The sequence below is a fragment of the Cygnus atratus genome, chromosome 2 (genome assembly GCF_013377495.2).
Source record: "Cygnus atratus isolate AKBS03 ecotype Queensland, Australia chromosome 2, CAtr_DNAZoo_HiC_assembly, whole genome shotgun sequence".
NCBI classification, from domain to species: Eukaryota; Metazoa; Chordata; class Aves; order Anseriformes; family Anatidae; genus Cygnus; species Cygnus atratus.
The window spans coordinates 7,455,044-7,527,132 of NC_066363.1; the positions used below are offsets into that span (position 1 = coordinate 7,455,044).

At 40.5% G+C, this 72,089-nt stretch overlaps 1 protein-coding gene across 2 annotated transcripts; it reads left to right on the forward strand.

The window, feature by feature from the left end:
• The first annotated feature begins 19,743 nt into the window (after window positions 1-19,743).
• Window positions 19,744-46,409, forward strand: ACTR3B (actin related protein 3B). 2 transcript variants are annotated; one of them, XM_035554448.2, is made up of 12 exons: window positions 19,744-19,955; window positions 27,419-27,474; window positions 29,278-29,402; window positions 30,385-30,495; window positions 32,222-32,317; window positions 32,473-32,580; window positions 33,969-34,112; window positions 34,705-34,878; window positions 37,591-37,683; window positions 44,222-44,347; window positions 44,791-44,874; window positions 45,459-46,409. In XM_035554448.2, the coding sequence occupies exons 1-12, from the start codon at window positions 19,912-19,914 to the stop codon at window positions 45,552-45,554; spliced, it is 1,257 nt and encodes a 418-aa protein (XP_035410341.1). In that variant the 5' UTR covers window positions 19,744-19,911; the 3' UTR covers window positions 45,555-46,409. The 2 variants fall into 2 exon arrangements, with proteins under 2 accessions (XP_035410341.1, XP_035410342.1); XM_035554449.2 differs by lacking the exon at window positions 19,744-19,955 and adding an exon at window positions 20,986-21,077.
• The last annotated feature ends 25,680 nt before the right edge of the window (window positions 46,410-72,089 follow it).

Sequence of the window (72,089 nt, forward strand, 5' to 3'; positions counted from 1 at the left end):
CCCCTCCTACCTCGTCACTTATCACTGTCTGTATCCCAGTAGGGTCCTATGGGAACTCTTCTCCTGCATGGGTGAACACAGTTTTGGTATTACAATCTAATGCAAGATGAAGTGTCACAGTTGAATGGAGATCAAGTGACAAAGATTCCAGAGAGGGTAAAAGCATCGAATTCACCAGAACAGTAAAAAGTGGATATTTTAATGGCTTGATATATTTAGTACATAACACTTAGAAATGTGTAAATCAAACACAGCGGTCATCTTGACAGACAGATTGCTGTAACCACCTCTCATATGTTACCTTTGCATTCATTTGCTTAATACAGTGTGGCTGGCATTATGAAGTTAGAAAATTGATGCTTACTTTGACAGCACTCTGCCTTAATAAAGAATCACATTTGTGCTTTTTACATTTATTTGTCAGTACAAGTACTTCTTTTCTCTGCAGATAAAAAAGCTAGGTTTTGGCAATGATACACACTTCAGCCTTTAACCCCAAGTCTTACATAGATCTTTGTATACCTAAACTTCTGCTCCATGCACTTCAGCAGTCAACGCCACTGGCACCTTACCAAATTCAATATTATTATATTTTTTTCAAAACAGTATATGTATTTCTCATCCTTTTTTTTTTTTTTTTCCTATGTGTAGAGTAAATCTCTGCATTTACCTTGCTCCTTTAGAGGAAAACATAGGTAACATAGGTAAGCAAGAAATCTCTTTACCATTGGCTTCAGCAGAGCCAGGATTTTTTACTCTCTCCTTTTTTTTTTTTTTTTTGGTTCTATTTCCATTCTTTCATATTCCTCTGCTGCATTCTCGAGTGATAGTGAGCACCAGGAGTACAGGATCCTACCTGCTCCTTACTCTGTTTCTCTCCTAAATAGCAGAGTCCTCCTTAATGCAGAATCCTCCTTAATGCAGTATAGTTTTAAGTGGATTGTAGTATCCAGGGATTCTATGCCCCAGCACTCCTGTTTCTACAGGCAGAAAATTAGTCTTCCTTTGTTTGGCATGTGGGGAGCCTGAGGGTGCCCCTTGAGCCATAGGCACTGTTTATGTAGTGATTCAGTAGCAAGAGCAATGACTTTTCTAATAGCAGAAAGATCAGACTCTAGGGGTATGCATCTCTCTCTGTATAAAGTGTATATTGTGGAGAAAATTCCTCTTTCCCAGTCTAGAGTTTGAACATCTTCCACGGTGAGAGATTGTGTTTTCCATTGAATGTATCTAAGACATTCACCGTAGGGAGAGAAAATGACGGTGCTAGAGAGAAAGATATTTAAAGAGGAGTTGCAACCCTAAGTGAATTTTGTTTTTAATTTTTTTTTTGAGGGGTGTGGGTATTTGCTCATTTATGTGTTCATCATTGCTAATTTCAGCCAACAGAAGGAAACTGGGTTGGGCTCTGGGGAAGGAAGGACTTGCACAGGTGCCCTGGGGCTGTAGAGACCTGAGTCTACTGTTTATACAAATATTAACCTTTTTTTTTTAGGACACAAAGTCCTAACCTTAAATTGCCAGTTGTTCTATAATACAGAGCCAGCCTAAAGAATTAACACCCTGTCCTGGAACAGGGCCTGAGGTAAGAGCTAAACAAAAGGGAAAAGCATGAAGAAAACCAATGTGGTGACAGGGAATTTAGATTGTGTGAGGATGTTTGCAAAAAAGGTTAAAATACTTCAAGCTACTTTTATATTTAATTAGGTAATAGCTAAATTAGAAACTGGAATTTAAATGTTTCCTCCTGTAAGCGATTTTTTTTTCAACCACAGAGATTTTGTTCCAACATGAGCTTCTTCATTTTCAGTGTATTGTCACTTAATGTTCTCTTGCAAGATTTGTGTGGGTGACATTCCAGCACAAACCAGCTCCAAACAGATCTTCTAGGTTGAAAACAGTTTGTCTCTGTTCATATAGTTGAATTAAACTCTTTCAGTAAAGTCAGCTGTTGTTTTTTCTAATTAACCTCTAGACTCCTAAATACCTTTGCTCCAAATGTGACAGATTGGCTATCTGAAAATTCATTAAGCAGAAAAATCACTCCAAAAGACAAAATAGGTCTCATTTTCTCCGTCTGTCTTATCTACTCCTTTGTCTAGTAATGCTCAAAACCCCAAAGGTTAATGAACTAAAGGCATTCTCAAAGTTGTAAATCTCAGCCAGGATTAATAATAACAATTTTGAAAGTTGTGACTTAAGGTTTATGAACTAAAGATGTTCTCAAAGTTGTAAGTCTCAGCCGGGATTAATAATAATAATAGCAATTTTGAAAGTTGTGACTTAAGGTACACGTTGAGTCTGCAGGTGGCAAAGCAAATGATGAACTGCCTTTCAGATTATGTGCAACCTGTATGCTGTGTGACTCCTCCAGTTTCATGCGGCTGATTTCTGCCCCACTGTTCCAAGTTTCTCTCAATAACTGAAGTGATCTGTCACTGGGCTTTATTAGATTTTCTTAGAGCAGATGGCTGATTCTTTCTACCTGGAGAGCTGCCACTTTCTTTAGATGCGTCTCCGTTTTATGGTAGTATAATTTATCTGTTTACTTGACAAATAAACAGGTTAAATTACAAGGCTGTTATAATTTCAGTGACCTCAGAGAAGGTGATAGATTTGCTGTATAACCTGGAAAAAAGAAAAAAAAGAACAAGAAAAAAAGAATTTAGTCCATTGGTGGATCGACTGCTCGCCATGAAAAACCAAGCCCAAGTCATTACTAAATTCTGGCATCCATGATAAAGTTTCAGAGCTGGTTGCTGGATATTTCACTTTACATTTCAGCTTGCAGAGCTACATGGTGAATACACTTGGTCTGTGTTGCCATTCACATACACTTATGAGTAGACTTCTTATTTCTGGAGGTTGCGTTTTATCGGCTTGTAATCCGAGTTTGAATTCCTCTTTGTTTATTTGCACCAGGTTGTTCTTTTCCTGCTGCTGCTTCCGTCCTGTTTGAATAATTGTGTGGTGGTTCATTGTGAAACTGCCAGATACGCCTCACGCAGCAGTTAACCACATAGATAAGGACTGGTTTTGTACCACTGACCTGCTGAGGGATATTTTCTTGCTTTTTTTTTTTTTTTTTTTTTACAAAAACTGTCTTTAATTGGAGCCTGATCTGAGACCCAGTTTAAGGTTAGCAATAAATAAATATAAAACATACAGAGACGAGCATGCAATTTATATTGACATGCTTCATAGTCAGTGGTGACTACACGTGAAGTTTTGTTCTGAGTACTCTGGCTCTGACCTAGAGCCCACTGAGGGAGAGGTTTTGTGTTTTCCCTTGTGAAGCCCCATCACTGCTCAAACCCCATAGACAGGAATAATGCAAGTTTTGCCCCAGTCAAACATGCTTTTGAAAAGGTTCTCAGGCTTCTACAAAGCTGTTCAATGAAGTATGGATGATCTTTCTAAATTCTACTCTTGCAAGTTCCTCTTTATGTGACTGTTGATGCCCTTACAAACCCCAGGTTTTACAAATGTGAAAGAGAAGCCATACAGCCAACATGATCTGGTTGGAAAATAATACAAATTCTAGGCTTATTGATAGGAATTATTTAGTACGTTAATTAATTAGCTATCTATGTTGCACAGGGTATGCTGCTAAAAAATGCATCCAGGTAGTTGGAGCCTAAGCCGACTGGTATTCCTTAACAAAAGTGAACCAGACCTTGGCCCTGTGGTGCAGAGAACTAATGGTGCAGTTCAAATGTGCATTGCTAACCATGAAACTATGAGATAAAGCCCAGGAAGAACAGAAGAATAATGGAATAATCCAGGCCATTCCTTTTTTTTTTTTTTTTTTTTTTTTTTTTGAGAACTGACTAGGGAATCCCCGTTTTACCCTTTTTACACAAATTTAGCATTAAAGTTTCTGTTTTCTGTAATCCCGACGGACCTCCTGTCAGCGTGAAATATACATCTATTTCTTTTCTTTTTGATCTTAACACTTGTAAGTAATAAATAATTGATTGCCAATGGAATTCTGGGAATATATTCAGCCTTAAATTGAGCACTAAACTATTTGCAAATGTGCTTAGGCACCAGCCCAAAAGATACATCAAAAGAATGTCAATTGGATATTGGGAAGTGAAGTGCCATCGCATGTTAGAATTAGGAAGCATAAAATATAAGCAGAGAGATAACAGCTGTCAGATCTGTTACTAGTAGTAATAGAAAAAGGTATGTTTTTATAGAAGGCTATAAACCTCTGTTTAAGCTAGACCACACTTTCACCTCGGTAATGACACTCCGGACCATATTCAGGGAATGCCTCGTTTGCTGGCTGTAGTCTTGAAATTGGGGCTTGCTAGTGAACTTACCCAGGAGACACCTACAACTTTATCTGAATCATCTGTGAAATAAATCTATTGGAAAGAACTGGGGTGTATCTACTGCCGTGACTAGCCGTCTTTGGTATGGATGACAGATTTACTATGGCAGTCTTATTGCACCATGGCCTGGCACGAGCTTGGTCCATAAAGCTATAGTCTGTGCTCCTGTGGCTAGACTATTTTTACGGTCTGAACTAACCTGATAATACTTACACTGCTGTGTTTGCAATGCAGACAAACCCCCATATCTGAATGTCTGTGGAACGAATTTAGATGTTATGTTAGCTTTGCCACTGCAAATGAAGCTCAAGTGGCCTCAAGTTGCACCAGGGGAGGTTTAGGTTCGATATTAGGAGACATTTCTTCACTGAAAGGGTTGTGAGGCATTGGAACAGACTGCCCAGGGAAGTGGTTGAGTCACCATCCTTGGAGGTAAAAGACGTGTAGATGTGGTGCTTAGGGACATGGTTTAGGGGTAGACTTGGCAGTGGTAGGTTAATGGTTGAACTTGATGATCTTAGAGGTCTTTTCCAACCTTAACGATTCTATGGAGTGAGTTTTCTTGTGACATCCTCAGATCTGTTAGGTTTGTCTTGTTTAGAAGTTTCTTGCATCTGTCCAAATTGGACGTCTGTGACCAGAGGTGTATATCGAAGATTGCCTTGCACTGGTTTTGTCAGAAGCTGTTCTGCCTTCTGGAGCTACAGGAAGCTGCATCAGCTATGACGTAGATTTCATTAGCCTCAGAGATTCTCTTGTGTAAGGCAACTTGCAGTAACTCTTGTGAGGTAATGCACGTGTGGAGTGTTGCAAGGAGAGCCTGCTCTGTCCATGTTCATCTGGCATGCTCGTGGTTCAGTCATGATGATGGAAGACGGTCATAGGAGTGATATGGAATAGAGTCAGTCGAGTTCAATGATCGGTAGTTTTCCTATCAGGGATTACAAGCTGGTGGAAAACAAAAAGTTCTTATGGACTGTTTTGTGACAGAATGAGAAGGGGTCGGAGGGGATTCTCATCTTCATAACTGCAGGGGTAGGTTTTTTGGAAGTTTTGGAGACATCATCAGTTAGCGATTTCAATGGGAAAATTGTCTCATGGAACAATATTCTTTTTTTTATAGCTTTTGAAGTTTGTTATGCTAAAACACTTGAATGAGAAAGGCCATAGCTGAAATGAAACATTTAAAAAATGTTCGTGTTGGCTCACTGGTGGATTGGAGTACAAGACTTTGCTCTTTTGGTTTTGAAATTTTGAAACTCCCCTAGGATGGAAACCTCTTCCTAGTGTATGAAAAAGTGAATAGCCATCTACAGTTATATTACATTAGGGTAGAACAAAATATTCTTGTCGCTTGAGAACGTTGTCCTGTATTTTGATTTCTTATATTCACTGCATCGTTACACTAGTGAAAAAAGTCACTTTGTGATAAATAGCATTTCTCTAATTTTTAGATGTATTCACTTTGCTTGTGCTCATACCTATTTTAATACTTGATTTTCTGCAAATGTTCTGACAGTAAGCTGCTAATAGGAATGTTCACTGAGGCAGCAAATTTTTTAGTGAACTTTCAAGTATATTGTGAATGAAAATGAATTCTAAATATATATATATAAAGTGCAAGATTTTTCATCAGCTGTATGATCTGTGCGCTCACATAAGCAGTCACAGCCTGAATTTTCGGATGGTGCATATGTATAACAAACGTGCTGAGACACAGTTTACAGAAGAAAACATCTTAGAGAAAAGTTTAAAAAAAGGTTAGAACTGAGATCTGGTAATGGTAGTTTCTGGATAAAAAAAAAGTATATGACAACATCCTTTCTCTGCAAATGGGGTTTTCTGAAATGCTATCTCAGATTATGTAGATCATAAAAACATGGTCACCTCTTCCACTACCATAGTTTTTAATTAGCATTGCAACAATGAATAAGGTTGTATTTAAACATTAACTGTGAAAATGAAGCACTTCAGTAAAACAAATTTGAGTAATATAAGTTTTCCAACGTGGAGACTTAGGCTGCAATTGCCTTATGCTTCAAAATGGCATAAATTCAAGCTGCTGCTGCAAGACATGTTCTCCCTCTGGGGTCTAGGTTCTTGCTGCCTCCTTCGTGTTGTACTGGTGGTTGAGAGTGAACCAGCTCAGCCCTGTGAGCCAGATGGGAGCTGATGGAGGTGAGGGGAAGCAGTCTGCCTTTGTTTTCAGCTGCTTAGCTCCCTGATGTGGTGATGGGAACATGAAACCAGAGGTGAGAGAGGGCAGGACTGTCTCATGCTGGCAGCCTGTATTTAGTTTGGCCAGAAGTGACTACAGAGCCAATTGCAGGGAGACCTGGAAGCACTGTTTAATCTCAAAAGGTTGATTTCTCCTCTGTGAAATTTACTGTCTCAAAAACAAAGCTTAAAATTCTGAAGCACAAAATGAAGTGTGCAGAAGACACCCTGTTGCTAGGCCATCCGGAGGTGATCCAAAGTGTTATTTGTGCCTGGCCCAAAGCAGGGCAGTTTCTACCCTTTAATTTGTGAAGGAATTGCAGTAGGCTAAATTTTTTTTGTATAAATCCTCTGACGCCATCAGAGTTTCAACAAGGGTGATTTTGCCCAAGGTAGTATCTGCAGTAAGAGATGTGTAACAATGCCTCCCAAAGACCTGCACGCAAGCACCAGCATGGATTTATTAAACAGATGGTCAATAACAAAGAAGATGGTGTAAGACAACATGGTGAGTTGGGAAGGTGTAGCAGACTTGTGGGAGCTGTCACCATAGATTTCTGGGAGCCTCTCCATGTCCATATGGCATTTCACAAGTTACCAGGCATAATAAAAATAATTACAGGGATTCTCTGCATCAAGAGCAAGGTGTCTGATGCATTATGGCCATTACCAAAGGTCACTGGATTTCTGAGAGACCATTGCAGTTGCCAGCAAATCTTTCTGTTGCTGCAGGCATCAAGCTAAGATTAACAAGCCAACTTCTAACTGAGCATAACATCACTGAAATTGGTGAAAAAAAATCTGAATTTAAGGATAACATCATTAAGTTTTGAATTATTTAGACCATCACAGAGTCATGGGGACCCAGAATTGCTCTTTTCACCCTGTTATCTGGAGTCATCAGCTGACTGTCATATTTTCCTATCTTTCCAAGGTGAATCTAATAGTTCCTTGAAAAGGAACTAAATAAAATATCCAGACTTTCCCTCCATTCCCCTTTACCTCTTCCTCTTGGCAAACAAAGCCCTGACAAACAGAAGTCTTCACTAGTGTAGCCTCCAACCCTCAAAATTAAACTGAAAGGTAGCATGGAGGTAAAAAAAATAGTATGATCTGGGTAATTTTACCCATTATTATAATTAAAAGTGTTTATAAGCAAGTGTTCTCTAGCTTCTCGAGAAGTGAAGCGCCTCTGAGGATTTAAATAAAGCTGGGTAGATGAGGAGTCTCAGGAACAGTGAAAGGGAACACAAATAGGTCAGCTTGCTTTCCTTGCAAGCAGTTCTGCAAATGTTTTAATGCAGACATAAATTAGTGGCCTGGAGAGTGAAAAGGAAGCAGTCCTGATAAGTTTGATCGATTGTGGAAGCATCTTTTGGAGGCAGAGTTCCAACTTTATCTGCATCTTTGATATTTTCCTCTTTCTCTTGGGACCCTGTCTTGGAAAAAATATCACATTTCACAATCCAAGGTAATTAGCCAACAAATGTGATTTAAATCATTAATTATGAGCATCTCTGCTTGCACATGACTATGCGTTGACCTTTGTATGGCTGGATGGACTCCTGTGTCGCTGCTTTCTTACATCTTTTTATCACTTTTTATGGCCCATCTCTCTTGTCCTCATGGCACGTTGTCTTTCTGTGCCTTGTCTATGGGGCATTTCAAGCCACGTAGCAGCCGTGCGCTCCGTGGATGTGCAACTATTTTATTACGTGAAGTTATTTTCGTTCATGCTGGCGTCCTTTCCACTGGCACACTGGCTCCTCAGTGGCAGCAAATCCTCAGGATCTGGCCCAGAAAATGGTGGCTGGTGGATTACAATATTGCTGTCTTCACAGTGGCAGCCGTGCGTTGACCACAGCAAGAGAGATACATTTTTATTTTCTTTTTCTCTGGGTTATCCTCTCTTTTTCAGTTAAACAACAAGTGCATCAGGCTCAGTCGGTGCCGAGGTGACTGCTGCCATTCTCCAGCTGTGCATTTATCATCTGCTTCTATTTTTTTCCTTCCTTTTTGTAGGATGAAAGTAACAACAATGTGAGATTCTAAATATATCCGAGTAGCTCGCAGGTTCTCTGATTGCGCTGTAGGCTGTGTGAAATCTGCAGGCAACAGGACGCCTGCTTTCAGTGTTGCTTTAGGTGAGAAGCTGTTTAGTGCCCTAAGACAAAGTCAGAGACATACAAAGGCCCACAGGCTAACACGCTGGAGGAGACGCTGGCAGGGTTTGCCTGAAACCCTCCTTCTGTTAGCAGGCCATGCTCCTGCTGGAAACCAGTGTGGTAGATCCCCATTACAGTGAATTAGGCACCCACCAGCAGACAAAGGTTTATCCAGTGAAGCAGTGCTGGGATAGGGCAGAGGAAGGACTATCCTCGCAGAGGAACCCTAAAACTAACTGATCCTGGTGAGACATTAATTTTTTAGGGCCTCAGGCCTGCTGAAACCATCCCTTCTGCTCTCTCACCTCTTCCTCCGGCCAGCCGCTCCTTCCCGCTCCCTTTGTCCTCCTTCTGCTACCCTGGCACAAGCATTTGGACATGTGGTTAAGTGCAACGGGAGAGATGATCTGGCTGAAAACAATCCTGGCTCACAAAGGAGGGACAGGGGGCTAGCCAGCTCAGCTCCCTGGCCTGGTCTATCTGCTGGGGGTACAGGGAGAAATGATGCAGGGACTCCTTAAGTAGACGGAGCCACTGAAAATAATGCTCCTCGGGCTATGGTGGGATTTCCTTCTTGTGATTACTTCTTCTGCCACCTGCACAGAGACAAGGCTGCCCCATTGCAGGTTACTTGGAGAGGATGGGGAGGAGGAAATCACCTCACGGCCTTTAGCACTGGGCTCCTTAATTTTGGGGGCTGGGATGTGAGCTGAAGGGGGAATTAGAACAAAGCGCCCCATCAAGATCTTTTAGATCCTTGTCTGTTTGGCATATAGTTCAATTTAAAATAACAGGTTTAAACTAGTGAAGCCCTGCGTGGTTTGAACCTTGTTACCTCCAAAAAGAGGAACTGTTCAAAAGCACTGCTAAGAGAAACCAAGAGACTATTAGAGAAACATCTACGTAAAGGGAAATGTCTCCTTGGTCCAGGAGTACCTTAACTGTGCTCAAAAACTTTTATTGTAGTGTTAAATATTATCATTACATTTGTGTGTATATCAATATTTAAATATGTTTCTTTTATTTTTCAGTGTTATGTACCTCTTGGCCTGAAAAAATAACTGAAGGCTACAGAGAGCGCTTTCAGTGAGGAACTTCTAAAGTTGCTCTGAGGATCTGAAGTAGCACGAGTGCTTTGTAAAACATGACCAAGGGTCACACTGGACTATACCCTGCTGCTTCAGGGTGAAATAATGCTTCCTGATCAAGTCCTGGCCGCCAGGTAGTGACCCCTAGCAGCTGAGCAAAGTGCTGGGAGTCTCCAGGTAGTCAGTGAGGACAGCTGAGAGGGCATTTCAGAGTGCCTGAGGCAGTACCTTTTCTTCTGTCTGTAATGAGCCTACGGGATGAGGAGGTCTGAGGGAGAAGCTCTTGTGCTACCCAAGGGGAAGTGATGGATGAAGATGTACCCGAGATCAGGTGCTTGATTGGGACTGCCTGGTAGGTGTCTCTATCCCTCACAGGCCAGGAGTACTGAGCAGGAAGGTAGGTAGGTAATGAAAGGTAGGCTCATAAATGGAAAAACGCAAGTAGTCCCTGAGTGAGAATCAGTTTCCTACCTTCTAGAGGTCTTACTATTGATGAGTAAGGAGTCAGATTCATGCTTATTTTCTCACTGGCCTATTGAATGCTGCCTTCTTAGCAGCTCAGTCCCCCAGCTGTAGTAGGAGATGTATGGGATGGGGGCTGAGCACCTGTGTTCTGATGACTCGAAGGTCTTGCTGAGATGTGGGAGCAGGGACAAAGAGGAACCTGGGTCTTTCATATCTTAGGAGGATGCTACAAAACCCTCCTCAGCTATGATGCAGAAGATTGTTATCTTCTCCACGTGTGTTCTGCAGTGAGTGCCTGTGTAAGACTCACTCAAATATACAAAGACAGGTTTTGCAGGAAGTACGAAAGTTTCACAGCAAGTTTGAGACAGTGTTAGGGGCTCTGCACTCTTCTTCTTTTCCAGCCCTAGGTAAGTTTGTATTCCAAACTGATGACAACAACTGATTTTGATTTTGTTTTTATTTAACATTTATTTTAGTTCCTCTGATAACTATTTGATACTATGGTAAGTGATTCAAATCACTATATGAGAGTATCCCCAAATTGGCTAAAGTTGGGATTTGCTGATGATGTAGGTGTGGAGGATCTGGCCTTCTGGCTATTAAATTAGGCTTTTTTTTTTTTTTTTTTTGGATTGAATTGTGTTAGAGAATTACAATATGGAGCAAGTCCTTCGCATTATGTTTTTTTTTTTTCATTCTAGCAGGAATGGCTGGGGGCAGGGAAAGGAGGGGTGTGATGCACAGAGATCAGCCCCGACTTTGTCTTTAGAAAGTAAGGATTTACAGAGTGATGAGGCAGTGGCTGTGTTTCTGTTGTGTGCTGGGCAGATTGTGACTGCTGGATAATCTTTAAACTATTGCCCCACCCTCTGTAACACTGAGCTCCCGAGTTACATTAATCTCATGTTTCATCTGTAAAGCTGTGAAGCAGATACATTTTTCAAAGCGTAAGAAACATTTTTCTTTCCTATTTTTTTTTCGTGCCAATTCCATATCTTTCCTGAGAGAGCTATAATGCCTGGCTGAGTGGAAAAGTAATAGTGGGTCTGCAACAAGTAGATAAGATGGAAGGCTTGCTCTATTGTACAGGGTACAGCTGCTTGATTGCATCTGCTTATTTTGTCTGCGTGTGATATCCACTTTCTAGTTGTCAGAGTTTGAGATTATTAGTACTGCATCTTCACCTCATTGCTTGCATCTACTGATAGCCTTTCTTATTTTCAACCCCATCATGTGATAGTCTCAGCTACTGTAATGATAGCTAAATTTATGAAGGAAAAAAAAAAAAAACAAAAACAAAACATAACTGAAGCAAGTCGCAGCACCCACACAAGTTCCAGAGAAGTGCTTCTTCCTTAGCTACTCCACGGAGTTGCTACAAGCCTTGACATTTGTCAGAGTGGGATTTTAGGCAGGGGGAGGTTTGGTATGCAAGGACTCACCCAGTAATGGAGTGGCCACGCATGTCTACCTCCGCTGGGGGTCTGCTTGTAGCATGGGCGAATACGTTTGATTTGGCTTTGATCTGCTTTGCTTGGGCAACAAGCAGAGTGAAAAGATCACAGGAAGTGCCACCCACTTGGTTAATCACCCACAGCCCGATCCATGCTGCTGTGTTGACGCTGCTGCCTATAGCTGAGATACGCAGAACAGGAACAGTTTGCAAATGTTTACAGGTGCTGCATTTTTTTTTCCAGGTGCAGAACAGACCTGTTGTTCTGTGGTGTATGTGAAGGTATTGTGTGAAACCAGGGGTCCGTGGATTTGAAAGTCTCTGTTTTCACAAATGCTGAAGTTAAGATATAGGAGACCTGAACCAGGGCGTTTGGGCTTTATACAGAATTAGTACCAAAACATTTCATAATTCATTAGCAAAATTCTATCATTTATGGAAACATCCTAGTTTGTCTGTTAGTTGATGTGTATAGCAACCCAAGAAAAAAATGGAGCTGAATGCATGGAAGCATTAGTGGAGATATGGGAGGTGTGAGAGGAGACAGTATTTGAGAAAATTAGATTTTTCCATGTAGCAGAAGATGAAAACACTAGTTTGGGAAGATGGGTTTCCTTTGATATCTCACGTAGACACACGCTAAGTTTTGGTGGTGACTGGGCTTGTATAACAGAAAAATAAGGTGGGCATAAATCTTTATGGTGTTTGAGGTACAAAAGCAAAAAAGGGTAAACCAATGGACAGTTGTCAACAGAACTACCATAGTTATGAGTGCTCTGCAGTAGGTGGCAGCTGTTGGATGTTGGATCTGTGAACTGCAAGTCAAAACAACACCCCTTAATCTGCATTTTTACTGCTAAATGGAAGAGTACTTGCTCTGAGTTAAGTCCAACTAGAGATTTTTGGGATTCTTAATCAGCTTTCATCAGTAACTGCCCCCCCAAATTTATTTGCTTAAGGTAGAAGTAAGGTCCAGCTCCAGTTTTTGTGAATCTTTTTGTAGAAAGGCCTTTGTTGGAGGAAATGACCCATTCCTCTGTTGTCAGAAAAAGTACGTTCTAATGTTTTCATACTACTGAAGAGAATTAGCCTCTGGCCTTTGTGGAAGGCTGGGCTTCCACCTCAAAGTACTGTGTGGCCAGTACCAGCCTCAGAGCCCTTCTGGTGCGTGACTTGTTGCAACCTGAAGTATTCACAAGATTTTCCCCAAAAGCCTTTTTTAAAAAAAACAGTTCTGCTGCTTGGGAAAGTTAAACACAGACTTGGAAAGATATTTCATAAAAACAGCAGGGGGTTAGGAGATGAGGAATGGTGTGCTGCTTTTAAAGGTACCTCTTGGGTAGGTCCTGTCACCTGCATCTTGGATCTTCATGATTTTGGACAGCTATATATAGCTATAATAAATATTTTTGTAAAGCCTGATCAGATCAAAATGATGTTTGTGTTGTGCTTGAGGGTTCTTGTGGTGACTCGGTGAACCAAAGACTTCGTCTCCACAGAGAGGCTTCTTGATATCTCTGGTTTGGCTGAGTAACAAATGCATTTAGTAACTGGAAAAATATGTTGCTGCTTTGTTGATGTGTTGACTCATTTGATGTATTGAAAAAAAAAAACCAAACAACAAACCGATTTGCCTGTCCAAACTAGTCTAACTGACATGTCTGCGGAGGTAGGCTGGGCTGGAGGATGTTGAGATTGGCTCTCATCAGACCATTGTGATCTCTTGTTTGCTTCATGGTCTTTATGAAGAAATCGGTTCTGTATTAGCAACAGCTCTTCTGGGCCTCAGATGAGGTCTCATATGGCATTGCTGTGACAGACAGATCTGTGCTTTGTGAGCAGAATGTTGTGGGAAACTCACCAAACCACGAAACACGAGCATATTTGAGTTTTGATAAAAACTACATGGAAAAAACTACATTTGATTGATATTGTAATGACTCAGTAAGAAGAGAAAATATTCTATTCAGTGCACGGGAGATGAGATTGGCAGTTTCCATGCTAGTGTAATCGTGGGTTAGTTGAACCTGCCGGCAATTTTAAGGGTGGAAACTCTCAGAGAGGAAGTTTTGCACATATTTCTGTAGTTGCTTTTGACTGATGCACTTCTCCTAGTGGGGGTGGTTCTATATAGCACAGAGCTGGGTTATTGTTTGCATCCTGGTGTTCCCATGAGGGAGTTTGAATCCATCTTTTTAGTGTGTGTGTCCGTCTAGGCAGAATTGCCGTTTTGGGAACTGGCTGTAATGCATCTGTTGTCTAGCAGATAAGGATTATCTGCAACTATCAGAGAGATAATACAAGCTTTTTTTCCCCAAGAATACCAAACTGAAAACTCAAAGATGGAATTTGGGGGTGAACACTATAATTAATATAGGAACTAGAAAAATACAGCTGACTTCACGCTATTCCCATGTTCAATATGGGCAGTCTTCTTTTTTCCCCTGAAATTTGCAATTTGTAAGTGTATCACTGGCATTGTTTAGGAAGATAGGGATGAATAGAGTAGTTCAGACCTTCCCTGGGTACTGGCTAGACCTCTTGTTTTCCAAGTTTCTTCAGAAGTGCTGAGGTAAAATCCCCTGATGTAAAACCATAGCTTCTGGTGTATTATTTCTAAAGATAGAGGTGTGATATTTGGCAAGCTCCATGATGCTGCATCATAAAGTAAGTTGAGTATATGGAACAAAATGTTGTATTAGTTTTTAAAAGCATGTAATGCAGTTTTGTCATACATATTGTGTTTATACATATACACATACATATTCAGAGTTTTACCAGAGTTAATAACCAGATTTCAAGGTAGACATGAAAAGATACAAAAGTGAACACAAGAATTTACTCAAAGTCTGCTTGCTTTACTTGAGTTTGATGAACTACTGCTTTCATTAACTATGAATGTTGTAGCATAACATTTCTCTTAGAGTAAGAAAGCTAACTAAATAAAAGGATATTATTAAAATAGTTGTCAGAGTTACTGTGGTTGATATTCCCAGCTAAAACTGGGTTCCAGGTCATGCTGGACTGGTTTCAAGTTTCAGACTGTTACTTGCAAAGAGCAGAAGGGTAATTTCTCAGCTGGGGTAAACTGAAGTTGTTAGAACTCGATTTTAAAGGCAAAGAATTGGTGTGGTTTAAAATAAGCTTTGCGTAGCCTCTACCTCAAAGAGACTTTCTAAGGCATTCAGCTACCATGGTGATGAATGTGGTATAAATAGAAAATAGATTAGATAGAATCCAAAATGTTTCCGAGTAGATCTAAATTAACAGTAGCCATTCGGGAAAGAGAGGTAGGAAATCACTGTGCACAGTTTAAGAAAATACACCAGTAGTAAATCTAGAGTGGTTTATACAAAGAGGAAGGTAGGAAGCGGTCGATAAAGCCATGGCTGAGAATGTAATCTCAATGGGAATACTGGGTTCCGATTCTGTTCAACCCTAGCATGAAATAAAGCATAAATAGAAGATGTACTAGAAACCTGAGAAGCACAGAAAAATTCTACCTGGGGCACAAAAACCTCTTCTGAGCAGGCGGGTGTTAGAAATGGCAATGTTGCCCCATCTGCCTATGGGGCGATTAAAGGATCCCGCAGCCACTGGGAAGGGCACTCAGACATAAGTCACCTGTTCTACAAAAGAGGTACAACTCTGTCCCCCTTCAACCAAACCACGGACTCTCTTTTAACTTGTCGTAACAGAAGACCCCAATATAATTTAAAGACAGCAAGTACTTTTTGTTCTGTTTATACACAAGCAGCTTGTGGCTTTTTGTCACAATATATTCAGGTCAACTGTCTGGTAAAAATTAAAGCTTGTTTAGGCCCCAATTTCCAGTTACTTACATGGTGTACAAGTTTAGGGATATGGATAATTTTGTTTTTAGTGGGACTATTCGTGTGCTTTAAATTACAGATGGTCTTAGAAGTAGCGGCTAAAGGCCTATGTAGGTGTAAAGAATATACAATAGATTAATGAATGCTCTACAGATACATCTTTGTAAGAATAATTTGTGCTGTGTTGCTGTTACCCCCCACCCTTTGCTGCTTCACCCCTCTTTGCTCCTTGGTTTTCTGCCCTTTGCTGCTGCTTCTTTTTTTTTTTTTCTTTTTTCTTTTTCTTTGGCTGCAGCTGAGGGAAAAGCTTAGACTCTCCAGCAATTTACTTCCCAGTGATTGAGTAATACTTCTGTGATTTCTAGTGTGTGAACACCATTACTTGGTGACCTTTCCTAGTGATTGTATGATGACAACTGCATAACAGCTGCCCTTAAACTGGCCTCATGTCTGAGATGATCAGAGGATTAAAGACCTTTCGTGCTGTTACTTTTTGAGCTTCTGAAGTGAGTCTTTTTTCATGTTGTTGTCATTTTTGCTAGTTAGAAAAAAAACAAGTGCATACTGCAATTATGTACTTGTGACCAATATGTAAGCACAGTTTTTGGCTAATCAGATGAACAAAATGAGAGGGTGTGGTTTATCTAACTCAAAAACAATTCACAGAATATGATCTGATAACAGTTCTCTGCTACTTGCCCAAAATCAAGGTCTAGAGGAACAATGCTGACCAGCCATTCATTTAGAGATTGAAGTTTTAGATTTCGAAGTGCCTTTTAAAAAATACACAGCTGAAATTATTCTGGATGGAGGATGATGGCTGGATAGAACAGAACCTTTTGGGGATGTGCTGATAGTGCTCTCTCACCCTTACGTTACTTGATTCAAGATACTACAGACGTAGCTGTGGGGTGCAGGAGAAAGTTCTTGGGGGGCCTCTGTGAAGGTTTCCACTAAAAAAGTAGTGATGGGGTCAACACAACTATCCCTTCAACTAGAATTCATCACAAACATATAGCCCGAAGGAAAGCTGTTCAGGCAATGTGAACTTAAGCGCCAGCAGTGTCATCCTTTAGATCTTAGGTCTTATCAGTACCACCACGTTAGCCTAGTGCTTTTACAGATCAGATCAGCAGTGAAGAAGAGCTGACTTAAGCTGATCTCAAGAAGGGGGAGAGGTTATGTAAGCAAAGAAAATCTTATTTGTAGCTTCGTTTATTTGAGGGTAGGCAAACACAATTAGTTAACTTGTTAATTAATTTGGCAGTGTCCCTGGACTCTGAGCTTTTGCATGCATTTTGTTTAGGAACCCTGTCTCCTCCTGGCAGATTGCATATGTAACTGAAGCTGGGTTTCCATTACCCCTTCTCCAAAATAGCAATGTGATATATCTGGATATGACACTATCAGCTTTTAAGATGCATGGTTTAGAACACAATGTGCAGTTCATCTTAATAACACAAAGCTAGTGCAAGTGCATTAAAACCATCCTCCTCTTCCACACCGACTTTTCATAGCTGAGCTCAGGCTCACTATTTCAGTTATCTGACAAGTTTCTTGAGGGCTGCCCTGTTGCTGTTGAATTAGTCTCACAGGAGTTAAGGGTTATCAAAACTTCAACACCTTCTACTTCTTTAGATTACCTTCTTTATTGTAAACATAGAATAGCATCAACACTTTAAAATAAAAATCCTAAAATAAAAAACAACCATTTGCTGCCTACGCAGCTCTCCCTTTGAGAATGAAATGAAAGAATGGCAGATATTAGCCACATCACTTAACACGTTCCTCAAAGGCATTTGGATGCTGTGGTGAAAAAGGGTGTAGTCAAACTGATGTAAAGGATCTTCAGTCGTGTAACTCATGGTAGGCTCTACAGATATTAAAATTGCGACCACTTAAGTTTCTTGGATGTCTTATTTCCCTTTCAGTATAGCCTAAACTTGGCACAAACTGTCGTGGCCTATATTGTGCAAAAGGTGGAAGGACACAATGATCCCTGTTGGCTAAAAGCATGAAACTACAAATAATAATGGCTGTGTTCTGAGAGGAAGCTATGACATACTTCAAATGATGAAGAAGAATCTATCATTCACTAAGCTATATAGATCAGGCGTCTCCTCCTTCCTCCTCTACCTGAGGAATTACTTACCATTATTTTCATTTAAATAATCATTAGCTATTTGAGTTCTAATGCATCACCCGGACAGATGAATGTTCTCACATTTGTCATTGCTGCTGGGTAAGATCACTAGCTGATGTATGTTATCACAGTTTTATGGCACAGTTTTTGTTCCAGGTTCTCCATGGACTTGTCTCTATGTTTCCTAGGCTATGGACAGATGTCCTCTTCTGGATCCAGCTGGAACAGCTCAAGATGTTACTGTGCTTTACCCCTCCCCTCAGTTCTGCTAACAAAGCAATTTGTTTGAGTGCTCCCTCACCCACTTCAGGCACAAGCAACCGAGTTAGCTCATAGCACCTATTCAGACTGTTTGAACTATCTCAGCTGGTTTTGCTTGAAGTGGGTTAGGGAGCACACCGGCAAACAGCTGGGAGAGCTAGGGGGTAGTAATCAATGCCCCAGGGACCACAATAAACAGCTTGAGAGGAGAACAGCAGGGCACAAATGTTTCAAACCTCTGCAGCTGTTTGCAAATTGAATTTCTACACGCAGGCTGCATGTGAGCCATGGCAACACCTCTCTTTCCAGATGAGGCTTTCTCCTCAGCCATCACAGCTAGAACCTTCTTTAAAAGAACAATAAAAATTAAAAATTAAAAAAGTGAAATTAAAAATGGTAAGAAAGTTTAGAGATGTGCCCAGATAGCATATGAGCGCATATTCTCTGAGCATAGCATATTGTGCAACAGCATGAGAGGGAAACTTTTGGCCAAGGAAGACAAAGTATATTCTTTCTTTTATCTGTTGGATCTCAAAGCAGTGCCTTTTATGTGCTGTTCAGATTTGACTGTCCTGAAGAGGAGGCAGATGATTTTCATCCAGCTTGAATCCCTGGTTCCAGAGCCTACTTATTAGAGCCTGCCTGTTAGCTATTTCAACACACTGATAAGGGAGCCCTTCCAACAAACAAATTGGGCTGGCTTCCACTCCACTCTGTTATCTTCCAAAATTTCCACGGGGACTGGAGTGAGCAAATATGTTCAAGTGAGTGCGCTCAGTTTGGGTAAATGGCTGAACAACCCCCTAGGGTGTCTGCACGGTCTACAGCTATTGCACCAAAGCTGGCATTTCTGAGGACCAGGGGATGCATTTCATTCATGGTTTTACGGACAACCTGTGTCTGTACGAGCTTCTGTGTAGCGATGTGGGGCTGGAACAGGGTGGTAGGAAGCAACACTCTCATGATTAACAAACTTGTCCTGGTGGTGAACGCTTGGGTCGAGGCATCTGCAGGGCCTATTTCTGGCATGCACACACAGTATGACCATGGCTGAGTCATGTATGAGAAGGCATTATCATATATGTAAATAGGGTGTCAACAACTTTGCAGGTGATGTTTGTTGCAGCCTATTTTTTTTCAAGCATCGTTGAGACCTGTGTCTGAGTTTACTGCCTTCTGGGCCTGCTTATGGCCAACAGAGAGGATTTGCGGGCTGTTCCACAGCCACCTGCACCCAGAGAAACCCAGCTTTGCGTTTTTACAACTCACTGGTTAAATGGCGGTGTTTTTCCGGGGGCAAACCCCACCATCACTGAAACGTTAACCACGAGGCAAGTCTTGCTTGGAAGGGCAGCAGCATCTGTGATGCTTGCTGAGGGGTGGCGAACCCTTTCTTTCTCTTCCTTCCTTCATTCCCCCACTTTGTGGACATGTTTGAAAGAAGCTTTTTAATCTGATGAACTCAGTCAGCGTGTACTTGCTGAGGTGAAGGGACGCCCCTCAGAAAGCTGGGAGATAAGCACAACACCCCTCAGAAATCACCACGGCATCAAGCCCTGAAAGAAAACCACAGCCCTGCTGACATGCATAGCCCACGACAAGCTCCTCGACCCCTCTCTGGAGCCTGTAACAACGCGACGAAGCTCCGGGACTGACCCCACGGGGGCACCAGGCTGCCCCTCCAGCAGCCCCTCCGCCCTCACCTAAGATGGCCGCCCGCGAGCGGTGGAGGCGGGCGGGGGCCGCGCCGTGTGGTGGCGGCGGGCGGCGCATGCGGTCCGGGGGCGGCGCTGCCGGGCGGCTGCATGGTGCTGGCCGCCGCTCCGCCGCCCATGCAGTGAGGCCGAGCCGGGCCGGCCCGGGGGGAGCCGGCGGCGGCCCGGGTGGTGGTGGTGGTGGTGGTGGTGGTGGTGGTGTAGGACCCGCGTTGCCGGCTCCCTAGCATGGCGAGCTACCTGCCTCCCTGTGTGATAGACGGAGGCACCGGGTGAGTGCGGGGAGCTGGGGGGGGGGGGATTGGTGCTGCCGGTCGCTGTGTGGGTATGTGGGAGGGGGGGGGTGTCTGTGCCGGGGGGGCGCGGCGGGGCGTCCTTTTCCCTCTCCGGGTCTGGCTTTCCTTTGTCACCAGCCGGGCTCATGCTGTGTGTCCCGGTCCCCTCTATCCGCTGCGGGCCCCTTTGCTGCTGGGCAGGCCGCTGCTTCCCCCCGCCGGGTGCCCTCTTCATCCTCTTCTTCCTCCTTCTCATCTTCCTCCTCTTCTCTCTCCTCCTGACCTTCCTCCCCTCTGGCAGCCGCAGCAGGGCAGGCCGTGTCGCCCCCGGGGATGCTCTGTCTCCCTGTGCCCGTTTCTCCCCATGAGTCCAATTTTCATTCGCGTTCACTGACTTTAAACGATCATAGGGCTAAAATGCTAAAAACACAGGTGGTGTTTCGAGTGGCTGCATGCTGAGAGAAGCCCTGTGCTTGTCTTGCTTGGGAGTTGCACACCAGAGGTGACTGTGGGCCAGGTGAGGTGTACTTGCTGCACTGTGGCATCTCCCTTGCATTCAGCGGCCGGACCACGGTGGTGTTGATGGGTTGTATCTGATCGTACCTCTAGGAGTGTACATTTCCTCGAGCCTTTTGGGGTATTGCCCTCAGCCAGCGGAGAGAGGAAAGCCACCTGTATCATATTAGTGGTGTTTCTTGGTGTTAGATCATCCCTTCTTAACCCTTGTCAAGTCAACGTCAGATGTACTCTACATTTAGCCAAGCCATGAGTTTTGTAATTCTCAGTGCTCCAAGGACTCAAGTGAATGTAAATTGCAGAAGCTGTGCTGAGGAGGCATTTCTCTTCCCAGAGGAACAGGTCTTACCTACCTGTCTGTGGCTAGAGAAGACCAGTCATCATCAAGTAGGTTGTGCCTTGGGAGTGGGAAGTGTCAGAGGGAGCAGTAATGAAGAAGGTACTGGATATGTAATGTGCTCTTGCTAATCTCTTTCCTTTGGCCCAACAGTTACGGAGAGCTTTCGGGAGGAGAGGAGACACCGGTCCATGAGTAACTGTTCAGCCAATAACTTCACCTGTCAGGCTGTGGCTCAGGGTCACTGATTGCCTTAATTTATTACGGTAATAGACCTTCCTTCTGCAGGGAGCTTGCTGCACTATTTTAATTTATGTAATGCTTGGAATTTACCTTTAAGATTTCCAAAACTGAGCTATCATATTAAGAAAAAAAAAAAAAAGAGATAACCAGGGGAAGCACATTACATTGACGTGGTGTCACCTTACCTTCTTCTGAAAAAGGGTTTTGTATTTTGAAGTATGTCTTTATTAAACTGTGACAAAATTTTAAGAAGTCTCTTGTCCTGTCTCTGTTTACACCTTGTATTAGAAGAAATCAGTTCGGTCTTCTCAGTGGAGAATACTGGAGTCCGTAGCTGAAAACTTTGGGAGTAGAATAAGAATGGGTTTCATCTTGCAGCTGATTCTGTGTGTGCATTAGCTACTCCTTGGTAGTTCCCCAGGTTCAATCTGTTTATTTTCTGAAGATGCTTTAAGTATCTGTTCTGCACAGAGCTGTTGGTGTTACAGGAGTATCGATTCGCAGTTCTGAAGAGATTTCCTGGAAAGCGAGGGGAACTCTAAGTGAATCCTTTACAAAAGCTACAGTATAAACTACAGAATCCAGAAAATGCACAAAATACATCTGTGTCTTTCAGGAGACCTCCTTTGCTCTAAGTTTGTGAAGTGATTCCGTTCTTTCACTAGCAGTAGATATCGCTGACCAAGAGTTGTACAAAATAAATAAGGACAGAAAATAGCTTACTGCGTGCCTGCAGAAAAATAATAATTGAAGTGGAGTTTCTGAAATCTATTTAGTGCTTGCATGGCAAAAGTTGTTGGACGTGTGTGTGCTTGTATATCAGTTTGTTTCAGAAAGGGTTCAGATATCCCCCAAGTGGACTTTTAATTTCCATGCCTCTAAACAGTCTAAATTCATGAGACAACGTGGTGTCTCTTCTGATGTGACTTTTGCTTGGCTTTGCTGCACACCACCTACATGTTGAAGAGCAATGAGGTTACTAAATCTGAAATAAATAATCTTCCAGCACAAGAAGAAATATTCTGAACAAAAGTAGCTTGACTCACTGATACAGTCTCTGGAATTTTCCTCTGTGTGGGTTGAAAACCTTCTTATTGTTAGAATGAATCTACTTTGGGCTACAAGCTTCAAACAATTCATTCAAATTATTCATGAAAAGGCTTTCAGATGAAACATTTGGAAGAGCATAGCGGAAATGAAAAGGTATATGCAGACGCGCTGTGGAACGTTACGTATATAAAATACACTTTTCTACTTCTGTGTCTGGTACTGAATGAGGTGCTTTGTCTGGGGACTAGTCCCTGTTCTTTTCGTGTAAGTGGATTTAAGAAGTTTGTGAAAAGACTCTTTCTGTTGTTGTTTTGTGCACAAGAAGCCTGGGTGAATTTACTGTTTTTAGCAGCGATAGGCCTCGGTCCTGCACAATGCTGGAGTTCCTCAAAAAAGCAGCAATGGGTGTATAGGAAATAGGTACAGGGTTCTGGTGAGAAACTTACTGTCATAGCAACAGGTTAACATTCCTGTATTAGGCAGATGACTTTTTCTTTATGAATGAAAAGAGAACCATTTATGACAAATGTTTGCAGAGCGCAGTAACAATTTATTGGATATGATTGCTCTTTTCCATTAGTATTTGCAAATGACTTGTCCAATTTTGATGCGCTACGTCTTCATTTTCTTTGCGTGAGGTTTTTCTGGCGGTCAGGTTACGTGTTGCTATCACTCTTTTTGTGGAGAAGGGCATGCTATTTTTAGTTGGTTAGGACTCCCAGGCCTTTCTGATGTTGCTGTTTTAAGTAGCTTTAAACTTCATGACTGGTTTTAACAACTGGCATTTAGTGGTGGGACGTCAGCATGATGGTAGGTGGGTGTGCAAAACAGAGGTGGCTCAAAATACTTCTCTTCATTGTGTGTATTTGCAGACACTGAGGAATACTTCTATTTTGGGTTTATTTTACTCAAGTCATTTCATTTTTATTTTAGTAAGGAAAACTTATTTTGGCAGCGCATTACCGATCAGCTTAGAGGTAACTGCTTGATTTCTGGGTGGAGTGAGCTGAACTTGTCTAAAAATTGGGGGTGTGTTGTGTATTTGTTTATTAATTTTTATTTTTTTGTGTGTGTGTTGCTGCTGGGCTATTAGAGATAACATCTTCCAATGTTCCAGCTACATTTTTCACCCCCCCTATTATATGTTTCTGGTGAGAAATGGGTTGCTCTATGCAAGTATTACCTCTACCCTTTACACGTGAGACTTGCAAACAGCCATTTTTCTAATTGCTGCTCTGGGTCTAAGGAGCATGGGTTAATTAGCTGTTGTTTCTAATCACAGGTTTCAGCCCTGTAAAGGTCTGAATCACAGGCCCCAGTCCTGCTAGACTCTCTCAAAGCTATAGCTCTGATCTGTAGTTTATTACTGTAGTGGTTGGTGGTGCTTCTTTGTAAATCGTACAGACATAAGAGATTGGGGTTTGATATTTCCTATTTTGCATTCCTTCTTTATTTGTTCTCCTTCCTTTGTCGTGTCCTTTTTCATTTCAGAAGTGCTTTTCCACATCTTGATGAGGACCTTGCACTGCAGGTTTCTCAGGCGTATTTGTAATAATGAAAATACAATCTGCTTATGGCAGGATGTCGTGACAGGTGTTCTGGAAGTAAAAACTGCTAAGTTTTAGCATCATCTGAAGTTTTCCCATTACAGAAGCTATTATTTTTTTTGTTTCTTTACGGGACTTTCTTTAGCCTTTTTGATATTCTTCATTATTTTTTCTCTCTTCAGAGCTTGTTTATGGATGTAACACACTGCTTTTTGGTTCCAACCTTTAAAACAATAGAAACGAAGGAAATTTGAAAATGTTCATAGCTGGGCCTTGCTCTTCTGCGTAGCTGTCCAGAGAAACATTGTCTTCTGTTTTGAGATGGATAAGGCAACTGTTTGAGTTTGTGGTCTTACATGCCTAAATCATGTTGTTTTTATGCTTTAGTAAGAAATTTCCCAAATATATCCCTCTTTAAAGTGGCTGAGGGGTCCGTATATCTTTTACAGGTTTGGTCTATTTCTACATCTTTGCAGTCATCTTCCTGTACATTTCATTTTTCTTTGGATTTCTTTTAGTATCTCAAAAGGACCTCAGGAGAGGCAGGGGCTAGACTTACCGTTCCTCATGCCGAAGCTAGTCAAACTGATTTGTGTACTAACTGATCACCTGGGAAAATAGTATATATTAAAACCCATTTCTTTTTTAATTTTTAGAAACTGTTTCAACAATACATAATTTTCAGGTGACTTTTTAAAAACTGAGTATTTCCTTCATATCCCCTTTCATAATTTAGCTTTCATCTATTGGATCACATTTCTCCTAATCTTTAATGAAGTCTCCAATATGCTGCGTTTTGTAGAGTTTCCAGCAGGTTCCTATCTCACTAGCGATAAATCTGCTACTTTTAATGAAATTAAATTGACATACGCATTCCCTAAAGCTGTCTGTGTAATTTACAGATCATGAGATGTCGCATTACCATTAGTCTGCTAGGCTGTTGCTCAGGAGAAAGAAAACCATGTTTCAGATGCTTAAATATTCATTGGAGAAGGGACTGGAGAGCAGGTAATCTCCCCAACTGTTTAAGTCCAGAGCCTTTCAGGTCAATGAATATTCAAGTGTTTCGTATAAAAGGGAACAAGGTCTGTAGGAGGTCCTGAAAGTGGGTCACCCAACGCTTTAATGGACTCTTGGGTTCTGCTCTGGGAGGTGGGACGTGCTCAGGTCCTGCTGGGCAGGAGGAAAGTCTGGGGCCACGTCTGCGATGCTCAGAGCGAGTGGGCTGGGTAAGAAAGGGGAGCGTTGTTTGCATCGTTTTTCTTCCTCAGTGGCTTTGAGAGTACTTTGAGTTTCCCTTTCATGTGGTTTTGTCAAAACACCTGAAATATGCCACAGACACTGGGAAGTCTCTGTGTCTTGTTTGGTCCTAAATAGATTCTTTTTTTTGGTTTGTTTTTGAACATGATTTTTTTTCCACTTCCTTCAACACGAAACTGAAAATACAGTTATTTATATAGCTCTGATATTAATCCTTCATGGATTAATGGCATGCAAAAGAAACCTTTCCGGATGATGTCTTCTGTGAGGTACGTTCTTCCAAGGGAACTCTTTTCACTGATACTGAAAAATATCAGGGAGATTTTTCTGGAGCAGAGAAAATTCAGCTAGTGACAAAATACTGAGCTATGGCCTGTCGGTAACTGCTGAAGTAATTCTTCTAGTGGGATCTGATCCCTATTTGGGTTATAAGGTAATGTTTTTAGAGGCTGCTGCCCCAGATTGGCTCTTTGAGGGTGTTTTCTTTTTAATACCGTGATTGACTTGATGAGCTTGGCAAGTGTTTGGAAAGGGAAAAGATGGCAACCTGAACTCCCCTTTGGGCCACTGTTTAGCTTAAGAAATAAATTTGGGTTGTATTGCAGGAACCTTTTAATTTTAATTTACACACATGCACACACATACAAATAGTATTAAAAAGTTTATATACATATTTATATACTTATACATATGTGTATATATGTATATAGCGACTTATTTTGTGTCAGTGGGGCTTGGAGGGCTGAGGTATGACTGATATTTTCATGATTTCATGAGGCTTCTGCGTGATTGCCATTTCTAAGGCTTAGACGTAGGCCTTCTGAAGCCAAAAATGGTTTTCTTGGATGCCATTATGGGCATGCAAGCCAAACCCCTTTCAGAGAGACAAATGAAGAGTAAGTATCCTGTAATGCATCTTAAATCGCAGTGTAACGCCTGCTTTGTTGTTGGGTACGTTTCAACAGTATTCCCAAGGTGGCCTTCCTTCTAAAATGTGCAGAAACGAAGCAGTAATTATCAGAAGAAGAATTCTTGCTAGTAATGGCCTTCTTTACAAATCAGTCTAATTTAATGCCCTGATTATATCTTTTGAGAGCCATAGAAAGTATGCATAAACATTCTGGATTATACAGGCATATGCTTTCAGTCTAATGATGATTAAAAATACAACAAACCCTTGCCCCCAGAACACAGTCCTTGTCTTTTTAGCCTTGGGGAAAATGGCTTTTTTTTTTTTTTTTAAGATTACTTGAAGTCTATTGAAGCTACAGCTTTGAAGAGATGTTGAAAATATAATATTTAAATTCCAAGGTCATTGCCAATTCAGTTTTGATTTAATTTCTTTATCTAAGCAAACTGACTCTTAATGAGTGTTTTTATGCTGAATACTCCATGAAGAGAACTTTTTAATCTGTTAATGAAAAAACAACCCTCAGTTTTAGGGATGTAGTTTGCAAATATTGAGAGCAGGCTGTAGGTGAAGATCCTAAATTCACTTTAGGACCTAGGTTGTGATTTTGTGATTGGTCTTATTTAAGATTTTTGTGGCTTTAGGTTTTCAGGGCAAAACTGGATGTGAGTAATGCTCATTCCCTCGCATCTTGCTGCTGTTGTACTTTGTATCAGTCTAATGACAATACTGGAGGAAAAGTTCAGTCTCTGGAATAATTTTTGTTTTTCTGAAACTGCTTCTGAATGTATTTGTTTATTTTAGGGATTAGAGCTATTTTTCATAGTCTGGGATGTTAATTATTTCTAATTGCTAAAAGCCTGAGCCAGCCTGTAGCCAGTAATGTCATGCAGAGATCTTGGGTTTTGTGTCAAAATTCCTTTTCTTTTTTTTTTCCTTCTCAAGTTACTTGTTTCTTTTTATTTTCTTCTTTATACTTTAGTTGATAAGTATTTATTATATGTATAATGAGACAGACAGACACTGCTTCATACCATCTGCTGTGTTTTATGAATGCCTGCTTGCTTCTGTGTAGTATGTATATATTACCACACCATACCTGTGGCAGAGTGAGTGGTTTGTGCAAGGCATGAAAAGAAATTGTACTGGGTTGGAAACTGAAGTTCTGAACTGTGGTTTGTACTTAAGGCACACTTTCCCCCTCTTCTGTGTTTGACAGTATTAAATATGCCATGTCTCACGACTACTTCACTTATATTAGCTTTCTGAAAGGTAAGATCTCCATCTTCCTTTAATCACAATGTGGCCTGCCCAAATTTTGTCATAGCTGATGAACAGGATGGAGAAAGTAAGAGCTGAGCGCACAGATTTCATGGTTCTGAAAATCCACTTCCGAAATCTCTGGAAAAGCTGAAAGTGTCTAAAAAATAGCACCTAGAATATTTACGCCTTCTGAGTTTTCTCTGCAGCAGGTTTACACCTCAAAGCATAACGTAGAAAATACAGACGTGGTATGTGCATGTTTGGCCTTCAGTCTAAGAGATGTTGTGAATTTTTGCTTGTGTATCTAATGACCTTTTGATCATTCTTTTCCCAGGTACACCAAACTTGGCTATGCAGGGAATACAGAACCTCAGTTCATTATTCCATCATGTGAGTAGCTTTTTATTTTTGTCCCTCCAGTACTCAAGGCACACTGCTTATTACTGAGCACTTTGGTGAGTAAATGGCTTGCTTTCCAACTCCCAGCGTGGCCTTCGTAGTCTCTTGTCCATCTGGGAAGTGATATTCACCATGTTAGCATCGTTGGCTGGAGTGTAGCTAAACAGAACTTGTTGTTTGCAGTTAGCTATGGCTGTTGCTCATTAAATGAGCTCTTGGTTGCTATGACAAACATGAAGAGACCTCCAGTCCTATTTCCTTTTTATCTCCATTCTGTTTCTGCCAGGACTCTTGAGTAGACAGAATGCAACTCACCTCCTGTCTACCTGACACCATGGTTACTGCCTGGATAATCTGGGGAAGGCTTCCCTTCAAATTAAGTACTGAAGTGCAGGTGGCGTCTGCCTTATTTACGTTTGTCTGGGGCTTCAGAGAGTTCAATAGTCAAAAAAAGACTAGATAATGGTCATTTTTAGTGGGTAAATATAAACCAAATGTTGTTACCCATTTGTTTTATTGATCAGAATTACTATTGTAATTTGTTTTCTATGTTAAAATTGTTTAAATTAAAATGTTACACATTTTCAGTGTTCTTGATTTTAATTGTAGTCTTAAAAGTTCCTCTCAAATGTTATATATTTGTATAGATGGTAGCACTGACTACGTATTTAGTTCCCTAATGGCACTTACTGTCTCACAGTTAATCTCCAATTACACTAAACACCGTCTTTACTTTCTGTGAACTTCATCAGTTAACTCGTTACTAAAGCGTCTAGCCTGCCTTTTGAATACTCACAGTAGAAGGTATAAAGATTAAAAAAAATAAAAAAGGGTAATCAGGCGGCCAAAGAGTCTTCTAGACTACTGGTTATAGTCTAACCGTTGTAAGTATTGTTTTAAAAAAAATCTAACGTAAAAATTTCTAATGTAATTTTTTTGTAAAAATTTAAATGTCTTATGTTAAAGATGTGGGATAGCAGGTGTTTCCCATGAATTTGTTTTAAATACTGTTACATAAAACTGAGATAATGTGTGGAGGCTTGAATGTGTTTCTGAAGGAATTGTTTGCTTGTCGGTAATTTTTGGTCCTGGTACAGTTCGGTGTGTTTGTGGATGATGCCTGTCTACTGTGTGTTTTCTACTCTGTGTGATTAAATAAGCAGTGTTTTACAGTACTTCATTCCATTTTTATTTATAGCTTGCCCCAGATTTTTTTTTTTGCTGTCTCATCTTCGTGCCTATAGCAGCCATCTAATAATTTTAGTGATAGTTGCAGGCTGATAATGGGACACATGAGAGTCTCCAAAGATTTCTTTGTAGCACTGCGAATTGATTTCTCCCCTCCCTGCTTCCTTGTTCTCACCGATGGGGATAATGACTCCAATACTTATTTGTGAAGTACATAGCTTTTCTTCTCCTGTGCTCTTTTTCTTAATTCTCAGAGTAGAAACTGAGAAAATCACGTCACTTGCTGACTTAAAGAGTATTTTTTGGTGGAGTGTTGTACTTGTGCAAGTTTAGTGACTGTTGTAGGCCATAACAAAATGCATTTTTCGAGATTTTTTCTGAGTTATCATTTACTTTAACGAGAGAGATGACCAAAATCCTACCTGAGAGTGCGCTGAGAATGAATTCTGCTTTATTGGTTTGTTAGTAGATATAATTTCTGCTTTCTGGCAACTTTCTATATTCCAATTTTTATTCCTGGTAAAGAAATCTTAATTAAAATATGCATATCAATTTTATTTTTAGCTATTTTAATTTTGCTTCAATTTGTTTTGATTTTATTTTAAGGTATTGCAATCCGAGAATCAGCCAAAGTAGGTGACCAGGCTCAGAGGAGGGTAATGAAAGGTGTTGATGATCTGGACTTTTTCATAGGAGATGAAGCCATAGATAAACCTACCTATGCTACAAAGGTAAGAAAATATTCAGTATTTTTTTCAGAAGGTTTCTCAAATTTTCACTTTTATATTACTATGTGTTGTCCTAGAACTTCTTGATAGCTATTTAACAAACACATTGGCTTTCTTGTAAAATATTTTTGTGGCATTTCAACAACTGCATAAGGCTTGTTGGCCTTACCTCTTTTAAATGTCTGTTTTACTAGTGCTGCCCTGTGTGATTGGTGCTTGATGACTTTTGTAAATATCCACTGTACAGTGCAGCTCAGTTTTCAAAATGGTTCGCTGTTAAAATAGTCATAAACACTGAATATTTAAATTCTTGCTAAAAGTGACTCCTTTTAATGTGGTGTATGAATTGGGGAACGTGTTGGATACTTTTGCTTCAGGGAATGTCACAATTGCTTTGTGGAAGGCTGTCTTCAGTGTGGCTTCTGTGTGAATCATATTTTCCATATCCTACTAGAGGACTTCTTGTACTTACAAGATGTTAACAGCTTATGAATTATGTGGAAAAAATCATATTTTATACATCCTACTGTATTACTTAAATGTCATCTGTGTTCTTAACATTGAACAAAATGTAAACATATCAGAATATATGTTGAAAAATGTATTGCCTGTATGGTCTTTATTTCTTTTTATAGATTGGCAGACGTATTGAATATGAGTATAATTTTCAACTTTCTATATGATAGAATTGATACAAAAAGAAATTGAAATACAGTGCTGCTACAAAACAATAGTGGGATTAAACACAGTCTGGCTTGCAGTCCTGCTACATAAAATTGCAATTGGAATTACCTGAGGGTACAGATAACTTGGAAGTAGTTAACTCTAAATTAAAGTGAAAATAGAGGATTTGATAATGTGACCATGAGATGAGATGTTTTCATTCTTGCAGAACACGTAAGGATTTGTGGGCTTCCAGTGTTGCTATTTTTGGTTTTGTTTATTCTCATATGGTCTAGAAGGTTGACATGTTTTCTTGCTTCAGTGGCCTATACGACATGGTATTGTTGAAGACTGGGACCTCATGGAGAGATTCATGGAGCAGGTCATTTTTAAATACCTACGAGCTGAACCTGAAGATCACTATTTTTTAATGGTGAGTTATTGAGACTGGGGAAAGAAAACATTTTTGGAAGGAAAACAACATTTTTCCAAGAATATGTTTGTAACAGGAAAAGTAAATAATATTCCAAGCACAAGCTTCCAGTATTCCAATTCCAAGCTCTGTTAGAGGATTTTTATCCGTATGTCTTACATTTCTTCATCAACTGGAAAAAATCTGTGAAAGTGCATCAGAACCAAATTCTGTTCATTTTGTGATGTAGGCTACTGAAGGTTGGATTTTGTTTTTGAAAGGCTTTAATTGCTTTATTTAAACTGATTTTTATTTGAAATTATTGGCTGACTTTACAACGTAGTAGAGGATATTCTTGCTTAGTAGAGCACCATATGTTAGTGGTAAAGCACAAATGTATGAAAATTTCTCTTAAAGATCAAATTAGGATACTAGTTTTTAACAAGTAGTTTGCAATAGACTTTTTAAAAATGATTCTTTATATTCATTTGCCCTTATGCCTAGTTTATCTCCAGATTTTTCAGTTTCGTTTCATTTAAAGGAGCTCTTTGTTGGTTCTAGTTTGGACATGACTCAGAATCATGGAATCATCTATGTTGGAAAAGGCCTTCAAGATCACCAAGTCCAACCTTCAGCCTGGCCTACTGAGGTCCATCCCTAAACCATGTTCTTTAGTGCCATGTCCACACATCTCTTAAATACCTTCAGGGGTGGAGACTCGACTGCTTCCCTAGGGATCTTATGTTAGAGTAGTTTAACAAAAATTCCACCTCCTGCTAACTCTATGGTATCTCTCACCGCCTGGCTAAAAGTGAGTGTAGGCCACATGCAGCCATCCCATTTCCCCAGCATGTCTTATTTTGTAGCACCAAGCAAGTGTGGCAGTGTCTCAGCCCACAGTTGCTCAGTGCACTTCATGAACATGGAGGTCTTCCTCTGAAGCCTGACTTCCGTCACGTTGTGCTCCTTGATCTGGGTTATGCTGCATACACTATAGATCTAAAAATTGAGCAGTGCAGCAACAAAGTTCTATTTTGCATTCTCAAGATCCAATGCCGTTTCGAGACTAGCTGAATGAATGGTGCTAGTGGCTTTAAACTTGTTGATTTTTAAACATTTAGTAGTTTGCACAGATTGAGTGAAAGTGTATTTGTAAAAAAACTGTGGTATGGATGTGATTGCTTACGCTATATGGTTGTGTGTAAGAAGAAATCTTTGCTTATGTGGAATCCTGCAAAATATTTCTAGCATTCCATCCTTTTCCAGGTAGGAATATCTGGGACATAAGGAATCTTCAAAGATTGTCTGCGCATAGTATATATGATTAAACTTTTCCCCTTTGTTTAAGCATTGAGTACTGTGTTTTTTCCTCTGAGTAGTCCTTCTGAAATCAGCTGTGCTACTCTAACACATTACTCTCCTATTCTTTGTGAACATTTGGGTGTTGAAATCATGCCACTCTATCTAGCCGCAGTGAGACAGTATGGTACAAAACAACATTTCTTGTAACATGATTGTTACTTTCCTTTGAAAACTTAATTTAAATCATCTGTTGTGGAAGATAACCTCCTTGCTGCTCTCCCCAGGTTGTATGAATTCTGTATTTTTAGCTTTGGAGATTATTTGAGACTTTTGAGTTCATTAAGAATTTTAAAAGTTTATTAGCATACTGAGCTAGTCATTACATTAACTGTTAGGACACTACTGAGGAGCTTTTTCAATCTTTTCCTTTTTTTTTTTTTTTCAGACAGAACCTCCACTGAATACACCTGAAAACAGAGAGTATCTTGCAGAAATCATGTTTGAATCATTTAACATACCAGGACTTTACATTGCTGTTCAGGTGAACAAAGTGAATATATACTTCTAAAGTACAGTATAGCTGCAGTATGTATAGTCTTCCATATGCGCATGTCTATAATGCTTGAAACATTACCTTCTGAGATTGTAAATGAGCACATTCTGCTTGCCTCTAAATGTGTACTGTTTCTCATATAGGCAGTGTTGGCCTTAGCTGCTTCTTGGACATCACGACAAGTTGGAGAACGTACTTTGACTGGAATCGTCATTGACAGCGGTGATGGAGTGACCCATGTGATTCCTGTGGTATGTAGCAGGGTGCATTTTGAAAATATTGGTCGTTTGGACAAGCATACAATTTATTTTCTATAGTTTAAAATAAGAACTGTCAAAGTAAACTTTTTTTAAAAAATTTTAGAGTTGCTTGGTTGTTTGGGACTTTTTTCCTCCATATGGAGGTCTGGCAAAATTTGTATTTTATTATGTGGCTTTATTTATTATTTATGGGATTATTTTAGCTGTCCAGGCTGCATGAAGACCACAGTAAGGAATCGTTAGGCCATCTTTTGAAGAATATTTCTATGTAACTCCTTGTCTTGCATTACTGTGATGCCTCAGTTCTGTTCAGTATTAATGCATATCACTGGGTCAAATCTCCTGCATGCCTAGCATGCTTCTTGTGAGACATCCAAACTTTTTTTTGATGTCCTGCACTTTGTGTTATATACCTGGTATCTGGTTTTCATGTGCTTTGGTTTTTTTTTTTTGTATTTTGGAAATTAGCGAACTCTGATTCTATGGAAGCAACTGCAAGCTTGTACAAATGCATGTTCATATATATGTGGTCGATTTCAGATGGCTTAATTCTGTTAGGATGTTAAAAATACCCAATTATCTGTGCATTACTAACGTCTGCTCTATTGATGACAGTGTATTTCTGAAGCATATAGTATGCTTGAATGATCAGTTATTTTAGAAATGCAAATTTGAGTCCTGTTAATTTCTTGCATTTTGGTAGTAATCTGGTTATGTCACTACTGTCTTCAACTGGGAAATATTAGGAAAAAAAACACAACAAAACATATTAAACATATGAAGTTCTGAAGAAATGTATGTAAAAGGCAAGATAAGAAATAGTGTCGGCTCAGCAATACCAGTGTTCTCAGTCAATACATCCTGGGAAAAAAATCAACAAATAGATTTCTCGTTTTCATTCTACTTACTGTTAGGTATTTCTTCATTTGATTTTTTTTTTTTCTGATCATTTTAATAGATTTATACTTTTTCCTATTTGTTCTTCACTCTGACACAGGACATGAGCAGCCTATTCATATTATGTTATCTTTTCAGGTTATGCCTGAAAAAAATAATCCGATCAGAATTTGGGTTGTAATGTGTGCAAGGTGTTTTTTGTCTACCACTTGTGTGTTTCAGTGTCTGTTATCTAGTTAGTATCTGTTTATATGTTGTAATCAAGTTTTTTTAAATAAAAATGTCCACCTCGCACGGGGTTGCTTGTACCTTCTTATAGTCATTTTAAAGTTTCAAGATTTTACTTTTTGATTAAAAATCAAAATAAAGTATTATAGAAATGAGTGATAGTTTTGCTGTTAATTGTTGGTATTCCACGTTGTATGAGTATGCCTAAACGTATTTTTTTCTGTTGTTGTTTTTCTCCCTCTCCTCCCACATAGGCAGAAGGCTATGTAATTGGAAGTTGCATCAAACATATTCCTATTGCAGGTAGAGATATCACTTACTTTATTCAGCAGCTCCTAAGGGAGAGGGAAGTAGGAATTCCTCCTGAACAATCTCTGGAGACAGCAAAAGCCATAAAGGTACACCCTTCTTTATCTCATAATAAATATATAAATAAAATTCCTTGAACTAATTTTTTGGCTTTAACAAGTTGCCGGTGGCTCACTTAAAAACGCAAATACAGGCACTGTGTTGTAATTACACAAGCTTCTGCTGGTTTGTCCAATCAAGTGCAGAGGAAGGAGAAGAAGGAAATCTTCATGCTAGACTCTTTGGTAGAGTTGAGTATGTTCTGCAGATTAAATTAGCATTTTAAGCTTGAGATTTGTTTAAAATTTGCTTTTTAGTTTAATAAATATGCCAGTAGGCTGATTGTATGGGTCTGATCTTGCCACGGAAGCTTGCCATTGAATTTCCCTGTTGTCTCACACCTAGTGCTTGTGGCATTTTCATTTTGAGACAGACTAATCTAGATGAGTTGGTGTGGAATTTTATTGAATGTGTGTTGTCTTGGATGGTTGAGGCTTCAGCATTCATTTGTGTACAAACGTCTGTTGAACAGCCCTATCTGTAAGAACAGTTGCATATTTTTGTTTTTCTGTTTGCGATACACTGTAATTCAATAATGGAATATTATTTTGTCAAATTTTAATGCATGGTATTTCTTAACAGGAAAAATACTGTTACATTTGTCCTGACATAGTGAAAGAATTTGCTAAATACGATGGAGATCCACGAAAATGGATCAAACAGTATACTGGCATCAACGCAATCAACAAAAACAAGTTTGTTATAGATGTAGGTTATGAAAGGTTCCTTGGGCCTGAAATTTTCTTTCATCCTGAGGTAAGAGTAGGTACTAATAGTATTAAGTTACAGTCACTTTATTGTGTAAATAAAGTGTTGGGGGGAGGGAGTTACAATGATTTTTGATGCGAGTGCGCCATCACGTGGAAGTGAGGAATCAGTAAGTCTGCTAACTCAAGCCTTGAAGCCTTGTACAGTCTCAGGTAACATAAGCACAGAAAAACATGAGCACAGTGGGTAATTATTTTCTTGTCCCATGTTACATTTAAACCCTCGTATTTCGTTTCTTTAAAGGCAATCTAAAATTGAGAAGGAAGTTTTTTGAATTCTCAGATTATATGTAGTATTTTTATTCTTTCTTTAAGCACAGGTTTAAACTAGTATGCTTTTATGCTGTGTATTTGGTTATGTTGCCAGTCCTTTTGGGCACTGCTCTGCATTGTAGCATTCCACTGATAATATTTTAAGTCTTGGACACTGACTTTTTTGTCCTTTCTGTTGATACTTAGTCAGTTTATAAAGCATATATGCTAAATTTCTCCCTGAGGAAGTCCACTGAAATCTGTCGGTGTGGTAATAAGCAACACGTACAATTTTGGGAAACATTTACAGTACCTAGTCTGTCTGGTTTTTGGTAGTTCAGTATGAGAGAACTTCAGGATGTTGTGATATCCTGGGAGAAGATAGAATCGATTTTTAATATGTTACAGCACGGCAGAGTATGTCCTCTCTATTCAGCTTATTGCAGTCTGTAAAACTATTAAAAATTTAATCAAGTCCATATTAACACTGAAGTTTCTTCTTGTCTACCCTCTTCGTATTGTAAGGGCATTTGAAAATCTCATTCTCTCACCCTTTGTCTAAATTCCAGCCTTAATCTGTTTGCGGTCAATTTATAGGCATCTAGTCTTATGTTACCATTAAACCTTTAGGCTAAAGGGTTTCTCCTCCCTGCTGTTTGCCCATGTGATTCTTACAGAATCACATTTCAGACGTTGTTTTAATAGTCTCTCTTTCCATAGTCCTACAAAGACTGTTAGGAGTAGGATAAAGGACTAATTTCCATTTTCTTCGTTTCTTAATAGTTTCTTGGCTCTGTATTGAAAAGAAAATTGAACTGACTTTCTAGACAAGAAAAACACAGTAGATGATACGTACTGCATCCAAAAAGAATTTCTCGCTGGACTTCATTAACCCCTCACTTCAGAGGGTATCACGTTAGCTTGGTAAAGCTACCTTTGGTAAAGCCATCTTGTCATCTTAATCCTATTTTCAGTTTATCTCTGTCTTAAAAGATTTCAGAAAAAGTTTTGTAATTCTCCTGAAGTTAGGCTTTGGGGTTTGTAGTAATTCAGATTATTTCTCTACTTTTAAAATAAGTACTTAAGTATTTTACTTGTCATTCTCTAGCCATATGGTATTCGCTATGAGATGTAATTTCACAAATCGGTTCTCTGGTCCCCTTTCTGGGAGCATGTTATGCTCTGCTTTGGATACCATAACTCTAATTTCTACATGTCCCTTCTGCCCTGCTCTTTTATCAGTATACTTACTGGAGAGGTCAGGAGAAGATTTCTGGCTGTAGTTCATTCAGTTGAGAACTCTCCATGTGAAGCAACACCATTTCTTTCATTATTCTCTTTTAATTTGTATCTTAATGTTCTAACTTCTTGCATGATTAATTCTTACAGTGGAAATTAGCTTGACTTCTTGGGGATTTTTCACATCATTCTTATGGCTCTTGATCTCCAAGCCAATTTCATTTGCTAATTTCGCTTTCAGTTCAATGTATACTTTATGTTTTGGCTTTTTGTTATTCATCCAGTTAGATACTTCATCTCGCTTAGAATATAAATCCCAAATAGTTTCTGCACCTTTGGGAGAGTCTTAAAATTATATAATAATATATCCTAAAAAAGTATCTATTTCTCAGTAATTCAAATTACTCAAAAATTTATCTCTGAAAGGGCAAAACCTAGGCTACAACCTTTTTTTTTGTTTTTAAAGCATGTGTTAAATTAACAAATGGAAAGTGGCCAGTAGTCCAAGATTATTCGCTAGCATTAGCAACTCTGACTTTCTAGTATTTATAAATGCAGAAATTATGTTAGCACTGTACTGGTATTTGTATTGATGGGGCTTCCACCCAGAACCTAGAATGTTTGTATTGTCCTAGAGTATAGGAGACTTTTCTGTGCTTGGGGAGGGGAAAAAAAAAAATACAACAGCAACAACAACAAAAAAAAACCACCAGCCCCTCCCTCTCCCCCTCCAAAAAAGCCTCAGACAAAAAAGTCTCAGATTTCTTTGTGGGAATTTAACGTGTGTCTTAGTAGGGTTGAAATCTTTTGCGCAGAACATTCTGATTTGCACACTGATGTGTCTGATTTCTATTAAAAGGAAAGACATGACTTCACTGCACAGTAACAGCCTATTTAATATTGCAGGAGAACTCAAACTCATGTCACATGCAGTAGTAGGCTCCTAGTGCACAGATTTTGAACAGTGAATTTATGACCAAGGAAGAGAATCTGAATTTCTCTACAAGAGAAATAAGAATTCCTTTTTCGGTGTAGAAGTGGGTTTGATACAATGTAGAATACTTGGTGAACAGGAGTAATATTGGCTTTTATTTCCCCTATCTCCCTTAAAAGTGCTATTGCAAAATTGCTCTACAGTCTCACTTCTGCCTTTTTGCTTTGTCGTTCTTCTTGGAAGGAAAAATACAATGTCTGTTCTGTTTGATTCTAGTTTGCTAATCCTGATTTTATGGAATCCATTTCGGATGTAGTCGATGAAGTTATACAGAACTGTCCCATTGATGTCCGGCGTCCGTTATATAAGGTATGATCTTTCTGTTATAAGATTAACTTTAATTTGATAGCTAAAGATCAACGTCATCATCATGAGGCATTTATATATGGTATGCATAGCTACAATTTCCCCCAATATGACAAATGTGAACTTTGAATAGAAATAAAGACAAATAGGGTGCCGCTTCTGAATGAGGAGTACTTGGTATTTGCTGCTTTTATTTTTGAAAGAAGGATTACCTATAATAATAGTGGCTTGATATGTAGGTAAGTATTGTCCCCAAGGAACTCTATTTGTATCTGACATTTGCAATATAAATTCTTGTGCATAAAGGTTTTTGGATTTTGCCCATTTTAAGGGTTACCTCATGGTCTTCCCTTTGCATAGTTTTATATATAGATTTTTTCATAATCTTAACATGCCTATGTTCACTGTCTGCAGTTTTAGCCAGGTGTTGAACCCATTGTTAAAGTACATGAAGACCTAAATTCTTTTAGGAGACAACGATTAAGCCTGCTTAAACTTGTCTAGGGGTGTAGTCCAGAGAGTTCTTTCAGTCACTGCTTCCTTAAGAAATGGAAAGGAAGGTATTGACAGGCATAGCCTGTGGCAAGCTCTCTTGCTGTATTGGCAGCAGACCCTATGCTTCCTAGTTGCTTTCTGCTTGTGCAGCAGCAGCAGTGCTCTTCTGGAAATAACAGCCTAAAGTGAGAGTGTGGAGAGGTTTGCTTTCTCATGTAGAAGGCAGTAGTTTTTGTCTCTTGTTAGAATGAGCGTTACCCTATCTAGAATAAGACATACTGATTCAGAGCAAATCTGGAGCAGGTTAAAAGAGGAAGTTCAGCTACTTACCAAGCTCAGATGGAAAGTGACTTTTGTAGTAGTTCAGTAGCTTCAGGCTTAGGTATGCTGCAGAAAGTTTTAGGAAGTGCTTAATGCCTGTCTGTCTTTAGGGTCTGTGCTTTTCTCCTGCAAGACCAAAGTTTCCGTAGAGAAACTTCTTTGCTTGCTAGGCTAGGGATTAGTAGTGACTTCTGGAAAGTGGTATTCAAAGGTTGAGGTTAGTTACTCTTTCTGCACCATAACCATCAGGCAAATAATTACTGACAAGCCAAGAGAAAGTTGGGATGTTTTTTTTGCCACTTTCTGTTTTTCATTATACTTCCGTAATTAAAACAATGTTACACAATTGTCTATTGAATGTAAATCAGTGTCAGTAGTTACTAATACTTACCATCTTGTTTAAGCAAGGTCGTTGCAAAGGGAAGAACATCTCTATTCTCATCTGTTAAAACTGTAGGTGCAGAAATCTATTCATATTTTCTCTTAATTTGTGTGGTTTGTCAATTCCAGTTGCCCACAGTGCTGCTTGGTGGCCAGCTAAGGCCCTGTGCTGTGGTGCTGGGCTTCCACCAAATGTATTTGGATGCTTCATCAGTGTTCATGCAGAAATTATCTGCAAGTGCCTTCTCAGAAATTACATGTGGTATGTAGCCTTTGAAGAATTATTTGCAACCCATCTTTTGATGTCCTATCATGTTTCGCTCAGGTTTTATTGCCAGTATCCCTGTTTCCTGATCTTACCAACATCTCTCTTAAGAGGCCAGTTATCTCACCTTATGTCGAGGTTTGGAGCAGCAGGACCTTTACAAGGCTGTTGTTTGGCCAATTCCTGTAGCTGTTCAATAAATAGCACATGGAAGCATTCTTTCACACATTGTGCAAATGAAGCACGTTCATTCTTTTAAATTGTATAATGGTTACTAGTGACGCACTTTTTTTTTTAATTCCTGTGATTACACCATCTTAATGTGTTTGCTTGGAAACATTGTTTTATATTCAAAGAATCATAGGATGGTTTGGGTTGGAAGGGACCTTAAAGATCATCTAATCCTACCCCCTTGGCCATGGGCAGGGTCACCTTCCACCCACTCAAAGCCGCATCCAACCTGGCCCTGGGCACTGCCAGGGATGGGGCATCCACAACTTCTTTGAGCAACCTGTGCCAGTGTCTCACCACCCACGTAGTAAAGAAAACTGTCACTTTTATTTCGTACTCTATTTCATCTTCCTTTTTCCCCATCCAGAGTCTCTCCCCAGATACTTCCAGAGTTTTGACAGAAACGGGTGATGAGAACAGTTATTGACAGGTCTGAGGTCCGTGCCTTCTGCCAGTAGGAAGGATGCAAGTGTAAGGTCATTGGTCATCCCCATGATTTTCTTCATTTTTTGCTGTGGTTTTGGCACAAATGTATGGATGAAAGACTTTAAGATAAAAATGATGTCTGACAGAGCATTCACCTGGTTTCAGAAATATCTCTGGAAGGTTCTAGCCAAGTAAGTTTAAATACTCGGGATTCAATTCAGGGTGGATTGAGTTCTGGTGTCCTTGGCCTCAGACTTTTTAAGCTAGCTTTTCGAACAGGAATCAATGCATGAGAAAGGAGCTGTAGCATGTTGGAGAATGTGGGCTTTCGTTGTGGGTGGATCATCCAGGTTTTCAGTGGAAATGGAGGTGGGACAGAACTTTAAGGATGCTAGTTCTTTTCCCTAGAGATGACTTTTGGTTGGGTGTGCAACTAATGGAGGAAATTGTCAATTTGAGCCTGCTGCTGCAATTGAGATTTGGCGTACGCTTGTTTTGTTGGCAATCTTTCAGAAGGTTAAACCATGCAATACCCAGCTTGTAATGACCCATTGTCAAAACCTGGAGAGATCCGGAGTTAGGGAGGCTAATCAGGGGTAAATATCTCTCATTTCACCTCTAACTTGAGTTACTTTTACACACTTTGTGTGAGAGCAGCTTCCCATACGCTGCTTGGTGTGTAGATGGCGCTGTCAGACCGCTGTGTGGTGTGTGAGCTGCAGGCAGAAATACTGGCTGTGATGGTTTCCAGCTTGTTTGCCTTATCAACTCTGTCCTTACCTTTCCCCTCTGCAGCTGTAGGTGTCCTCCTGCAGAAGACTAGGTAGGGTACAACTGAATTCTGCTGATCTGTGCTTTAGCAAAATGATGTTTGCTGTTAATCACTAATGCAGAGGGGGGAGTTGCTGTGGGGGAGTTAAGGCCGGAGGCATTGCCAGGCTTTTAGATCTGCGTCGTATAAGCACTGATGGTAGGTCATGAGGAAGGGAAGGGTGTTCCTACTACTTAAAATGGAAGCCCCAAGTGATTAACACTGTTAGTAGCACAGGAGCACTGAGAAAAAACCCTTTATATGCTTATCCCCTCTGTTATTAGCTCCATAACATTTCTTGTGCTAGCTGGTCTGACAGGAGCTGAATCGTGGTTGCTTTTGTGTCTGAGTGCAGATGTGTTCCTGCAGAACAGCAGGGACTCAAACTGGTAAACAGACATTGAAAATCGTAATTTTAAAGAAGCATATATTTTTTTCTTCATGATTAAAATAAAACTCATTCCAGAAATAGTGTTTCTTACAATACATTTACTTTGTTGTGGAGACGATGTTTCTTGCTCAAGATGTATAGTATTTCTTCTTACGCTTTCTGTACAGTCTTGGCAAATATTGCCCTGTTTTAACTAAATTAACAAAACTTAATTCACTTGCTAGTGGAACACTTGGTTTCAGATTGTGAATCTTCCCATTTTTACCCATGATAATTTTTATTAACAATCATACATTCTTCTAGTTACATGTCTCTGGTGGTGTGGTTGTGTCATCTAAAAATCTTTCGGCTATTATTTGGAAGGAGGGGAGCTCTGTATGTGTTGCTGAAGTTTGTATTTATTAGGAAAGCAGTAGATGCTTATCAGCAGGGTGCTGCAAAGTCTGAAGTGTCCAGCGGAGAGTGTTCTTACACTGTGTTGCATCTTTACACTGCACCAGGCAGAAACCACTTCTGTACCCTGTGTTTGATAGTGTGGAGCTCTGCAAAAACTTCTAGATGTTTCACCCGCAAGTTTCCTCCTAGAAATGGGCTGCTTTTATTACTTGTGGTTACCTTATTCAAGTGCATGGAAGGTCTTCCACCCTCTCTTCTAAGGAAATATATTCTTTTCTTCTAAGGAAGTATATTCTTTCAAATCAATGTAACTTACAGCCAGTTAGCTGTAAAAATAAAAAATCAGCTGGAGCTTTTTTCCATCAGATGGGAAGATAGTCAGTGTCAGCTGTGTGAAACCTGTGCTCTGCGTAGAACTGTTAAACCAGCTGAAGTGTGTTTAAGTACAGTAGGATCAGAAGAAATCTCATTTAAATGAATCAGCTGTAAACAGATACTCAAATCCTAACTCTTGATGTCTTTTTCTGAGAGGCTAGAGAATTCCCAGGCAGACTGGAAACCCACATACCACACTTAGCATACTTCATTTTTACAGTGTTTTTCATTCCAGTAGATACGGGAATCTTTGTATTGTGCTCAGTTACTCTAGAGTAGGTATTTGCTGTTTTTCTTTTTTCTCCCTACAGTCTTTTGCTACCTTCACTGTGTCCTTTGTGAATTGTGGTGTTTGCTCAAGGGGTGGGGAACGTGTGTGGATTCTGCTTCTGTCATGAACGCTACCTGTCGTCTGCCCTCCTTCCAGAAGATTGACCTGCTGAGCTGTGATGACTTGGTGAAGCCCATATGTGAGCAGTCTTCTGCTAAAGCAGTAGGAGATTTGGCCCAGTGCTGACAAGAAGTGCAGGGAACGGAACTGTAACAGTGTATAATCATGTTATGATGGCAGTTGGTTTCACCTTGTGTATCACACATGCTGCATGGCCTGGCTTTCCCAGATATGTGGTAATGAGGTGACTCACCTTTTTCAACCAGTACACCCTCTTCTCCTTCTCCTTGACATGTAGAAATACTTAAATAGCTATAATCTGAGGAAGCTGTGACCTTTTAGCTTCTTGCCCTGGAATGATAAAAGATCCTTTCAGTGTTACCACTATCTCTGTAGCTGCATAAGTTGGTCTCAGATGTATTCACACAATTATTCTCAGGTATATTCTGAAATCCATTTTTAGTGGTAGCATTGTCTACTTTATGCGGTATACTCAAAGTTTAATTTGCTTTGAACAGAATTATTGCTTTCACTCTCTTTGCCAACTTCATTATCTCCAGGTAGTATTTTCTGATGGCATCTTTTTAATTGCTATTTCATCACTCAAGTTAGTTTTTTTTTTTTTTTTTTTCCCCCATTAGCAGTTTTCTCAAATAGAGTGCATGACCACTTTGATGCAGGGGAGGAGATGTTCTTGAATATGGCGGGAAAAGGGGGATCTACCCTCCTGCTTAATTTTCTGACCAACTGTGGTTTCTGGCTCCTGTTTTACATCTATGGCTCCTTTGTCCTCCTCTTATGAGAAATCTTTCAGTAGTGCTATAGGGAAGTGTGCTTTTCTTTTAAGTATCTCTACTCCTGCTTTGTTATATAGTTTTTTATATTGTAGATAATCTGAAGCCATGAAGAAATGAGTTTTCCTTACTGTAATGGTTTTTATGATGTGCACAGACTTTTATTTTTTTCATAAATAAGCAAACAGCTTTCTTCTCACTTAACAGGGATAATCTTGTTTGTGACTTGTAATCTGTTGCTTAAAATCCAAGCAGTTACTTCTGCAGCCTGCAAGTGAATGCTTATTATGCGTGTCTTCAACTCTTCAGATCTGTATGCAGGTTTCCTGGCCATATTTTTTCATTATGTGCACAGCTTTGGTCTGCAGCGTCAAAAACTATTACCAAGAGGTAACCCTTTGCCCGGCGTGTAATGAACTCTTGATGTAAGTCTAGCTCCTTGTCAATGCGTGTCTCAGGCATAGAAGTGATTTTAGTAAGCACTTGCTGGCATTTGGTTTGCAGTAGCAGCGCTATGCAAGGGCACGCATGCTGTTCTGTCACTTATAGAGTTCATTTTTTGATAGTGAAGTGCATTCTTGTTGCCACCAGTGTTATGTTCTAGTGTTCCTGTTTTGAGTCCCCTTACCGTTGAGATGACTTCTGCATTAGTCTACGGCCTTGCAGCATTATCAGCAGAACTAAGGATATGACATTCTGGAACCTGTCTTTAGAATCCAAGCACAAATCCCGCTATCAGGCTGTCAGTTCTGCTCTGAAAATGAAGTAATACCAGAAAAGGGGAAGGCACTGTATTTTTCTCAGTACTGCAGCCCGGTTTGGAGGCCTGATGCATTTTTGAAGAATCGTTGGACTTGCTGGCTGCCGTGTTTAGGAGTTTAACTCCTTAAAAAAATAATAAATTGAGTCCTAGATAACTTTACAGATTGTGGAAAGACACTAACAGTAATATAGTCAGGCTAGAGCCTTATTTGACATCTGGGCTAAAACTGCTTACTGTGAACATCTCTGAAACTTCTTTCTACTGCTCTGCACTTACAGAGTACTAGCTCACTATTTTAATGGAATCCTTCTCTTTTGTGATAGCATCTTCTACACAAAACTCTTCTTTAAAGAAAAAAGGAGAGAACGTAGGGGGCCGTGGACCTACTATGGAAAAAGAGCAATGCTTAAGGTGTTCTTTGTTGCATGTCAGCTTCCTAATACCTTTTGGGAAACTTGCTTGAAGGTGGATCTAAAGAGTGTGTCTATATTTTCTGCACAGAATGTGGTCCTCTCAGGAGGATCCACGATGTTCAGGGACTTTGGACGACGACTGCAGAGGGATTTGAAAAGAGTAGTGGATGCGAGATTGCGACTTAGTGAGGAACTCAGCGGTGGTCGGATAAAAGTAAGTAGGAATTTCAAATGCGTTGATTATGAGAGTAATAGAAGAAATGAAGTTCAAAATTTTCACCTCACCAGTGAAAACAGTGCTATAAGGTGAATTGTGCGTATGTATGTATTATTAAATCTGTTGGTAGCATTGCAATATATGACATGTCTTTGTAGGAATTTTGAAGTTACTGTGAGCAGTCTGTAAGGGCATTTCTGGTAGTATCTTTCTAGGAGATAAGTGATCTTAGCAGTAGGCAAGAGGGGTTTAACTGTTGTGTCCTTCAGTGTGCTAATCAGGAAGAGTTACTTGACTTGGTCTCCCAGGGAGTATGGTACACTGAGTAATAAGTGTGAGATTGCGATGTTAGGGGATGGGTGAAGATTTCGGGTTATTTTCAGTTTATAAGGGTCTTGCCAGGAAACATAAACTGACTAAATGTGAACTGTTTCTCTTAGCCCAAGCCAGTTGAAGTTCAAGTGATAACACATCACATGCAGCGTTACGCGGTTTGGTTTGGTGGTTCCATGCTGGCTTCAACAGTAAGTCTTTGAGAAAAACTATTCTGAATTTTTTATTGCATGTCTTCTCCTGGCTATATTTGATCTGAGTAGTAACTTTTAAACCTTCTAATGGTGACAGCATGAACTATGTCACAATCTGGAATCCTCATGCAACTTCCATCACAGCAAAATTTGTACAGGTCAAGTGGGAGCTTTACTTGAGTAAGGATATCATGATATGACATAATTCTGAAGTAATTTTTATATGATAGCTGTAATATAGTCCATTTATTCTTGAAGATATCACTTGGGATTAGGCAGGACTTAGCAGTATAGGATCCAAAGCAATGTTCTTAAAACTGAGAGAGAATCAAATGGAGGAAAATGGAAACAATTCATGTCTCCAAAGTGGGATTTCTTATTGCTATATTTAAAGGAGTCTTTTGTTCAGACAAACTTTTATTGATTGCTTTCATATTTTAAATTTTCTAATTTTATTCTGTTGTGAAGGTGTAATACCAGATCATAAAGCTGCAATCTGCAAACATTTTAAATCATTATTTCTGTTTTAATACTTTATGTGTTCTTATGTTTTTGAGAGGATTTGTTTTATATTTTCATAGCCAGAGTTTTTCCAAGTATGTCACACCAAGAAAGACTATGAAGAGTATGGCCCTAGTATTTGTCGTCATAATCCTGTTTTTGGAGTCATGTCATAATGCTCGTCTAATGGAAACAAGATCTCTGATTTCTCGCTCGTGAAGAAACTTGTGTAAAGCAGAGGAAGGCAGCAGGTACTGTAAATACTGAAACAAGATGTGGTTATCTCTTGGAAGCATTTGGATCACCACCGTGCACTACAGCACAGCTCACAGCCCCAAGTCATTTCAGTGAAAGCCATTTCTCTGCAGACTACTTCAAAGCCTATCCTTCTTTCTTCCTAAACGTGAGGTATTTGAAAGTAGGTAATTCTCTGTTTAGGAGGTTGTGCAAATGCTACTGAAATGGAATCTAGAAGAATAAGGCAGTGTTTTACTGCTTGTGGAAAGATTTAAACCTTTCCACTTGCCCCGATTCTGCAATCAAATCTTTAGCAACGGAGCACTAAATACCACATTGCCTTCAGGGGAGTTGGAATGGTTGCAGGTACCTACCCAAACAGATTAGATTGCAGGATTGGGACTGTACTTTGTAAATGTAGTTTTTTCATATCATTTTGTATTTTATTATATTGGTAGGGTGAACTGATGACTAGTTCTAAGCACAAACTGCTGTCAATGTCATGGAGTGATATTACGCATTTCTGGGTGTGAGGCATGTACTGGAGTTGTGCTGGTATGTTTTATTTTTGGGGAGAAAAAAAAGCCATGTGTGCTAAAAACCGATTTGTTCTTATTTGAATGACACAAACTAAGTGATTTACAGTATTGTATGAAGTTTATTATAGCCACTGTTATTTTGTTTTGAATTTTCTGAAACTGTTTTATAGAAGATGATGTTTTGTTTTGATGTTGGTGAGTGGTGGATGACACGCGGGCCTTGCACCAGTGAAATAAAAGCTGTTAACATCTTTACGAATGTCTGTGGTAGTCCTGATTTACATACTCCTTTGTCTTATCTCCCAAGGTTAGCTTTTCATTTATATGTCATTGATATGTAGAATCATTTATATGTAAAACTCCAGCTGAAAAGGGAGATCTCTGGTCAAGACTTCTGCTCAGGGCAATGCTTGCTTCAAAGTTAGGTGTGGTTGCTCTGGACTGGTGAAGTTTCAAGGATCTTTGAATGGGGATTTTTCAGGACCTCCAGACAGCTTATTCCAAGGCTGAACTACCCTATATTGGTACGTGTTCTTGTGTTAGAAGACCAAACACTGTGTGCCCATGATTTCAATCTTAATATGGTAGGAAACTGTACTTTTTTAGGGTAGGAAACTCTGCTTTTTCCCTCTGTGCTGATATTTATCTGATCTTTGGCAACAGGCTGTGCAAGTCTGCTCTTGTAACAGTTTGTGGAGCCCAGTAAGGATTTTGCAATAGACATCAATTTGTTTTTAACTGTCGTGGAAGGAATGAGACCAAGCAATTATTTGTTCAGCATAAATTAAATATTAAACAAAGCGTAACTCCGTGACTCAAACCTGGTTCTGAATGCTTTTGAACTAAAAGTTCGGCTCAGGGTGAATGTATTGAAGCTTACTTTGCTCATGTCTTTCCCTAAGAAAGAAATGGATAATCCAATGTAATGTGCACTGTTTCAGCTTGTTCCAGTGTTACACCAGCTTGTCTATGTTCAAATATTTTGCACCAAGTCTTACTGCAAAATATGGTGAGGTACAGACTTTAAATAGGTGCAAATCATATGAGAGTAAATCGCTAGGAATACACTTAAAATGCTGGACAAGTATTCTTATGCAGCCCTGAACTGAATGAGTTTTTTTTACCACTTTCAAATCATCTGCTTAAGCAAAAGCTTGAGGAAACAGAAACATGGGAATAAGCCTGAAGAATTCTGACATGTTGGCCTAGCAGAAGTTCAGAGGTCATTAATTCAAGGAAAATGGGCGATCCTGAGAATAATATGCCTCAAAATTACACACACAATCAAGAGCCATTAGCACCATCCATTCGGCTAGTCTCAAAATGGTGTTGGATTTTGAGGATGCAAAATAGAAATTTGTCACTGCACTGCTGAGTTTTTATTTTTTTTTAGTGGACGCAGCAGAACCCAGATCAATGAGCACAACGTGATGGAAGTCAGGCTTTAGGGGAAGACCTCCATGTTCAGTGCACTGAGCAGGCTGAGAGACTGTCACACTTGGTGCTACAGAATAAGACACATTAGGGATGTGGGGTGGCTACATGTGGCCTACGCTCCCTTCTAGCCAGGCATTGAGAGATACTGTAGATTTATCAGGAGGTGGAATTTTTGTTCAACAATTCCAGTGTAAGATGTGGGCACTTTTTTTTTTTTTGTGTGTGTGTCAAAAAGCAAGCAAGCCTCACTTTGAAAACAAATGAGGAAATGAAGGAAAAAAAAAAAAGGCCCACCCCATTGATAGCTAGAATACTAATACAGAACATTTGAGTGTACTGAAGGTGGGTTCCCCTGCTCTTCAGCTTTTTGGAAGGCTGCCATGCCTATCACACGACAGAGACCATGTGAGGTTAAAACCATCATTGGGCAGAAAAAAAGTCCAAATGAGATGTCAGAAGACAAATGTAAATGTGAGTTGTTAGCCCCTTTATGCCTAATTTAAGCTTGTTGGCAACTCAGCTTGCTTTTTTACAGATTCCTTGCAAACAGTTAATGAGTAAGCACAGTTCTCTGTACACAGCAAGTTGAAATGTGCTTCCTTAACCTGCTGCTCTGGGCACTCACCTGAGAAGGAATGTGTGCATTGGGTTTAAATGTTCTTGGGCAGGGGAAGGAACTGAACCCAAGACATACATCCAGAAGGCATAGATATCTATTCTTCCTCCAGTCACATGCACCAGCAGTTTTTAGTGTATTTCTACAAACCCCATTTCTTAAAGTGTGTGCTCTTAATACCTAATCTTTCAGGGCAAATTTCTGGAGCTCCGTGAGGCTAGTGGATCAGTTACTCATTCCTCTAAGACAAGTCTTTCCGTATATTTTCAGGAACGGAAAGTGTTGCGTTTAGATGGAAAAGTGCCCCTTGAAGTGGTGAGGTGGTGTTGGTATGCAGTCTTCAGCAATATAATTTGGGATTAAACTCTGCTGAAGCACGTAGGACTCTGTAGACTAAAACAAGTTGGAATTTAGAAGTAGCTAGACCAGGTATTAAGTTTGGCAGGCTATTTGATTTCACCTACCACTGCAGCCTGAGTGCTGAGACCCAGTTTGAATCTGAAACAAGGGATCATTTGTCTGGGAACTGCTATGTGGTTAAGATGGGGTTTCAAAAGCACCTGAATTGCTCTGATAGCTTGCTGCTGGAGGGCTTGTGGTCCTGCTTTGTCCCTGCAGCAGGCTGTGGTGATCACAACACTTCTGTGAGATGATTTGATATGCTAGCCTTGCAGAAACCTCATTTGTCTGTGTGTTGTTCTGTCAGCCTAATGAGTTGAATTAACTCTTTGAGAGTCCAATAAGCACTGGAGCTGATGCAGTGGAAAGGTAATAATATGCAATTTGAATGGGAAGCTCAGGTCGGGGCGTTCTCCCCCACCCTGTTTTCTTGCGTGCAAAGATCTGCTGGATTGGTTCACAGTGTTGGGTGAAGCTGTAAATTTACCAAACCGAGCTGCGACTGGACCTGAGCTGGTCTTGAGCTTTGCTGCTTGTTGCTTGATGAGTCTGGTGAAGTCAGATCTTCTATTGTGTTCCTTTTTACTTTGCTTGTAAAATTACTTGGAAATCTGTAGAAAAGCACTATAAAGACCTAGGTCAACGTCATCGCTTCAGTAGCAGGACTGCACGAAGACTGGATGCAGGTAGGCTAAACTGCAGCAGGCAGTTGTCTGAACTGCACAGTTATAACTGGGGCTTCTGACTTGGGGAGTTTATGATACCACGTGCCTGTTAGGAAAGGGGTTTATCTGTCCCCATCAACCAATTAGCAGATGATGCATTTTAGCCTTGATTAACTTCGACTTGATTTGAGTCAATGCTCCAGAAGTGGAAGGTATTGTTTCCTGCTACAGATCCCCTGAGCCTTTTTCCTTTTGCAGTAGTATTTAAAAGCACTTAAGGCTTTTATGTACCTGAAGAGCGTTGTGCATATGTTCAGCGTGGTACTTTCAATTAAATACAATTAGTGAAGTCTTGACGTGAACCGGAGTGCTGATCTTTCTTTAAATAATTCATTCTTTATGATATAACTAGGTTCTCTCTCATCTGGAAAAATTAGTGTTGTGCCAAACAAGCGTTGGAGATGGAACATGTGAAAAGCTTATTTAAAACCACCAGGGATACTCAGAAGAGATATTCAACCTCCCGCTTAATTGAAGAGTGCATTGCATAATATTAAGAAGTGCTGTGTAGTGGCTGACAGATAGTTGCAGTGAATGAAAGCTCGGGTAAAACTATGATAAAGAAATAGCCAGTTTCCTCATTTTAATGCACTGGACTTTAGTAAGAACATTTCTTCAAAAGGTAAAGAAAAACACCAGAAAGGAAAGTAGCAAATGAGTGTCCGTATGATTTTTACCTTCTTAGGCTTCTCTGTCCCTCACAGCACGTTGAACATATGTGGTGGAAGATGATGAGGAACTGCACGTATTCACAGCTTGCTTCTGTGGCTTCTTTTGTTCTTGTTTCAGATGTGATGATCATCCTGTTGATATTCAGAGCCTGGCCCAAAGTCAATGAAAAAGGCTCCCTTTTGGGATTACTGATCCTGCAATGTTCTAAAGCATTTGCCATTTCTTACTGCCATCTGCCATTGTCAGTCTTAAAATTGCATCATTTCGGGGAAGTCGCTTCACTTCTGTATGCTTTTTGTCTTTTGTGATCTTTTCCTAGGGGGCTGCCTCTTAGTGCCGTAGCATTTGTCTGCTCTGATTTAACTATGAAAAAGTAGGTGAAGATGCCTGACCTGGTCACTCTGGCTTCAAAGGGAGTAGCATTGTATCTTGAGGGCAAGTTGTCTCTTCCTGAGATGTGCCTCTAAAGCAGGTCAGTTGACTCATCCTTTGGTAGTGCTTTATCCTCTCTATTGACTAGAAAAGGCTATGGTGTCTAGCACAAATATTACATCTAATTGCTGAAGGCTCAAAGTCAGACGAAAATCCCAGCCTGGCCTTGATTTTGGTCTCTGTGGATGGTCCAGGTGGTGATGGAGCAGGCTCCCTGAGGACGACTGACACTATACCCACGAAGATCGGTGACTCCTGAAGGACGAGTGCTGTGTTGCTTCAGCTCCCAAATGACACAAAGGTGTTTTACTTTAACGTTCTTGCAATGAACAGCCTTTGCAGTCCTGCTTATATGTTCGCAGCTTGCCTAACTGTGCCAAGCTGTTATTTGTTTGGTACACTCCATACCTGGTTTTGTGAATGGTTTAAAAGTAACTCCTGTAAGCTGCAGCTTATTCATGTGCAAGGTAAGTGTGTGTTAGCATAGCAGGTTTGATATGCCTCAGGAAACAGCACATGTCTAACAGCTGCCATGCTGTGTTCCCACAGTATCCAACACAGAGCCCCTGTGTGGCGGCAGCTTTCTCGTGTGCACCAGCACTCGTCACATTGGTCACGAAGGAAATTCTGGCCACTCCGCCTCTACATGCAGTGTAAGTGGCATTTGTGTCTTGCAGCACTCCCCTGCCAGGCAGATGAAAGGCTCTGGAGCTAGCCTAAGAAAGTCTGCTGCCTTGGAAGCAGAGGTCAAGGTAAATTAGGGCACTTTGGGTTATTTTTCAACTCTCCCTCTAGTGCAATTGGGGAGGGGAGGGAGCACTTTATAATTTCCTAGGGATTTAAATGACATTTGCATTTTTTACAAATAAATACAACAAAAGCTAGTGTCACGCTGGGGAGAGACATGGGACTCGTAAGTACCTGTAAATGAGTAAGCAAACTCCCTGTCACTTTTCCTGCTCCTCTACTGCTGTTTCCTTCTGAGTTCTCTTGAGTTCAGCTGATGAGCATAACTAGGTTATATATTAGTCATTGTTTTTTAGCTACAACTAGCTTGAAGTTTGCTGCTGCTCCGCTTGTGGTCCCAGGAGCCTGCCTGTTCCTCCCAGTTACATCAGCTATTCTAAAATTAAAGATCTCACATTTCCCAAAAAACACTGCATCGTGCTAACCTGAAGGTTTTTTTTTTTATCTTGTCTTCCTCTGCAACTGGGACAAGGGAGTGACAGGGCTACCTATAATGGGAGATATTTAACCCTCTAAATGCATGGGAGACAAAAGGAGTGGATGTAGACTGGAAAAGACTGAAAGCATTGGGTATTTATGAGGGTGATGGCCACCACACAGCCTAGTTTGTGATGCCTTTGCTGTCATGGGCATCTCCATTATGCTCCCTAAGCGGTGACCTATTCAGTCTGTTGTACATCAATAAACAAAGGGGCAGTGTAGTTTGACTGGAGAGCTGCGCTTGTCTTGGACAATTTTTCAGTAGTTTGCTGTGAGATTGTTTTTCCAGTGCCTTGCAGGGTAAGGACAAGAGCTGCAGCCACTTTTACAAAAGGAAGCTTGCTCATTGCCTTTGACAGGTGGTAGATGCTGTATATGAAGAGAGACACATTTTGTCTGTGTCCTAAATCCTGTCCCTTCTCTGGAGCAGCCGATTAAGTGCTTCAGGAACACTTTAGAGCCAGCAACCAGTACGTTTCTGGGGTTTTGCATTATCCTCGTTCAGAGTTCACTAACTTGGCAGGACTGAGTCTCTTTAAACGTGGCAGGTGATGCCTGCCTCTAAAGAACTAACCTTGGGGTAGAACAGCTGCTGAGGAAATTTCTCATTAGGTTTAAGTGGTTTCTTGTACTTCTGAAGTCTCTTACACCAGGAGAGGATGTGAGAGCCCATCAGAGACTGGAGTGGGCAAAGGGGCCAAGTTCTAGCTTCTGTACTTGAACTGTTTATGCGTTTGTATTGGCAATCACTGGTTAGAAACTCTCAGATCAGTGAAGAGATTTTTGAACAATGTTTTACCTACCTGAGACTAACGACTAGGCTCCAGATTATGTTTCCTTTTAAGCTTTTTGTTTTTGGTCCCATGCGTTGTGTGTGTTCTTAAACATTTCACTTATCTGCAGCCTAAGCAAACTCTCTGCTTCCTTGGCTTTTATTTTCCATGATAAAAACAAAACATTGACAGTGTCAGTGTAGAGAATGTAAATAAGAGATGACCAGAAGAATAGTCCTCATTAGCAACTGGATGTATGATCTATTGTAGTTTAATTGCATTTTGGACTGGGTCAGCATTTACTTCAGGCTAAGTCCTTGTATCTTCTTTCCGAAGAATTGCTGGAATTCTGTTTCTGCCCCCTGCTTGATGGTTGATTGACATAGGTGGCAATTTATGACAGTTCTTTCAGTAGTTTTATTCATCCAGTAGGGTACTTTAGAAAACCAACTGTTAGTGCAACACATACACAAAATGAGAGTAGAAATCCTGATATTTCTATGCTGTGTATTCTGTTGCTTATTAATTGTGCATCTTGTTTAATAGCCTGCATCACCGTCTATGCTACTGCCTTTACTGTGGCTTGCTTGCAGGATGTTTTAGTACGTTTGTTCATCTAGTCATATGGTATGTCTATAACACATTAAATGATATTGGCAATTAAAGGATTACAGCCAGGATATAATTATGGCCCGGTGAAATAAAGTTTTCAAATTACTCTACCGCAGTCTATAATTACACCGCGTGTGCCCTAGTGCCAAGGATTAATAGGGGGATTACAAACTGTTTTCCCATAACATGCGCTTCTTGGATACACGGTTTACAATTTGCTGGCTTTAAGGAGTTAGTGACCTCTCGTGGGGAATATTATGAAAGGATACAGTCAAAATGGAATGTTTTTGTGTTATATTATGCTGTTTCCCTCCCTCACCTGGATTTTATCATGCAGTGACCAGTCGGAGTAGCCCGTGTCCTGAGTGTCCAGGGAGTGAGAACAGACTAGCTTCAATGAACACAAAAGATATCTCAGCACGATATTCTGGATTCTCCATCTCTGTGGGATGGAGATGGGAGCCTGTATGATGAATTGTGCTGTATTACGCTCCTAGTAGGATTTAAAAAATTTATTTCTGTATATCTCGAAATGATTTGCTCTAAGAACCTCTGCAATCAACACTTTTCTAAAGAACTGCAATTATTTGGTTGTAATGAAGATAAACCAATGTTAATGCTATTTAAAATGGGTGAGAATGTAACTAGGGATCATCTCTGACAGCAAAACAGCATTGAACTGTTGGTTCAATGGGAAACTTTGGCTTCTTTCTACCAATTTGCAGCTAAACTAAACTCTTTAGTTTTGTGTGAACTTGGAACTGTCTTTAAGGGTAGTATCAACTAGTCAACAACTGTATCAACAAGTGTATTAACTTTGAAATGCAGCATTATGCTTCCCATGTCAGTTCTGAGTGGTTATAGCAATGCTTAGAAGTTAAACCTGCTCAAAACCCTTCTCTGGCGCTGACATCCTCTTGCATGAGAACAGCCTGCTCTTACTAAACTCTCGTGCCTTTCCCAATAAAGTGACCACATGCAGATTGACTTTGGGATGGTCTCAGGACCATGCTAATTCCTGAGTCATGCTCTGGCATTAGCTGGCTCAGTGGCAATTGGCCATGGCCCAAATGGTGCTATGGATCATGCTTACAGTCTTACAACCATGTTGCTGATGGTACCCCAGTGCCTGGGAATGTCCCTTGGCACCACTTAATTTATCAGCATAAATAGAGCCTGTGTATCTGCAGTGGCAGAGTAATACCAAATAATTTAAATAATGGGCTATTTTATTTTCTTAAGGCTCCAGGTCTTTGTCATGCTGTTTTTTATATAGATCTGTTTTGTGTTTAAGGAGAATGCTTCTACTATAGCAGAAACATAAACCTTGTGCTGTCAGTAACGATGACAAAGAAAGTCTCCATTAAAAAAAAAAATATATATAATTTTCAAGCCAGTGTTACAGTTCTTTATGTCAGAATAATATTTAAATGTGCAAGTTGTTCATATGTAGAAGCACATGTCCATTTATACTCTCAACTTTCCATGCTGTGGGGTCGTGGGTTCTGCAGCTTTTCATTGTTAATGCTTTTTTTCCTCAATCTTTTCACTTCACTATTTTGTATGAGTTACCATCCTGTAACCTCCGTAAGGCTCCAAGATTACAGAGATGTATCTAACATCTAATTTGTCTCTGAGAATCTTTCCTCCTGATGGGAACGTGCAAGAAGGGAAAAAAGAACCCAGCTTGACTTCTGCATTTCTCCGGATGGCTTTACGGAATTATAAATCGAACAATTTGTTCTGGAGTATTGCCACAAATCAGGCCTGGCAGCTGCAACTAGCCTGCTATGCACATTGCATGAACATCAAGGCTTGCAAGTCTTTCTCCTCAAGCAGAAGTTGCTTTCAAATTGTGGTAAAAATTCTTTTTCTTTTTTCTCCTGTCACGTCTGCGTGGTGTATTCCCTGTTTTTTTTTTTTTTTTTTTTTTTTTTACACCTTGGTTTTCTTCTGTATTGGACTTAAGAATCTTGTGTGGATGTTACAATGAATGATTGAATTACCACAAATATCGGCTGTGACAAAATAGCAACTGGTGGAGGTGGGAAGATTTTTTTGGGCAACTATGCTAGAAATAATCACTTAGTATTTTTTTTTCAAAGAAGGAATACAATTACCAGTATTTGGAAAGATGCAGTCTTCTGAACCAACACATTCCTAAATACATCAAAATTTAAATTGTAAAGCTGCTGGATGCAGTTGCCATCATGGTTTGCACAGCAGCAGAATAGCACTGGAAAATAAACTGTTAATACCAGCGAAAGAAAAATTTAGTAATGGCATCGTTTTCTTTAAAACCAAAGAAGAAAGCAAATCTTACACAGCATGATAATTTAAATCTTCTGCCCTGTGAGTTACAGACATCTGGTCATGAGCACTCCAAAGCCTTGATATAACCAAAGGTAACCCTGAAATTAATTCCCCTTTCCTGCTCGAGGGCTACATGTAATGGGAGTATTTTCATCAGTTACACTGCATTGATATGAATATCCCCCCAAAATACTGAGTAAATTGCAGCAAAGCCAACTCAGTTTTTTCCCAAAGGAAGGTCCTGCTCCTTCCAGTCACAATTTGTACTAGAGGTGTTTTTATAGCAGGACTGCCAAAATCTTATAAAAATTGTATTAGAGTGGGATCAGCCACCCTTAAAGATATTGGGCTTCCAGCTGTGAGCAATCTGTCCCAGAAGCCCAATGAGTTTTGTGTGAGGTTCCTAATTTTCTTAAAATCTTCTTTAATGATGTGTATTATTAAAGCTCTTTCTTCCTTCTGGGTGTGTACAAAGAAACAAGCAACTCATGAATAAGTCCATGCTGGGGTGCTGGCCGTAGCACTTACTGATTCATGAGCCATTGTCTCTCCAGAAGCAAAAAGACAACTACGCTCAAGAGCATACATTTATTGTTCAAATAGGTGCATTAAACTTTTACACTTGAATAATAAATCGGGTGGAAGTAGCCCTGCCTCTTTGCAGCTACTTTCTATCTGCTTCAGCCAGCACTAGGGGGCTCTTTCAGGTGGCTTCAGCCCACTGGGATCCTTCAGGTGGCTTCTGGATGCGTCCAGTGGGCTGGAGATCATGGGCTGCTGCCTTTTCCAGGACTGCATCTTAAAAAAGATAAAGGCCTGGTTGGAGTAGGAAAAAATAGTATTGAAAAAAACTCATTTACTGTATTTTATGATCAGGCAGAAGCATAGTAAGGCACAGCACTGATGAATTGGGAATGAACGTAACAGGCAAGAGCACACATACAGTGTGGATATCATAGAATCATTAAGGTTGGAAAAGACCTTCAAGATCACCTGGTCCAACCATCCCCCTACCACCAATGTCACCACTAAACCATGTCCCTAAGCACCACGTCCAACCTTTCCTTGAACACCCCCAGGGACGGTGACTCCACCACCTCCCTGGGCAGCCCACCCCAATGCCTGACTGCTCTTTTTGAGAAGAAATATCTCCTCATTTCCAACCTGAACCTCCCCTGGCACAATTTGAGGCCATTCCCTCTAGTCCTATCACTAGTTACCTGTGAGAAGAGGCCGACCCCCAGCTCCCCACACCTTCCTTTCAGGTAGCTGTAGAGAGCAATGAGGTCTCCCCTGAGCCTCCTCTTCCCCAGACTAAACAACCCCAGTTCCCTCAGCCACTCCTCATAAGAAATAAAACCCACCCTTCCTTAATTTATTTTAAACTTGCTTCATTTTAAGTAAACTGTTTCCCTCATTTACCTGACTATGGGCTCTGCTCAGATTCCCCATACCATACCCAAGCAGCATCAGCTATGGGGAGGATTTGGGGACCAGCACAACTGAGAGCTGAACTGGGATCGATTAGTTCAAACAAACATCAATAACAACGACCACAAAGCTGACAGTAACTGTACCTTGTGGTACCAGCACTTAAGGAGAGTTCTTCATGGGCTGCTTAGCATTTCTCAGCCAGAGTAAGTTAGTCCAGAAACCTCCTAACCTTTTTTACATAAAGCACTTTCATTAAAGGAGTTATATTTATTTATTTTTTCCTCTTCCCCCATAGAAAATAAAACATTTCATTCCCCAAACTGGAATTGTTCCTTTCCAAATTATGCTAGTGTAAGTATTATGAATGAGATACTGTTATGCTGTACTTCACTACAGATTGGATTTGGTAGGGATTTACCTTTCCTTTGGGATCCAGGCAAGTGCTTCCAAGATTTCTCACCAGCCTTGTTGGTATCATGACAAACCCTGTCCTCCCTGAGAGCTTGCCAGACAAGTACCAACAAACAGAACCCAAACTAACATGTCTTTGGGGTTAGCTCGTGCTATGTTAAAAAGAATGTTTTGTTTTTTCAAGTTCTCTTGTGAAGAAGTTTTTATTTCAATGAGAAGTATTAAAAAGAATTTGGTCAAAGTGCTGTTTTCAGCTTTTGTGGGAAAAACTGCAATAAACCTGATATTTTGATCAGTTCTACTAACTGTGTCAGTGCTGTGCTCGGTATGTTACCAGACCTTCATAGGGCTAATGAACAGATACTAATTTCCTTCAATCCAGATGATCTCATATAATCATGGGAAGGGTGCGAGCTAACCAGGAAGGCAAACATATGGCAACCTGGCATGCTTGGGCTATGCTAGCATCTCTTGCTCTAGATTTCTCTCTCTTTTTTTTTTTTTTTTGGTCTCCTTATATATGCCATCACTTTTTCAGCTGTCAGTGGGCACATCTTGTGAAGGGCAGCAGAGTAAAGTTAGGGAGGAACGTGAAGAAAAGGGTGCTCACGTTTGGTGTTCTTGCTACCTTAGTGCTAGTGGCTAGTCAACTAAATCACTGTTGTGTGCTAAGAAAATGGAATCATAACCCTGAGACTAGGTGCTATTTTTGAGGACATAATTCATCCACTCTACCTTTAGGGTTCTCAGAGTTAGTTATCTAAACCTGAGCTCATCACTTTTGGGCCCCTTTATAATCCAAGGAGAGAGGTGTGTGCCTGTGAGGGCAACTCATACAGGTCTAAAACAGGCCAGATGAACAACTCCATGGCGCCGCCTGTTTCTTTTTGTGAAGTTAGATCAAGATACGGAGCTGAACTTAGGTGAAAAGAGCTCTTTTCCCAGAAACTCTAATCTGTGCCAGAAGCTTGGGCTCAAATTTCTGGTAGTGCGTCTGGTCTCTGACAAAAAGACATTTGCTAACCCTTCTTCAGAAACATCAGATCTTTTCCCGAGTCTGAGACCATCAGAAAGGAGGTTAGGACTAAAACCTCTGAAAAGTTGGAAAAACCTGTTTACTCCTGGAAGTAGGAAAGGACCCTGCATTTCTTAATGACATTTCTGGTAATGTTTTCATGTTGTCCTGAACCTGAGTCGATTCAGACATCCATTTACCAATTATCAGCGTAGAGTAGCACTAAATTGAGTGTAACAGTCACGATCAGATGAAATGCATGTTTCTTCTTTTCACATATCCTTTCTGCATTATTCAGTTGTGCTTTGTGAGGCTGTATCTTAACTGCCTGCTGTAATTCATGTGAGTCTGCATGTTCCAGGTTTTCAAAGGCCCTGGGCTGATGCACAGTGTCAGAGTTGGGGAGGTTCACTTCACGTTGCTGCTATTTATGACAGTACAGCTTATGTTCAAAGATCTTCTGACAACTTTGAAATCACCTGGCTGTGGCTGCTTCTTTGTGTTTCGTGATTCTGCCTTCAAAGTTATTTTGCTTATCTTCACTGAGCTATCAACATCTCCTCCTTCTGGAAGCCATGCTGCATTGGCTTGCTGTATTGTGTTTAATCAAGTGATAGGGGCATAAGCTGAGACATTATAATTTTGTGGTTCAATAACAGGGAGCTCGTTATAGGAGTCTGTCATATTGCCCTAAAGGCAGCTGTAGTATGTCGGTGACTGTAATTCCTGTTCCTGGGTCTGCATCTGTTGCCACTGAAGACAAAGACCAAACTTTATGGATTCATTTTGTATAATTTGGGATTGGTTTAACGTTTTCCAAACAAAGAACCAGAGCTTCTAAGAAAGAGCAGACAGAAGAGGAGGAGGAGAGCAATGTGTTAGAGTTTAAACACATGTGCAAGGAAAAACAGATGGGGACAAAAAGCCCAAGCAAGCCCCTGGGGGTAGGAGGGCAGCCAGCTCTTCTGTGGAGCCTGTTTTATAGCGACTGTGTTTGGTGAGTGAATTCTATGTGGGAGGTGCTATAGGATCAATGGGGCACTGTTACCTTTTGTGTTTATTTTAATCATAATGGAAATTATTAGACCTGAGACAGCCATGCCATGACTTCACGGCGTGTGTCCTTTCCAACAGCTGGCCTGCTCTTTTTGATATCTCTGATTTCCTGTGGCATTGACAAAGAATGTGGCCCATATTTACAGGGATGTGAATAACAACACCCAGCTCAATGCTCTTTCTGATGTTCTTCCATGACATGGTGCTGAAGGTCTTGGTGAAAAAAAGTGTGCCAGTTCTTGTGAGGTAGTCCCTGTGCAGTGCTTTAGCTCTTGGTGTAGCATGAGAGGAAGTAAAGGACTTGGAGGTCCCAAGTCTTCCCATCACATAAACTTAGAACAAATAAATGACCAGTGACAGATTCATTGGCCAACAGTTCAAAAATCACTTCTAGCTAGTATGAAGCACTACCTGTTGTCACCTTAGCACTTTCTTTTCAGGACATTTGGGCACATACAGCTCAGTTGTGTTTTTTCATTGTTGCTATAAAACTGAACACAGTCCTTTCCTGCTCTCAGCTGCCATATGATGTTGGTTATTATACAGTTGTTGTCTATCCAGCTATTTGTCTTGCACTGAAAATTACTGCCAGGTGTCCTGTTGTTTCAGCTATGTTTGCTTCTTGTAAGGTCATTGCCTGTCCGGTCTGCTTATGTTCTGTAGCAAACAGCAGCAATTGCCCTTGACATGACAGTGCTGTAAGTCAACTCTCTGAATTTTGAGGCACATCCCAAGTTCCTCATCACAATGATGTGGTTCAAATCAGGAAGGTAATTTAACCCTCTAAGAATGACTCTGAAGAAGCAAAGGGTTTATGATGTTAACTATATGTACCATTAGAGCTGCTGTTCAAACCACACCATGGTTAAAAATGTGTAATTGTAACAGAGATATTTATATAACATATTCAATGTCAAAAGATTAACATCCTCCGCTTCCACGTGGGCTTCCTTTTTGCAAGTCAAGATTTGTGCAAGGTGACTAAATATTTTTATGGCCCTTTCACAGATGGAGGAGCAAAGGCAGAGGACAGGTAAATGACTAGCTGTAGAGTATACAAGGGATCGGTGGCTGTGGTGAAAGCAGAGCTGAAGTTTCAGAGGTTCCTCTCCAAGCTCAGACTGGCAAATTCCCCCTGCTTCCACCCCAGGTTGTTAGTATTCTCCTGCTGTGGTCTGCCGTCGTATGAGCATGCTACTCTGAGGACAGGCTTCTAATTAAATTGTTTACAGATGGGTGATTTGCTGGACTACCCACATGGTGTCTAAATAAAACTGCCTGTCCTGAGGGTGGAGCGTGTAAGAGGAGAGATTTCAGCTGCCTGGATTGGCTGTCGTGGGCACGTCATAGGGCTTTTAGGTTCATCACAGGGAAATTTTCCCTGCGTCTCAACCCATACACTCAACTTCAGATTGGCAGAAGCAACGCAAACAGCTCCAATGTTGGTTCTTGCAATCTGTGTTGATGCTGTTCAGAACAACTCCTTTTTCTTCGTCTGGACTGTCTGTTATATGAATTTTCTACGCACTGTAAAGGCATGCTAATGCTATGGGATGTTGGCAATTGTAGCAGACCAATGTTTCATGGGTGAACATTCTTGAATAATGTTCATTTATTTCATTATTTGTTAGCAGCTTTAGAGCAAAGGTTGTGAGAAATCAGTGTGCATGCAAGAACCAGTCATATCTTTCCTTCTTGGCTGGGAAGGATCTTGACAATAGATACGTGTACCAATTGGGTGAAATTCTATATTATGCATCTCCTTTCAGAGATTGCTAGGTTTATCTTAGTATTACGATTTGTCCTGTTGACTACCACAGTGCTTCTGGTAGCCCTAAGCAAGGACCTGAGTTGCTGTGCAGGTGCATGATGTGGGAGAAGATATGGTGATTAATCCCGTGTGATCCCTAGGGAAAATATTTTTATTACTCTGTAGTTTTCAGTAGTGGAGTTGCTAAAAGTTCCAGTGCTCTTAAAAAAGTTGATTTAATTTTGCCTATTTGTTGTTGTTGTGCTTAACATGAATAATAAATTGAAAACATTTGGCTTTCTCCAATTTGATGAAAAAGTTTGTATGAAAGCTTTCCCAATTGCCATCCACCACCAACATCCATTAACCTGTCTGCTTCTGCTTTCTGGTCAGTTTTAAACCCTTCTTGCAATGTTAAGAGCCTGCTGTTACACTGGTTAATTAACAGAAATCCAAACTTCTGGCCAGCTCATTACATGATGTTTTAACTGATGCAAACCTTTTACTCTTCAGCTAACTTTTGTACAAGCAGAAGGAAATTGGAGCAGCATGGCTAGCCTACAAGGAGCAGATTTTTAGCTATTGGGTAGCAAATTCCATCCTTACGTTGATTTTTGCGTAGGTAAAGTACTTCTGGTGTACTGCCAACTTTTTTTTTTTTTTTCCAAGTCATTTCTATTTAATGCACCATACAGCTTAATTCTGCTACAGCTCTCCCTGAGCAGGATTATGAATTCCTGTATGCTGGAATAGTATCTTTTGAAAACCTACCTCGGATATATTTTAAGGGCCTTACAGAATAGTGAAGCAGTCGGGTATTAATTAGTAGGGATGCTTTTTAAAGGATTTTGAAGATTATAAAAACAACAACTAACTGAAAACTAATATTCGCCCCAGTGCTCTTTCCTGAAATTTAACTGGGACATCTGATGGAAGTGTGGAAACAGCCCAAGAGCCTTAATTTACCTTCTCCATTTCAGATGTGAGTGGGAATCAGCAGAGGAGAGCTTTCAGGTAATGCTGATGTTTGGGAACCTGATGGACAGATTTTGACATTTTGATGTGCCCTTTCTACAGTCCAGACATGTCTCTGATCAGTCTTTGCAGGATCCCAAGCTCTGGGGAATGATTCCACCTTGCAGTGAACAGTCCTTGCTGCCCCACTGGAGATCAAATACAGAATATGATGTTCACAGGGAGTTAAGCTGAGCCTGGGAAGGCCGCACGTTCCTCATCCTCTATTTCTGCCAACTGCAGGAGGGCACAGTTTAGGACAGGTGGTGGGGTTGGAGGATTTGATCTCCATGGGGATCTCACAGTTTATTTGGGAGAGAGGAGTCTCGGTTCTTCCCTGTAATGCCTATGTAGGATCCTGTACCTGGATCAGCGTCTGGTCAGGACAATCAGGAAGAGCTAGAATACAATCCAGTGTGTGATGAATAACTATAATTTGTATTCCATTTAGGTCTCGAATGCAGCAATATTGTGTGTTTGCATCAAAATGATACAAATCTGCACATTTTCCCAGCCACAAAAATGTCTGCACAGCTATTAGCTCCTATGATTAACATTTATGTTTTTGGTTAAAAAAAATATAAGAAAACCCTTAATTAAAATAGGTATAGGTGGCTGGGTTGTGTCTTGTGCTTTTTGCAGAACACCACATGTAGAAAAATTCAGATTTATGAAGCCAAGAAGGGTGAGCAGCACCAAACAATCAGAAAGAAATAGCCCAATACATCTACCCACAATGTTTAACAACCTTTTTGTTGCCATGTGCATATATTCATCCCATGCTGCTTGTCAACCCACAAGACCACAGTCATCCAGCATCTCATTACCACCCAGGTGCCCAGGCAGGGGGTCTTCTGTCCCAGGAAAGGTGTGGTGCTCTGCATTACAACCTGAACTGTGCTGACTTCCCCTTATGAATTCCTCCATCTTTCACTAAAGCAGTTAACTTTGGGAAATCTGCTGAGTGCCAGTAGTTTTCCATTCATTTTGCTGGTCTGCTCAAGGGAAGAGTGGCAAGAAGGGGGAAACACCATTAAAAATGTGTTTGTGTATCCTGTTTTCTAATTTCTTGCTTCTTAGAAGTTTGACTTTTTCATAGTCCGATATTTGGGGAAGACGTGATACTGGGTGGTAATTTAAAGTTGAAGCTCCTTGTGATGGAATAATGCAGCTTCAGTTTTTGATCTAATTGATGACAGGCAGGAAAGCATTTGTGCACAACAAACCAGCAGGGTTAAGATTAAACATCGTCCTACCCAGTCCTTGGGCTGTCCCTTCTGCCCAGCTCACGCTGCTGTGCTTGGCAGCCTCTGGTTTGGATTTCATGCAGTCAGAGGAGACTGCATTTGGTAACCAAAGCCAACACAAATTGCCAAATGGACCTGAGAGTAAAGTGTAGGTATTGATGACATGTTTTACAACAGCCATATTGTCACCTACCCCTTTTCTCCCCTAATCAGAAGTACCCCGTGATGGTCAGTACGAGTTTAATTTCATCACAGAAATTCACCATGTAGCAGTGTTTGGACATCAGTGCAATGCCAGTGGTCCACCTGCTCCTGGTAGATGGGTGTTAGCATCCCCATGGCTGTGTGAGTTAAAATAAACTAGCAGCCAGCACTTGTTTGTTAGTTATGGAAAGGCAATTAATTTACTAATTGGAAAGGGGATGCATAAATATGACTGGCATGAGTAGGAAATACCTGAGGAAGCTGACAATTCATCTGTACAATGTTGTTCCTCAGAATTTCTAATTAGAGATAGCAATTGGATCCTTTTAATTTTCTTCCACATGCACTCCAAGCAGCACGAAACTAATTAACTTTCTTATTGCATCTATACATTACTTTATGTACAGAACATAGTGATAGAAGACAGTTCTATTTGAGTTCTTGCCTTTTGGCCTCTAATAGAAAATCAAATATTTGCTGTTTATTAGACTATTAGGGAGTATGTAGGAACACTAATTTTTATCTCTCTCTTTTTTTTTTTTAATTTAATTTATTTTTTTTATATATATTTTTCTACCAGAAAGTTAATCCTAGACTTTTATAGTTCTAGAAATGTTTTTGTACAGCGCTTGTGATTTCTTACCAATTATATTAACCCTGATAAGAACACACATTAATTAAGTTTAGATGAAGGAAACTTCTTCACAGTTAATCTTTGAAACCCAACTGCTGTTCTGTACATAAAGGTCTCCTTGGCTAGGAGTAGGTATTTAACTAGGATTTTGTTTTGGGGGAAGGAAACATGCAAGCTTAAGTCTGAGCACTGTGCGCATGTGTACAAAGGGTGTGCTTTAAGAAAATTTAACCGTTTTGATACACCTTGGGGTGATTAATATATTTAACTTTTCTCTGCCTGGCTGTCTTCTCTTTAGATGGGACTTATTTCTCAGGGAAATTTTGAGTAGGTGGAACCAACCCTCACTGGGATGCAGAATGATGTTAGTGTGACTGCAGTGAGCTCAGGCATTGCCCTCATCAAGTTCCCAAGAATTTATTTTGTTGGAGTATTTTTCCCTTTCTCCTGGCCAGTAAGTAGTCGTGTATCACAGTTATCTCTCTTTCAGCGTGCTGGTTGCTGGGGGAATGCTGATTCTCCGCTGTTGCTTCCTAACAGTTTAACTCATCCTCTGGCTCGTGCTGCTAGATGGATTTGAAGAGGTGCTTTGTCACCTCCCTAAAGCTGCTGAATTTCAGGGATAATTGAACAATTTCTGCTTGGCTATGTCCTCCTGGTGAACTTGGAGAGAAAACGTAGGCTGCATTACGTGGATTGACTTAGCAGTACTGAGAGCTGTGATTTTTTTTTCCCCTAAGATACCAAGAGAGTTACAAGAGGTAGCAAAAGCTCTTTGAAGCTGAAATGGATTCAACATCGAGGAAACAACCTTGGAAGTGACATCTCAGGAAGCTGAACTTGATGGCTTACTTGTTTGTATGTATTGCTGTCCTCTAACCTGAGGGGTGATGAGAAGGAAACTTTCATACTGTACATACACTATACTGCAATACTTTCTGCAAAGCACGACTTGTGCATACACAGCATTGCTCTGTGGTGCATGTTTTGTGCTACTGAACACTGCTTGATTAGCCAGAGGGAGCTCTTTGTCTAACATATATGCTTTTTCGGCCTGGCTTTTTCTTATTGTTAAACAGTAATTTTAATATCACCAGCCTGTCACAACTATTCTTTTCCAAACATGTTTTAAAATGACATTTAAAGATTTGGAACAGGTTTTCTGTATACAAAACTGATTTTTGCTGAGTCTGCTGGTCTGATCTCTAGGAAAAGTTTGGTCACGCTGGTAGGAGGATCTTTGTGCTTCCCTTGTGACAAATTCATTGGGAAAACTACTGTTTGCTGGCTTCATGTATGGGCATGCTTTTCAGACCCAAAGGGCAGCTTTCTTAGGTGGGGGCTCCAGGTCTGTCACCAGTCTTGCTTACAGGGGAGGTATCCAGATAGGAAGGTGCTATCAGAAATCAGGGCATGGTAAAGCTGTGCTCTGTTTACAGGACCCCAACCTCTCTTGTAAACCTTGGCTTATGCTTGAAAGGAAGAAATATTAATGAGTCAGCTTTAGGTGCTGAAGAAAACCCTGAAAACAAGACCTGTAAAGGCAAATAACTCACTACCTGTTTGAAAAAAAATATCTTTTTAGTATCTGATGTTGGTAGAGCTGTATGTAAGTGGTGTTTTCTGGGGAGAAGCATGCTTGCTCATGGGATGCTTTGCTCCGTAACAGCCTGATCCAAAGCTTTTGCTGTCCTTGGGATGATACCCAATGACTTCAGCAGTCTGATCCCAAGTATTTCCTGCTAGACAGTTACAGCTTCATACAAGAAGGTTTGCAGTACTTGCAGGTTTCAGATCTTTGCATAAGCATCAAGAGTGCAACCTGTGACTCTTTTCCTTTCTGGTCAAGCCTTTTGCTGTTTTGTGTCTGAATATATCAGCACCTCCATGGTATTTGATATGATATTATGATATCAACACGACAGAGACAAAACAGCCAGCCTAACTGCCCCAACCCTCAAAATCCACTTTGGTCAACTAGAGCAAGAGTGAGATGTCTCAGGCGTGTGTGATAGCTTTGTATCTGCATCTCTCACAGCAAGCTGGTAACTTGAACCACAAATATGAAGATGCAGCTGTGTGACTCCACCATTGCCAAGTCTTCTTTCTAGGTGAACAATTTGTTCTGGGCAGGACAAAATATTATTTCCATGTTTGTATTTCAAAATAATTATATTCAGGGTGAAAAGTATGTTTAGTTTAAACACTCAGAAAAGCTATTCAATTTAAAAATAACAAAGTAAAATACTTTGGAGCCCTTGAAAACTACCTAATTTTCCTCCACAAAATGATTCAAATAAACTCATGAAAATTGTTAGTTCCCCAAACTGAGCTTTCTTTTGCCCACCTCCAGGCCTCTGCTCCCACACAGCATTGCATGGGGCAGTTTCAGACTTGCAGAGCTCCAGCTTGAAGGGGAGATGCTGCACCTCAGCTGTGCAAATCAAAACCATAGCCTGAAATATTTCTTCTAAACAACCTGGAAAGGCTTTGCCCTTTCCTGTCCCTCAGGTGGCTTTCACAGGGCCTGCTTTCTAGATGCTCCTTAGGAACATCAATCAGTTTGGTCTGTAAGGGAGCAGAGACGAAAACAACATTTCCTTCCTTATCTGCAGTCAAAGATGCTCCAGCTGGCAGCTGCTGCTGAAATCACTTCTAATCTTGTCTTGCAGAAATGCTCTGCCAGGTAACATGCACTGGCTTTCATTTCTCCCCGTTATGGACACAGCTGCTAGGAGCTGGGGCTGGTTGCAGTGGGCAAGCTGGCAGCAGCCCTAGGAAGCTCTGCTATAGGAGAAGCTGTGACAATGTTCATTGCAGCTGCACCTGTGGATCGTATGTATAGGCACAGATTTACAGGGGACAGGTTAAGAAGGATACATCCCAATGGGATCAGCACCAGATGCTGATGCACACTCGCCCAAGCCCATGATGAGGACAGAGATATGAAGCTGCACAGCCCACCTGCCTGTATTGTGGTGCACCTGTGGAAAGGTCAGGGGGGTTGCCAGCACCGCTATCATTATTTTCTGGCCTTGGAAAGTGACTGCTCCACAGCCCAAGATTTAATCTTTCTAAAATTCTCAGGCTTGGGACCTCTGCTATTTAAAAATCCCTGGCTGAAAAGTTCCTGACGGGTAAATCTTTTCAGGCCAGTCTGTGAGTCTGCTAATTCTTTTGTCCATTGTGTAAATAACGAATTTTGGGGGAAACTTTTACAATGTGGTTGTTGAGAGATACAAGCCAAGTGTCTGGGGTGGAAGTCTCGGAGCTGCCCCAGAGGCTGACTCTGCTGGTTTAGTGTAAAACGATTAAAATTACATGGGGGTTTATTTGGTATCTGGCTTAGATACCGAAGCTTATGTGGCTACAATGGAAGCATCTAAAGGTGAAGTAGATATTTGAGCTCACATAGCTGATGTAGGCAAAACAATCAGTGGAGTTTGTTTGCAGCAAATTAAATAATTCTTTGGACTCTGTTGATGTTTTTTTTATCATCTAAACTGGGCACTTGGACACCTGGCTTCCACCTATAGATCTATAGGTAGTCATATATATATGTTCCTTTAATTGGGACCTGAATCCTACCATAAATGAATAGAAAGAGAACCCGGGGACTGATAGAAACAACTTTTCTCAGCCTAAATAAGAAAAGATTGAAGAGAAGTATTGCTAGTCTTCAAAAACACAGAGAAGTGCTACCAAGAATAACATTTTTCAGCTCTCTGGGGAATACGATGAGAAAAGATGGATTTTAGTTGCAACAAGGAGGATTTAAGATTGACATTGTGAAAAACTTGATAATGAAACGCTGAATAGATTTACTGGGAAGGATGTAGAGCTGACAACATTGGAGGTATTTGTCAGCAAGTTATAGACAAATATTTGTTGGAGATGGGAGAGAGGATTGGCTGAAATTCCTTCCAGTTCAGTGATAGAAATGCGAGGTCACTTCACTGTTGTAGTATAACTGAAAGGCAATATATAAAACACTACACAAATCATGGCTGCATTTAGACAGACAGTTTCTCACCCTGGGACTGGGGATGTCATCAGGTTGGGATAGTCCCTGTTTGTAGCTTGCTGACCATGCTTATGTTCCTAAAGATGCTGCTATAACAACAAACAAGATACAGCTTTCTGGAACAGTGCAAAAGCAGTTCAGTTTCCAAAGACTTAAGCTACTTATAAAACTAAGTGTAAACCATCTATAAAGACATGTGGCATGAACATTTCTGCTAGCACTTTTGCTGTTGAAAGGAATCCCGTTTGCCATTTTGAGGGTGTAGGCCACCTTGTCATGCAGGAGACGCTTATGAAGTTGCAGGAGTCCTATCGAAACCCATGTGATCTAGTGACTGTATGACCCATCACGTCTTTTGTGTGAGAGAATTTGGCTGAGAATTTGCAAAATTCACATAAGAAGTGCTCAGATACTGGATTTTCCTGGAAAAAAAAAAAAAAAGAAATGAAATCTTCAAAGGCGTTTGACAAAAAGTCGTTTAAGCCTTGTGAACTGCTGAAACAGCATGTTTGGGTAGGGCTATCTACTGTAGCTATTATAAATATCAAGCAATATATTACTGTGGCTGTGTTATCTCTGACAAGATTAAGTGCATTCTTGTCATAGAGAATTTTCCAATAAAGATTTCATTGCCTGTTCCCCACATACAAAATGATAAGTGACCCTGATATTTCTCAGCTCCACTTTATCAATAAAAATTGTTCTGGTTGGATTATTTCTGTTTGTCTCCTAATGAAGTGACATTTTGTGATGTGTCAGTCAATTCTGGACTTCAGAAAGATGTATAAACTCAAATCCACATCCTTAGAGTAGTAGATATATACCACACACTGAAATATGCTGTGCTGTGCTTTTAATCTGTTTTACTCATAAAAGGATAAATCAGCCATTAAAAATAATTACTGAGGTAAGGGAATAGATTACTTGATGAACCAGATTGCTCACAGTGAATCATACCACCACTTGCTGAAACAGGCGTCTGATGATATGGAACTGGAGACATCAAAACTGATTTAGGGAGAGACACTGGCAATGTTAAATCAAAGTTACTGCTTAGAGAGCAGAATATATGCTTTACTGGATAGACATTCCCAGGACTGCTTGGGGTCCCATGAATATTAAAATATTCTACGGCACATGTGAAAAATGCAGGAGAAAGTTCCAAACAATGCATGTTGACCTGAACTGGTGACAGTGGCTGCTGCATCGAAGCCTGCTATCGTGGTCTTTTCATCACCCGCTCAACCTCATGCACCAGTTTGCAGAGAAACTCAGCAATTCTGTGATGAACCCTCCATGGTAAATTGGGCCCAGCACAACCAAAGCTTTCTGTTGGCATGGGAGAGCTTACCCAGAATAAAAGTTACCCACTGGCCTCTTTGTAGGTTGTGGAAGCTCATGATCACTGAGGCTAATTTCCAGGGCTTCATGTGAGCTGTGAATCTCGTTTTAAGAATACTGTTAGCAATGGGGGTGGCTTTGGAGATGCTAGAAGGAGTCTGTGGCCACAGAAGAGGAAGCTTGCAATATCTGACCATTCCTGGCTTGGAGAACCAGGGCACTGCCGGTGGTGGTAACTGATGGACATTGCAACCAGAGCTGCACCTCCACCGGGAGCAGACCAAGGCATGTCTTATTCCCCAAGCATGAGAGGAAAAAGACGGAAAACTGTATAGGGATGGCTGAGGCTGGTGAGATCGTCTGGTTTAGAGTGTGGAATTTTCTGTACAAACTAAGGCATGGAGCAAAGTGACGAGCCAAGAAATGGAGCAATGAGCTGTGTCTGGAGAATCGACACCATGACATGTAGGAATGAATGATTCCCTCTGTCCAGACAAAGACCCACTGGTTCTTTTTACACCACTAGCTATTCTGGCAGCCTTAGACTACCTGAATAACAGACCAGAGACCAGGAAATTCTACATGACTCTGCAATATCTAGTGCCACTAGAGCTGCAGCTGCTTTCCTAGGTGACATAGTTTTCACTGCCTGTTATGATGTCAAGTGTGCTAAATTTATGATGCAATGTGTTTATTTTAATGTGCAGTGTCTGCATCTCAGCAGTCACATATATTTCAATCTTTAATGTAGCCATCTCATTGTATTATAACACTTTGCATATTTACTCACAGGTTCTCTGAATGGAGAGTTGAACAGTATCTCGCAGAATTTTTACTAATTAAATAGATTGTGTGTTTTGCTGGCAGTGTGTTGTGAACATTAACTTCTGAAAGCTTTTTCATTTGTCTTTGTCTCATTCCTTGGCATTATGATTACTGCAATTTTATATGTGATAAGACTTTACAGCAAGTTATACTGTACGTCAGAAATTCCTGCCTGCAGCAATCTGCTACACTAGATAGAAGTTTAATGGGATTCATAATGTTCACTCACACTCTATGTTCATCAGCATTTCCCTCCTCCTCTTGACTGAAGGTTTTATTTGTGTCCCTCCATATTCTGTTTGGACCGTGGGAAGGGGGGCAGCAGTCGTTTTTGATTTCCTGCTTTAGCCTTGACTCTGAAATGCTCTTTTTTGTTGGGAAGCTGAGGCTGTTACGTGGCGTTTCAAAAAGGCCTGGACGCTGGAGGAGCTTGCAGCTGCGAATATGATATGTGCTCTCACAAGTGCTACTGACAAACCTCGGCCTGTTAGGATGTGTGTGAGTTCTGCAGGCTTAGTGAACCTGGATGCCCATCCTCAGCTTCATCTCCAGCAACAATCAGTCTCCTCGTATCTGATGAAGGACATCCTTCTTTCTCTTTCTCCTGGTGGCCTTTTCACCTGATGACATGCCTGTTCATGTACGTATGCATTTTGTAGCCCCTCTAAGCACTCTGACACTTTTTTATGCTTGTTAGGCTCTTCTGTTTCTTTAAGGTAGGGAGCTGCTCTGGTAACTTATACTTTTTGAATCGATTTTTTTTTTCTCAGGCAAAATAAGATCAATCAAATCATATTGCTAATAAAATTGATAAAGAACCAATAAAAGCCCAGTGACACACCATCTGGCACGCTGAAGACGAATGACAAGAAAACCAAGCCACAGCTCAAATCTTAACCTTCCTTATCACATTAGAAGCTCATTCACACTTCATAATAGCCCAACATTTCATTTCAGCTACTGAGATTAATGCCAAAGAATACATAATCACACAATAATTCTCTGTATCTTTCTATCCAGATGCATGGAGTGGAGTCATCAAAACAAACAGATCAGCCATTTATTCCCCCTCGCACACCATATTCACTAGCACTGCATCAGCAGCAACCGAAACAGAACCTCTGCAGTTAGAGAAGATCCTGCTGTTAAACAAAAGGCAGCTGGAAAGAGCAGATTTTTCAAAGCATCACAATTATTTAGGAGCTGAACTCTTGTTAAAGTCCACAAAATTTCAGCCTGTAACTTGCATGGCCTGAAGCTCTTGACCCATCGATGCGCTTCTGAAATATTCACCTGAACCTGCCAAGAAGGATGTTAGTACAGAATATACAATTGAGACTTGGATGCAGATCTGATGTGATGGCACCCCACTGCAGCCAATGGAGTTATATCTTGCCAAGGGTTGATTTTGGCTTTCAACCTTCAGGAGTATATTGCAAAAGTCAGATAGGGGTTCTTGATACTTATTGCAAGTCATACCACTCAACAATCACATCTATAACGAGTGATCTTTTGGAAATTGTATATGAACATGTCCCTAATATGAATCATGACCCTGATGCACCCTGCAAATGTGTGATATTCTAAAAAAATATTGATAAGTGGTCAGTGTAATCATACCAGACAGGGCTGGAGACTTGACAGCATATTTCAAGTACAGATTGGTAAAGGCTTCTCCATTACACCTGTCCCGGTGCTGACTGTTCCTCTAGTAATGTAGGATATCATGTAACACCCATCTGCTGATGTATTGTGAGCTGTTCACAATTCTGGT

Excerpts from the sequence above, each read along its gene's own strand:
- ACTR3B (XM_035554448.2), top strand. The coding sequence starts at position 19,912 with ATGGCGAGCTACCTGCCTCCCTGTGTGATAGACGGAGGCACCGG. Across the intron at positions 32,318-32,472 it reads GACTTTACATTGCTGTTCAG|GCAGTGTTGGCCTTAGCTGC; the intron begins GTGAACAAAGTG and ends TTTCTCATATAG. Across the intron at positions 34,113-34,704 it reads AGACAGCAAAAGCCATAAAG|GAAAAATACTGTTACATTTG; the intron begins GTACACCCTTCT and ends ATTTCTTAACAG.